General features: G+C 46.5%; 7 protein-coding genes and 1 pseudogene across 11 annotated transcripts; 4 read left to right on the top strand and 4 right to left on the bottom strand.

Annotated features, from left to right (window-relative positions):
- Window positions 1–4,336: 4,336 nt before the first annotated feature.
- Window positions 4,337–17,752, bottom strand: gpr39 (G protein-coupled receptor 39). Its single transcript, XM_015003132.2, has 2 exons — window positions 16,540–17,752; window positions 4,337–5,599 (listed from the first exon to the last, which is right to left on the bottom strand). The coding sequence occupies exons 1-2, from the start codon at window positions 17,306–17,308 to the stop codon at window positions 5,127–5,129; spliced, it is 1,242 nt and encodes a 413-aa protein (XP_014858618.1). The 5' UTR covers window positions 17,309–17,752; the 3' UTR covers window positions 4,337–5,126.
- A 2,517-nt stretch (window positions 17,753–20,269) lies between these two features.
- Window positions 20,270–29,213, bottom strand: LOC106927502 (solute carrier family 35 member F5). 5 transcript variants are annotated; one of them, XM_088003544.1, is made up of 15 exons: window positions 28,667–29,213; window positions 27,910–28,051; window positions 27,668–27,817; window positions 27,439–27,501; window positions 27,261–27,342; window positions 26,137–26,327; window positions 25,744–25,825; window positions 25,569–25,656; window positions 25,189–25,253; window positions 25,010–25,114; window positions 23,287–23,446; window positions 23,130–23,220; window positions 22,902–23,056; window positions 21,357–21,425; window positions 20,270–21,212 (listed from the first exon to the last, which is right to left on the bottom strand). In XM_088003544.1, the coding sequence occupies exons 2-14, from the start codon at window positions 28,042–28,044 to the stop codon at window positions 21,371–21,373; spliced, it is 1,422 nt and encodes a 473-aa protein (XP_087859670.1). In that variant the 5' UTR covers window positions 28,045–28,051; window positions 28,667–29,213; the 3' UTR covers window positions 20,270–21,212; window positions 21,357–21,370. The 5 variants fall into 5 exon arrangements, with proteins under 5 accessions (XP_087859670.1, XP_087859656.1, XP_087859666.1 ...); XM_088003530.1 differs by having other exon boundaries at window positions 27,910–28,816; window positions 29,053–29,213; XM_088003540.1 differs by having other exon boundaries at window positions 27,910–28,141; window positions 29,053–29,213.
- A 719-nt stretch (window positions 29,214–29,932) lies between these two features.
- sympk (symplekin) lies at window positions 29,933–40,599 on the top strand. The gene is made up of 27 exons (XM_015003129.2): window positions 29,933–30,092; window positions 30,343–30,455; window positions 31,121–31,186; window positions 31,295–31,348; window positions 31,943–32,016; window positions 32,096–32,222; window positions 32,318–32,567; window positions 32,637–32,807; window positions 32,949–33,188; window positions 33,257–33,408; window positions 33,481–33,631; window positions 34,948–35,164; window positions 35,233–35,383; window positions 35,933–36,168; window positions 36,431–36,512; window positions 36,587–36,700; window positions 36,983–37,130; window positions 37,210–37,370; window positions 37,894–38,002; window positions 38,087–38,187; window positions 38,264–38,354; window positions 38,824–38,925; window positions 39,366–39,553; window positions 39,623–39,799; window positions 39,871–39,954; window positions 40,020–40,187; window positions 40,363–40,599. The coding sequence occupies exons 2-27, from the start codon at window positions 30,393–30,395 to the stop codon at window positions 40,531–40,533; spliced, it is 3,648 nt and encodes a 1,215-aa protein (XP_014858615.2). The 5' UTR covers window positions 29,933–30,092; window positions 30,343–30,392; the 3' UTR covers window positions 40,534–40,599.
- A 113-nt stretch (window positions 40,600–40,712) lies between these two features.
- On the top strand, window positions 40,713–44,440 carry LOC106927515 (uncharacterized). Its single transcript, XM_015003150.2, has 8 exons — window positions 40,713–41,356; window positions 42,400–42,489; window positions 42,564–42,643; window positions 42,714–42,829; window positions 42,900–42,997; window positions 43,499–43,567; window positions 43,640–43,698; window positions 43,788–44,440. The coding sequence occupies exons 1-8, from the start codon at window positions 41,165–41,167 to the stop codon at window positions 43,906–43,908; spliced, it is 825 nt and encodes a 274-aa protein (XP_014858636.2). The 5' UTR covers window positions 40,713–41,164; the 3' UTR covers window positions 43,909–44,440.
- Window positions 43,897–48,144, bottom strand: asnsd1 (asparagine synthetase domain containing 1). The gene is made up of 3 exons (XM_015003149.2): window positions 46,807–48,144; window positions 45,128–45,309; window positions 43,897–44,219 (listed from the first exon to the last, which is right to left on the bottom strand). Exons 1-3 carry the CDS (start codon window positions 48,142–48,144, stop codon window positions 43,973–43,975), a joined length of 1,767 nt encoding a protein of 588 aa, XP_014858635.2. The 3' UTR covers window positions 43,897–43,972.
- On the bottom strand, window positions 48,057–49,133 carry asdurf (ASNSD1 upstream open reading frame). The gene is made up of 4 exons (XM_015003148.2): window positions 48,949–49,133; window positions 48,742–48,795; window positions 48,271–48,346; window positions 48,057–48,195 (listed from the first exon to the last, which is right to left on the bottom strand). The coding sequence occupies exons 1-4, from the start codon at window positions 49,021–49,023 to the stop codon at window positions 48,155–48,157; spliced, it is 246 nt and encodes an 81-aa protein (XP_014858634.2). The 5' UTR covers window positions 49,024–49,133; the 3' UTR covers window positions 48,057–48,154.
- An 800-nt stretch (window positions 49,134–49,933) lies between these two features.
- On the top strand, window positions 49,934–51,498 carry LOC106927517 (cobalamin trafficking protein CblD pseudogene; annotated as a pseudogene).
- A 4,890-nt stretch (window positions 51,499–56,388) lies between these two features.
- On the top strand, window positions 56,389–64,908 carry slc40a1 (solute carrier family 40 member 1). Its single transcript, XM_015003145.2, has 8 exons — window positions 56,389–56,744; window positions 56,861–56,928; window positions 57,608–57,767; window positions 58,016–58,131; window positions 60,177–60,303; window positions 60,456–60,701; window positions 61,052–61,687; window positions 62,331–64,908. Exons 1-8 carry the CDS (start codon window positions 56,708–56,710, stop codon window positions 62,639–62,641), a joined length of 1,701 nt encoding a protein of 566 aa, XP_014858631.1. The 5' UTR covers window positions 56,389–56,707; the 3' UTR covers window positions 62,642–64,908.
- The last annotated feature ends 4,066 nt before the right edge of the window (window positions 64,909–68,974 follow it).

Here is a 68,974-nt window from a genome sequence, read left to right as displayed (position 1 = left end):
AATATTCAGCAAATACCAGGAAAATATACATTGTTGTGCTCACATGACCCAGGTTAGTTTAGACAGATATTTGAAAAAATTATATTTTGTGTATATTTTATTCAAATTTTGTGCTTTATCCATAGGACCTGTTTTGTCCCTATTCTCAAGAATCACTGAGCTAATTTTTAGCCTAGTGCTTTAGTTAGCTTTGAAAACATTTAGCTTCCCTGGATACATTCTGTAACGCCAATTTTCTTGGCTGTTTAGTAAATATCTTTGTTGAAGTTTTTTAATGATTGTTAAAAATTCTTCAAGTCATTAGACGTTTATATTCATTCTCTTATTTTGAAGTGGATGACGAGAGTTTAAACAGCAGTTCTGTTTCCTGTCTTCACGTCCTCTCTTTGGCCCGGTCCAGCGCTCAGCGCCCCTTATGAAGATCAGTCACATCAGGGGTCAGGGGTCAGAACGGCCCTGGGTCTAGCTTCACATCCAAAATGGCGGATTGGTCAGTGTTTAGGCATTCTGCTGCAAAAAGATCAACTACAACAAAACAGATTACTTTAAATGGGCAGTAAAGGTATTTCTGCTGGAGATATTTGATGAAGAAATGTGTTTTATGACTTATTGAATTCAATATAATCCCACATGTTCAGTGAAACAAAAATTATTTTTTTTGCGACAGCTCGCTCTGTGAACTTTGCCATATTTCCAAGATGGCAAAAAATACACACTAAAATGTACTAATATTAAATTTAACAGAAAACATTCGTTTAAAAATCATGACGATAACAACCAAGCAGCTTTCTATTCCATTCCCACAAAAAACTTAAGATGTTAATTTCATAATTATGTGTAAAATTTTCCCTATAATGACTTTCTGCAAAAGAAATTCAAAATAAATATCAATGACTGAGATTTTCAGACAATACAATTGCAACTTCATTAAAGTTTTTAGAAAGATTTTCAAAAGTGGATCTATTCCATCTTTAGTATTAATGCAATAACATTTGGTCTAACAGGGATGAAGAGTTAAATTACGATATATTTAATCCTCTAAGTTTTATTCTTAAATACTGCTTTCTAAAAATCACCTCCATTTTAAAGTGAAATATCTTTAAACCAATATGTTAATATCTTAATTTAAGATCTGAAATTTGTTTTGCATGTGACATTTTGTTTTACTTTCCTCAGATGGTTTGTGATTCTTTTTATTTTCTTCTTTTTTCTGCTCATTTATCTTATCAAACTTTTTTATTACTAATGTGCCTTGTCATGATATTTTTTTGAATTTTCTATAAAGATGCAAAAAACAACCAAACATTGCCATAAATAGCCTTTTAACTCAAAACGTCACGACGCAATGAATTGTGGGTAATACACTTCGCAGCAGTGCGTAAAAATGCGTACGGGCGGAAATGGGACCCAAAATGGGCGAAGGGCGGATGAGGAGAATGTGGGACACACTGCAACCTTTAACCTCCAACATGAAGGAGCATCTGAAGGAGGGAGAGGACCGGACCGGATCAGGACCGGATCGGGACCGGAGTGAAACAAGAGTGAGACCGGAACCGGACCGAGACTGGACCGGAACCGGAGTGGGACCGGAACTGGAGTGGGACATAACGTAAAACATAAATAGAATATCTAAGAGAATTATAGATCATATAAATTAGAATATCAAACTTTAACAACTTTAACCAACAAAATAAAATGTAACCAGACGCTTTACTCCTTCTCACCTAAGTTTAAAATGTCCGATTGGATATTTTTGCCTTTTTTAATTGTACGCAGTTCTTTAATTGTCCTGTGAGTAAATATATTTTCCATTTATCTATAACAACTGGAACTTTCAATATCCAGAATGTTATTTTTACAATTTACCGTCTATTAATAGAGTGCCCCTCAGATTAATTTCACTCCCTGCTGTGAAACTACCGTAATAACCCGATATTGGCTGGAAAGCGCAACGTCTCCCCTTTCAGAAACCGTTGGAATTTTTCAGATAGCGCTACGTGTGGCGGAATTACGGTACTGCAAATTTGGTCATGTCGTCGGCGACACGTTCATTGTGGTAGGGTTAGGGACGTTCTCTGTTAGCATCACAAAGGATTTGCTCAAAGTCTTTGTCTGATTCGTCGATTCCTTCGGTCTGTGGAAACGACACGGCAGAGCGCTAAGCTGCTAATAACGCTGGTTAGTCAAACTCTACTTTAGACATGGATTCATTGTTTGTTGGTGACGTCCTGGCCCTTGTTTTGCTAGTAGCAGCAGCTTGCTCTGAGGTGACTCATTTCCATTTAAAGACACGGTACCACAACAAACTGCGCTCAGGTCAGAGGTCAGAGATGAGCCTGAAGAGCCAGAAAACCAGACCAAAGTTCAGCTTTAAATAGGCCACAACTGGAGGATTCAGATGGAAAAAGAACATTTAAAAACATGACATGGCCCTTTAAGGCTCATTACATATTTTATCAGATGTGGAGGAAATCTGAGTTGTTCCATCCAACAGCTGCTGCTGGAAAACAAGAAGTCTGAGTTTTCCCGTGTTCAGCCGAAACGGGTCGGTTCTGTTCCATCCGTCTAACTGAAGTTATTGTATCTGAATCAGAATTATGCATTAAATCCATTTTTAGTTTCTGAAAGCGTTGCTTAAAGCAGCAGTGTGTTGTCGCGTCAGGCCAACATGGCCGCCGTGATCATCTGTTAGGAGCGCGGTGGCGGATAGTGATGACTCTCTCCGGTCTTGGTGGCTCATTGATCCCCGCCAGAGCGCTGGGCTGGAAAATTACCGCAGAGTCAGCACAGACCGCTCTGCACCTTTCTGCATCACATGTTGCTAATAAATCCATATTATTAATCTGAGTTTAGCACCGTCGTCATGCCGACGGGAGTCAAACAGATCCGGTGTTCCGCTGCAGGAAGAAAACCAAAACGTGGAATGACGGGAGCTAAAGCTGATTATCGGAGCGATTAATCATCCGTCTTTGCAGAAACCTGTGGTTTTAAACGGAGCTCATGCAGGAGGAAACAGATTCAGAGATGGAAAAAATATGAAAATAAAACTTTTAATAATGTTCAAACGTCTCATTTTATCAGTTCTTCACCAGTGTTGATGTGTTTTACTGGGACCAACCAACAGGAAGGCGTTCAGCCGTGCTTATGTTCGTCACTCAGGACAAGCAGTTTGTAACATTAGTTACAAATTATCAGCAATAATTTTTATTATTTAGCTTCTTATAGAGAAATGGATGGAGATTAATTTTTTAAACTCATATTTTAACCATATTTATAAAAATCACAGTTTCAAACTAAATATTTAGCTCATATGCTAATTCAGTGGAAGTGGATTGTCAAAATAAAAGCTGGGTCTTTATAAATCCATCAATAAATATTTAACCCTTAAAACTGATTTTACTTTGTTTTATAATCTAAATAAATGTAAATGTTGGTCAACAAAAGAGAAAAAGAAACGACGATAAAGAAGTTCACAGGACCAGCTTTTATTTTGATAGCATGTTAGCTAAGCATTTATCTCTGAGCCAGCTGACGTTTGTAAATGAATGAATTCATGAACTGAACCGCCTGTAACGGCCAAATTATTCCTGTTAACTTTCAGTTTCAGTTAAACTTTAAAAATGGCTCCCAATAATCTTTGGTATTAACTTTAGTTTGATTTAAAATATTTATTAAAAAATCAAAGTCATCTGTAACCAGGTGGATATTTATTTATCTTTAAGCTAAAATAAATTTAAAGCGTCGGTGAGATCTGGACAGGAAACAGAAGAGGGGAAGGAAATCGATGTGACGCCCCACTGAGTAAATAATCCAGCAGCCGTTGGATCGATGGGCTGGATGAAGAGAAAACACGATGAAGATCATCCTCCTCCTCATCATCACAGCGAGTCTCAGAGCCGAATCAGTTCTGTTTGTTTCAGCCGGAAAGAAAATTAAAACTGGACGAAAAGAAAAACGAGTTCAGGATGTGGGATTACCACCAGACTGATTAAACACAGGAAGTCTGATTTAATGACTTCCTGTCTGCGTAAAATCGTTTATCAGGATTTTCCATCTGAGCCGTTAAACCAGCATAAATCTCCTGTAAATCCCAGATGAAAATTATTCATGCTGGAAATAATCCCATCGATTTATTTGAGATTTTCTGGATGAGATCTGGGTGTTGATGGAGGAAACACCAAACCGTCTTCTTCTGTGGTTTTCCTCCTTCCTGGAGCTCCTTAAGTCTCAAACCCAACAGATAAAACTGAAATTAAGATTATTTAATTTCAACTAAAATTAAATTTAATAATTTTATTTAACTTCAACTGGGTCAAAGTTCTGCAAACAAATCAGATTTTATTATTAAATGAAAATCATTCAGTTTTTTTTTATTTAATATTTTCTCAGCTAAAAACAGATTTTATATCAACTCTCATCTGAAAATTCTTCCTGTTTTCAGTTTTAATCCAACAGATTTAGTTCACTCAGGTCTAATCCAGACTAAGTCCTGGTTACCATGGCAACAGGAGGAAACCAGACTAGTACAGAAATCTGGGATGTAACTGTGGTGAAGCTGATTTTATGTTCAATCAGCTTGCCATACAGACATGCAGCAGGGGGCCGCGGGACCCTGCAGACCACAGAGGATTTAACTAGGCCACTCAGATGGTCAGTCTAGAAGTCAGAATGTGAAGGAGTCAAATTAAAATAATTAGGTGACAATTTAAGTTAATAAAGATGATTAATATCATAATTTGGATAAATATGAACTACTAGAAAATTTTTGTAATAAAACTGAAGTTTCTGTAAACTTGAGCTGCAGATTCTAGAAAAACTCAACAGATTCTATTAAAACAAGAAAGCAAAGAGCTGCATGTGGAAAAGTAAGTACACCCTGTGACCCAGCAGCAGTCTCTCTGCAGGGCCAAACATTCCTTTGACTAGGCCATTCCAGCCGTTCTGCTGTAGATTCAGACCCGGCTGGACGCCCCCAGCATCACCCCTCCACCACCATGTTGAAGATTTTTCTGTGAATTATAATTATTTTTTTTTTTGCTCTAACAGTTTTCAGAAAGTCGTTGAGACATGAAACTGTCTCGTCGCCGTGACGCCGACGCTTCACGGGGCCAGAGCGGCTTCAGGATTCAGATTTCTGTCTCGGTTCTGGTTTCCGGTCCGGTCTGCTCGCCCAGGCTGACGGCCACCCGGCAGCCGGACGGCGCCGAGTCGCTCTGGAAGGTGGTGAAGGTGGGCGGCGCCCTCTGCTGGCTGCCGCCGCTCCTCCGGCCGAAACGCAGCGACTTCTGGAGCAGCGGCCGCAGCGAGTGCGCGGAGGCGGCGCGGGGCGGCGGCGGCGCGGCGCGGCGGTTAGCGTGCTGGATGGTCAGGCGGCAGCGCAGCACCTGCAGGAACACCTGGCGGAAGTGACGAGATGACAGGTTGTAGAGGAACGGGTTGAGCACGGAGCTGAGGTAGAAGAAGGCGTCGGCCACCAGGTGGAGCCACGCATAGATCCAGAAATACGACAGAGACCAGGAAGACTTCGGGACGGCCGCCGTCATCAGGCGCCGCAGCTGGTTAGGAAACCAGCAGAGCGTCAGAGAGCCGACGATCAGACCTGCAGGGGGAGGCAACACGTCAACATGGCAACCAGGCAACATGGCAACATGACAACATGACAACCAGGCAACATGACAACCAGGCAACATGACAACATGACAACCAGGCAACATGGCAACATGACAACCAGGCAACATGACAACCAGGCAACATGACAACCAGGCAACCAGGCAACATGACAACCAGGCAACATGGCAACATGACAACATGACAACCAGGCAACATGACAACATGACAACCAGGCAACATGACAACATGACAACCAGGCAACATGGCAACCAGGCAACATGACAAAATGACAACCAGGCAACATGACAACATGACAACCAGGCAACATGACAACCAGGCAACATGACAACCAGGCAACATGACAACCAGGCAACATGACAACATGACAACCAGGCAACATGACAACATGACAACCAGGCAACATGACAACCAGGCAACATGACAACATGACATCCAGGCAACATGGCAACATGACAACATGACAACCAGGCAACATGGCAACATGACAACCAGGCAACATGACAACCAGGCAACATGACAACCAGGCAACATGACAACCAGGCAACATGGCAACATGACAACATGACAACCAGGCAACATGACAACATGACAACCAGGCAACATGACAACATGACAACCAGGCAACATGGCAACCAGGCAACATGACAAAATGACAACCAGGCAACATGACAACCAGGCAACATGACAACCAGGCAACATGACAACCAGGCAACATGACAACATGACAACCAGGCAACATGACAACATGACAACCAGGCAACATGACAACCAGGCAACATGACAACCAGGCAACATGACAACATGACATCCAGGCAACATGACAACATGACAACCAGGCAACATGACAACATGACAACCAGGCAACATGGCAACATGACAACCAGGCAACATGACAACCAGGCAACATGGCAACATGACAACCAGGCAACATGACAACCAGGCAACATGGCAACATGACAACCAGGCAACATGACAACCAGGCAACATGGCAACATGACAACCAGGCAACATGACAACCAGGCAACATGGCAACATGACAACCAGGCAACATGACAACCAGGCAACATGACAACATGACAACCAGGCAACATGACAACATGACCACCAGGCAACATGACAACATGACAACCAGGCAACATGACAACATGACAACCAGGCAACATGGCAACATGACAACCAGGCAACATGACAACATGACAACCAGGCAACATGGCAACATGACAACCAGGCAACATGACAACATGACAACCAGGCAACATGACAACATGACAACCAGGCAACATGACAACCAGGCAACATGACAACATGACATCCAGGCAACATGACAACATGACAACCAGGCAACATGACAACCAGGCAACATGACAACATGACATCCAGGCAACATGACAACATGACAACCAGGCAACATGACAACATGACAACCAGGCAACATGACAACATGACAACCAGGCAACATGACAACATGACAACCAGGCAACATGGCAACATGACAACCAGGCAACATGACAACATGACAACCAGGCAACATGACAACATGACAACCAGGCAACATGGCAACATGACAACCAGGCAACATGGCAACATGACAACATGACAACCAGGCAACATGACAACCAGGCAACATGACAACATGACATCCAGGCAACATGACAACATGACAACCAGGCAACATGACAACCAGGCAACATGACAACATGACATCCAGGCAACATGACAACATGACAACCAGGCAACATGACAACATGACAACCAGGCAACATGGCAACATGACAACCAGGCAACATGACAACCAGGCAACATGGCAACATGACAACCAGGCAACATGACAACCAGGCAACATGGCAACATGACAACCAGGCAACATGACAACCAGGCAACATGGCAACATGACAACCAGGCAACATGACAACCAGGCAACATGGCAACATGACAACCAGGCAACATGACAACCAGGCAACATGACAACCAGGCAACATGACAACATGACAACCAGGCAACATGACAACATGACAACCAGGCAACATGACAACATGACAACCAGGCAACATGGCAACATGACAACCAGGCAACATGACAACCAGGCAACATGGCAACATGACAACATGACAACCAGGCAACATGACAACCAGGCAACATGGCAACATGACAACCAGGCAACATGACAACCAGGCAACATGGCGACATGACAACATGACAACCAGGCAACATGACAACCAGGCAACATGACAACCAGGCAACATGACAACATGACAACCAGGCAACATGACAACATGACAACCAGGCAACATGGCAACATGACAACCAGGCAACATGACAACCAGGCAACATGACAACATGACATCCAGGCAACATGACAACATGACAACCAGGCAACATGACAACATGACAACCAGGCAACATGACAACATGACAACCAGGCAACATGACAACATGACAACCAGGCAACATGGCAACATGACAACCAGGCAACATGACAACATGACAACCAGGCAACATGACAACATGACAACCAGGCAACATGGCAACATGACAACCAGGCAACATGGCAACATGACAACATGACAACCAGGCAACATGACAACCAGGCAACATGACAACATGACATCCAGGCAACATGACAACATGACAACCAGGCAACATGACAACCAGGCAACATGACAACATGACATCCAGGCAACATGACAACATGACAACCAGGCAACATGACAACATGACAACCAGGCAACATGGCAACATGACAACCAGGCAACATGACAACCAGGCAACATGGCAACATGACAACCAGGCAACATGACAACCAGGCAACATGGCAACATGACAACCAGGCAACATGACAACCAGGCAACATGGCAACATGACAACCAGGCAACATGACAACCAGGCAACATGGCAACATGACAACCAGGCAACATGACAACCAGGCAACATGACAACCAGGCAACATGACAACATGACAACCAGGCAACATGACAACATGACAACCAGGCAACATGACAACATGACAACCAGGCAACATGGCAACATGACAACCAGGCAACATGACAACCAGGCAACATGGCAACATGACAACATGACAACCAGGCAACATGACAACCAGGCAACATGGCAACATGACAACCAGGCAACATGACAACCAGGCAACATGGCGACATGACAACATGACAACCAGGCAACATGACAACCAGGCAACATGACAACCAGGCAACATGACAACATGACAACCAGGCAACATGACAACATGACAACCAGGCAACATGGCAACATGACAACCAGGCAACATGACAACCAGGCAACATGGCAACATGACAACATGACAACCAGGCAACATGACAACCAGGCAACATGACAACCAGGCAACATGGCAACCAGGCAACATGACAACCAGGCAACATGGCAACCAGGCAACATGACAACCAGGCAACATGACAACATGACAACCAGGCAACATGACAACCAGGCAACATGACAACCAGGCAACATGACAACATGACAACCAGGCGACATGACAACCAGGCAACATGACAACATGACAACCAGGCAACATGACAACCAGGCAACATGACAACCAGGCAACATGACAACCAGGCAACATGACAACATGACAACCAGGCAACATGACAACCAGGCAACATGGCAACATGACAACCAGGCAACATAACAACACGGCAACCAAGCAACATAACATGGCAACAAGACATGACAACCAGGCAACATGACAACCAGGCAACATGACAACATGACAACCAGGCAACATGACAACATGACAACCAGGCAACATGGCAACATGACAACCAGGCAACATGACAACCAGGCAACATGGCAACATGACAACATGACAACCAGGCAACATGACAACCAGGCAACATGGCAACATGACAACCAGGCAACATGACAACCAGGCAACATGGCGACATGACAACATGACAACCAGGCAACATGACAACCAGGCAACATGACAACCAGGCAACATGACAACATGACAACCAGGCAACATGACAACATGACAACCAGGCAACATGGCAACATGACAACCAGGCAACATGACAACCAGGCAACATGGCAACATGACAACATGACAACCAGGCAACATGACAACCAGGCAACATGACAACCAGGCAACATGGCAACCAGGCAACATGACAACCAGGCAACATGGCAACCAGGCAACATGACAACCAGGCAACATGACAACATGACAACCAGGCAACATGACAACCAGGCAACATGACAACCAGGCAACATGACAACATGACAACCAGGCGACATGACAACCAGGCAACATGACAACATGACAACCAGGCAACATGACAACCAGGCAACATGGCAACATGACAACCAGGCAACATAACAACACGGCAACCAAGCAACATAACATGGCAACAAGACATGACAACCAGGCAACATGACAACCAGGCAACATGACAACATGACAACCAGGCGACATGACAACCAGGCAACATGACAACCAGGCAACATGGCAACATGACAACCAGGCAACATGACAACCAGGCAACATGGCAACATGACAACCAGGCAACATGACAACCAGGCAACATGGCAACATGACAACCAGGCAACATGACAACCAGGCAACATGGCAACATGACAACCAGGCAACATGACAACCAGGCAACATGACAACCAGGCAACATGACAACATGACAACCAGGCAACATGACAACATGACAACCAGGCAACATGACAACATGACAACCAGGCAACATGACAACATGACAACCAGGCAACATGGCAACATGACAACCAGGCAACATGACAACATGACAACCAGGCAACATGGCAACATGACAACCAGGCAACATGACAACCAGGCAACATGACAACCAGGCAACATGGCAACATGACAACATGACAACCAGGCAACATGGCAACATGACAACCTGGCAACATGACAACCAGGCAACATGACAACCAGGCAACATGGCGACATGACAACATGACAACCAGGCAACATGACAACCAGGCAACATGACAACCAGGCAACATGACAACATGACAACCAGGCAACATGGCAACATGACAACCAGGCAACATGACAACCAGGCAACATGGCAACATGACAACATGACAACCAGGCAACATGACAACCAGGCAACATGACAACCAGGCAACATGGCAACCAGGCAACATGACAACCAGGCAACATGGCAACCAGGCAACATGACAACCAGGCAACATGACAACATGACAACCAGGCAACATGACAACCAGGCAACATGACAACCAGGCAACATGACAACATGACAACCAGGCGACATGACAACCAGGCAACATGACAACATGACAACCAGGCAACATAACAACACGGCAACCAAGCAACATAACATGGCAACAAGACATGACAACCAGGCAACATGACAACCAGGCAACATGACAACATGACAACCAGGCAACATGACAACATGACAACCAGGCAACATGGCAACATGACAACCAGGCAACATGACAACCAGGCAACATGGCAACATGACAACATGACAACCAGGCAACATGACAACCAGGCAACATGGCAACATGACAACCAGGCAACATGACAACCAGGCAACATGGCGACATGACAACATGACAACCAGGCAACATGACAACCAGGCAACATGACAACATGACAACCAGGCAACATGACAACATGACAACCAGGCAACATGGCAACATGACAACCAGGCAACATGACAACCAGGCAACATGGCAACATGACAACATGACAACCAGGCAACATGACAACCAGGCAACATGACAACCAGGCAACATGGCAACCAGGCAACATGACAACCAGGCAACATGGCAACCAGGCAACATGACAACCAGGCAACATGACAACATGACAACCAGGCAACATGACAACCAGGCAACATGACAACCAGGCAACATGACAACATGACAACCAGGCGACATGACAACCAGGCAACATGACAACATGACAACCAGGCAACATGACAACCAGGCAACATGACAACCAGGCAACATGACAACATGACAACCAGGCAACATGACAACCAGGCAACATGGCAACATGACAACCAGGCAACATAACAACACGGCAACCAAGCAACATAACATGGCAACAAGACATGACAACCAGGCAACATGACAACCAGGCAACATGACAACATGACAACCAGGCGACATGACAACCAGGCAACATGACAACCAGGCAACATGGCAACATGACAACCAGGCAACATGACAACCAGGCAACATGGCAACATGACAACCAGGCAACATGACAACCAGGCAACATGGCAACATGACAACCAGGCAACATGACAACCAGGCAACATGGCAACATGACAACCAGGCAACATGACAACCAGGCAACATGACAACCAGGCAACATGACAACATGACAACCAGGCAACATGACAACATGACAACCAGGCAACATGACAACATGACAACCAGGCAACATGACAACATGACAACCAGGCAACATGGCAACATGACAACCAGGCAACATGACAACCAGGCAACATGGCAACATGACAACCAGGCAACATGACAACCAGGCAACATGACAACCAGGCAACATGGCAACATGACAACATGACAACCAGGCAACATGGCAACATGACAACCTGGCAACATGACAACCAGGCAACATGACAACCAGGCAACATGGCGACATGACAACATGACAACCAGGCAACATGACAACCAGGCAACATGACAACCAGGCAACATGACAACATGACAACCAGGCAACATGGCAACATGACAACCAGGCAACATGACAACCAGGCAACATGGCAACATGACAACATGACAACCAGGCAACATGACAACCAGGCAACATGACAACCAGGCAACATGGCAACCAGGCAACATGACAACCAGGCAACATGGCAACCAGGCAACATGACAACCAGGCAACATGACAACATGACAACCAGGCAACATGACAACCAGGCAACATGACAACCAGGCAACATGACAACATGACAACCAGGCGACATGACAACCAGGCAACATGACAACATGACAACCAGGCAACATGACAACCAGGCAACATGACAACCAGGCAACATGACAACATGACAACCAGGCAACATGACAACCAGGCAACATGGCAACATGACAACCAGGCAACATAACAACACGGCAACCAAGCAACATAACATGGCAACAAGACATGGCAACCAGGCAACATGGCAACACGTCAACATGGCAACACGTCAACACAGCAACCAGGCAACATGGCAACAAAACACAGGAAAAGCAAATAAAAACAAACTGAACCGCCAATAAACCTGGTAAATAACCCAGAAATATAAAGTAACAAGGAGCAAATTTGAACAGAATTAAAGGTAAAACATTTGTTCAAATAAAGAATAAACAGCTCCAACAAATAAATATTATTAATAATATTGGTAACACTTTATTTGACGGGGTGTGAAAAAGACTGACATGACACCGTGATAAACATGACATAAATTTGTTATAAAAGTATTTCTGTTTAAACTTTACCTTTAATAACATAAAGCTACATAATTTTAAAGTGCAATCAGTAATACTTTTATAACAAATTTATGTCAGTAATGATTTCCTGGTTAATGTCAAGTTGTCATAACAAAGACATTTTGAATGTCAACTTTGTATTAAAAGTGTCATAATTTACCGAATGACACTTTATGACAACAGTCATAAATATTCATGAAGGCTTATTCACACCCCGTCAAATAAAGTGTCACCATAATATTCTTATTATATTATATTATATTATGGCTCCAACAGCAAGTAATCAGATTAGTTACCATGATGACATACACTGTGATGTCATCAGGTGAACCGTCCAATCACTGATCAGATAAATCATCACTTTCTCCAGGTGAACGCAACAAAACATTTTTTCCTACAAAATTTCCAATTTTTCAGACTCAGAAATTTAATTCTTTTCTCTTGAAAATTTTGGAGATTAATTTTAAAATTTGTGAGTTTTTTCTTACAAATGTTTGACTTTTTAAACTCAGATTTTTTTTCTGAGATTAATGTCAAAATTTCAGGCTTTTTGTAGCAAATTTTTAAGATTAATCTTTAGTTTTGGCTGAAATTTGATCAGGATTCATTTCTTCATTTATTTGGATGCCATAAATGTCAATAACAAAAAAACGGCTCATTTCCTCCATGAGAAACGCATAATATCAGTCTTCATCAATATTTATGTGAGCATCAATATTCTAGTGTTGGTTATTGGAGTTGCTCTGGCGACCAGCAGCATCAGCAGCAAGGCGGTTTGATGAGCGACCCGGCGGCTCGGAGAATCCGCCAACAGAACTTCGTCTGCAACAGGAAGCAGAAGCTGGCGCTAGACGCTGGATTAGCATCGCTGGAGGCTTCCAATAAACGGAGGCAACAGTAATAAAGTCTGAATCAGAGACTGATGGATGCAGATTTTTGTTCGCAGTAAACATAACGCATCTGGTGCTGCGGCGCCGGATCAGCGCTTCTGGAAGGAGATGAGAAAATGCAAAGCAGCTGATTTTCTACAAAACATGCAAAGAACTGCTGACAGGAAACAGAAAAATGATCTCCACCATTATTTGAGGAGCTAATTTTTTACTTAATGCTTTTGAATTCCTCCAGAAAAATGAATTTAGGGGAAGATATGTGCATTAAATGTTTTTAAAGTTAATAAAAACACTAACATTAGCTCCACAATTATTAGAGGAGATGAGCTTCAGAATTCATCCAGAAAAACTCATTTAGGAGAAGCTACCTGCGCTAAATGTTAGCAAAAACACTTAAATTAGCTGCACCATTATTTAAGGTGTTAATTTTTAGCTTGACACTTTTGAATTTGCCCAGAAAAATTAAAGTGGGGGAAGGTACGTAAACTAAATGTTTTCAAAGTTAACAGAAACACAAAAATTAGCTCTGCTATTACTGGAGAGCTAAGTTTTAGCTTAGCATTGTAGAATTTATCCAGAAACATTTGTGTAGGGGAAGCTAACCATGCTAAGCATTTCCAAATATGGAAAGAATCCTGAAGCGTTAAGCTAAAGATTAGCTTTTTTATTTGTGAAGTAGCAGACGTTAGCCCACCACTGTTGGCATCATTTTCCAAAATGTCCCTTCATGACATTCTTGCTCTTTGCGAGTGTTTACAAATGAATGTAATTTATGTAACTGTAAATCTGAGGGGATTAATGTAATTGAAGGAATAATGATGATTATTTGTAACTCCAGGATGCTTCAGATTTCTAGATGCTGTCAGTTCAGTGACCCAGGTTTCATGTTCTCTTCATCTGGTCGGTATTTGCTCCATGTTTTCATTGTTCCTGTGAGCTCAGTGAAACCAGACGGCTGTATGACGCTTCGTTTCCTGTTTTCCTTTCAGCGTCGGCTCACATCTCGTCTCGGCGCTGATCTGGCTGCTGCCCAGCCGACCGACACAAAGCTCCGCTCACAGGAGTCCCTCCGCTCGTCCACTTCGCTGCTCACAGCCTCTTTATCCTGCAGATTCTCTTATTAATATTTGATCTGACTTGGCAAACCCTTGGAAGTCTCTGAACACCTGACTGCCTCTGAAAAATATTCTATCTTTGTCGGATCTTTTGTCTTCCTGTTTAATCCTCAAAGATTCGTGGCTTAGTTTAAAACTTTGTCATGTTGCTTTTGGACTCATTCTGACGTAAACCCAGAACAACTGGAGCCGTTTAGGCGAAACTCAATTAACAACGGCCACTGATGAGCGATGAGACCAATGACTGGATTTCTGATCAGCGACATCCAATCATCAACACTGATCAGGCAGATGAAGTGACAACTGGCAATTCAAAGACAACAAAGATGCCTCTTAGTCTATTTAGACACCTGATGGAGTTTCTTGAGGGTTACTTTCTAGATTATCTAGAAAATGTTGAGCGCTGTTGGAACTAGATGAGCGCAGCCTCAGTTTGAAGGCTCTAGTTCCCTAAAATGGGCCCCATCAGTGCAGGAGCGTCACGTTGTCCTCCAAACACGACGAAACTGCAAGACGTGCATCAACCCATGGAAACAAACACTGGACTCTTAGGATTCAATCCTGTTCAGTCTGTCTGCCTAGTCAAAGTCCTGTCCGGTTTGTGTGAATGCTAATCGACCTCTGGTCCTCCAAACCTCGATCTGGATTCAGTTGAAGTGAACTCTGGTTCAGTTTGAATGTGAACGCCAAGTGGAACGGAGACCGCTCCAACAGCAGGAAGTGGACTACAGCACACGGCATTCTGGGTAAACACAACCAAAGCTAACGTGCTAACCTAGCACTAGCAGCAGAAATGGCTCCTGGTCTTTAGCCTAAAGAGAAATCCTCCAACCGCTAAAATCTGACGCCTCCATCTTGTTTCCATCTGGTGAAGAAGGAAGTTGCTCTCAGTGTCTTCAGAGGTTTTTGTGTTGTTTCCTTCAGTGGTTCTTGGTGCAGCGCCCCCACAGGCCAGGAGGGGAACAGGTTGGTTTGACTCAGAACCACAGCAGCGGGAGGTGGAGCAGATGTTCTGGTTCCAGTAGAACCGGGTCGACTGGACCATCAGGAGTCAACCACTGGTACCAGCTGGACTTTGGGTTCCTGTTCCTGTGTGTAGGACTTTATTCTCATCAGACACAGCTGAGGTTGGAGTCTGATGTAGCCAGGAGAGATGGAGTATGGATTTCTCCAGAGGTCAGAGGCCAGCAGGTTTCAGACCTTTAGGTCACATTTTGAGGTCAGGATTTGGTTTGGTGGCTTTGCACAGCAGATGGAGCCATCAGAGACCCTGACACCCATGTGACACTAGTAACATTTCTCTCTTTCGTCGTTTCTCCTTACAGCAGAAAGTAAACTTCCCACTTCTGAAGTCAAATGGTTGGGAAACCATAAACCTTGATGATTCAACAGGCACTGTTGATGATCTGAATCTGAAATCAGTAACTCACCCAGGAAAATTATCGTTTGCTTCCGAGCCGCCTTCGTGGTTTCGCTCTCGTGCTTTCCGGGCCTTTCTGTCCCGTTGATGCCGTCGTCCAAAGATCCCAGCGGCTTCTTCAACACCAGGATCATCGCCCGGCACATGAAGGCGACGGAAATCAGCACGATTATGTAGAGGACAAACGCCCCGAAGATGCTAGCTCTGTACATCACCCAGTGCTCCTTCAGATTGGTACAGAAACTCAGTTCCTGTCGGTGCGGTATGTGTCCCTGCGTTCCCGTGGCGATCAACAACGGCAAGGCAATGAGAACGGACACAACCCAGGCAAAGGTGATCAGAACCGAGGTCCGTTTGCCGCTCAGTGCCTTGTAGCGGAACGGGTGGCAGATGGCAACGTAGCGCTCGAAACTGAGTGTGGCCACGTTGAGGATGGTGGCGTAGCTGCACGCCTCAAACAGAAAGTTGTAGATCTTACAGGACGTGTTGCCGGACGCGGCTCCGAAGGGGAACCAGATGGCGCTGTAGAGCTCCACCGGCATGCCGATGAGGAGCACCAGCAGGTCGGAGCTGGCCAGGCTCACCATGTGGTCCGTCACGTTCTTCTGCAGGTAGCCGTTTCGCCTCAGCACCTGCGTCACCCTGATGGTCACTGAATTACCCACAATGCCTGCAACCAGCATGAGCGTGTAGAGGACGGTCATGAAGATCTTGACGGAAAAGGTGGGCTCCAGTTTGCTCCAGTCTATTCCCCCATCGGTGTTGTTGCTCTCGCTCATGATAGCTGAGTGGTGAGGTAAGATTTGTTCCAGGTATTGATTAGCTTATCAGCTCTTGGGTCACAGTCCCTCTGGACGGAACCAATGGGTCAAAACCACTGAAACCGAAGACGGGTTCCCGCAAAAATAATCCCAACTCACCAAGAAGTTTATCAGTCAGTTTTAAACTCAGATCCCAATAAGATCCTTGGTTTAAATAAATGAAGACTTTGCTGGACTTTCTGTTTAGTTCTCCAAACTGAACTGTGGTTCTGGTTCTGGCCTGAAGTCCGGTCCGTCTCTGTCTGGGTAAATGAGTTTGACGTCCTGAATTCCTCTTAAAGCCGTGTGTTCATTGTGCCTGGTTCCGGCTCGGTGTGAGGCCAGCGTTAGCTCCGTTTAGCTCTCAGCGTTTCCTCCTCCCTCCAGGGCCGGGCGGTTAAACATTAAACACGTCCAGGCTTATCAGCATTAATGCGCCTCTGTTTACATCAGCGCTGAATCTCAGCTTTTATCAGACATCCCAAATCAGAGGAAACACCTGCTGCAAGATTCACACTACCTCAAACTTTTAATAAGTAACTTTTAACACATTTAAACCTTATTTATTAACACTTTGCAGCATTTCACTTCATACTGGAATTAAATCTGCTGCTTTACACAAAAGATGATCATGTTGAATAAATAACACTTATAAAACACAGAGAAATAATCTGATTAAGGTTGGAAGTCAGATACAGAAATAATGTCCCACCATCAGAACTCTGGTCCAGTTCAATCTGGAAAACATGCTGTAGCTGCATGCTAGCTGTCAATCAATCAATCAGTCAGTTTTATTTATAAAGAACCCTTCATACTAACAGCAGCTCAAAATGCTGTACAGATCAACATAATCAAACCATTACCAACCCCACATAGAAAAACACAACTGTATGGAAAACGCAGACGGAGCAGAAATGATTCGGTTAAACTCGGGTCTGGATCGGCTCTTAAACAGAAACATTTTCTGCGGCCCTCAGATCTTCTGGCAGACTGAGACCCAAACTGGGCCGCGATACTGGGAAGAAGCCTCACCATCAGTGAGTTCTGACTCTTGGACCTGTTTCAGTCTGGTACCAGAGAACCTGAGGGCTTCATAAGCAGCTCTACAAGATGGTGCAAGACCATGGAAGATTCAAGTTTTTCTGAAGTAGAAACTCAGAAGTATTAATTTCATAATAATACTAAATATTTAGTTTGAATCTGTGACATTTACATACTAGCAAACTATTTAGCATGCTAACTAAATATTTAACATTAAAGTTTGAAAGTGTGACAGTTGCATGCCAGCTAACTACTTAGCTTGCTAAGACTTACTATGTTAGCTAGACGGTCAACTGAGTGATTTTATGTATTTTGTTGTTTGTCCAATTTTTAGGTTCACAAACTTTTAGCTTTAGCTCCATCTTTGACATGATGGGATCTGTGGTGTGAACTGATACATGTTTCAACTGAAAAAAACTGAATTAGCTTGTTAAAATATGTTTTGCTAGCGATCCTAAATGAATAAAATATAGTAATGTCTGACTAAAACTCTTATTTCTGACAACCAGTGTGTACATTTAACTTAGATGTTTATTTAGCACTGATAAAAATGTAAAAGTGTTAGTAAGAGCTTACAGGAAGACCAAGGGGTAAGCTAATGTTAGCTCCTGTTATGGTAGCATTCATAAAGCTACCAGGACGTCTTCCTAATGTTGATTTACAAGCCTTGGTCTGTTTGAAATATTATTTATTCTTTACTTCAGTCAAGTTAAAATAAAGTTTGGTTTTAAAGTTTAATAAACATGAAACATGCTTAGCTTAAAGTTCAGCCTGTAGTCCTATTCAGTGAATTATAATATCACTAAATGTGGATTCATTCCAGTAAGTCCATCACTAATATTTATTTTACACAGACTGATGTTTTTACGCCTTATATAAGTTAGCTATGATGATTTTCTGCTTACAGTTAATAAGAATACTAATATTTGAACACTAATACTCAGAAGTTTGAGTCATAAAATCAGTTTTCCATAATACTGAGACTGAAACAAACTGGCTCTAAGCTGACCAAGCCTCCATCCTGGGTGGGATTACTCAAAGGTCAAAGGTGACTGTGCTTTGCTAGCAGTGAGCTATGACATATTTAATTGATTTATTGTCTTATTACAGCACGGAGGCGTTTGAACGTTGCTGATAATGAGATCCCAGAAAAGGGAAGACAAATATTAGAGTGGATGTCAGTCTAGTGATAAAGAACAGAGAGGGAAGTTCAGCTAGCAGGAACTGGGCCGACAGAAAGCAGAAAACCAGAGTTTATATGAAATCCTTCCAACAGACCCACCCTGAAGGAATGCTGCTCACGGAGTTTAACCCAGGCTTTCTCAGACTGCGGTCCGGCAGCGGCGCCCCCTACAGGGCCGCAAGGTACTGCATGCAAACGACCGTTTTGCTTACCATAGCATAATGTTTAAAAATAATAAAGGAAGCTTCAGATCGGAACACAAAATAAAAGCTGAATAAAACATTAATGTAATATTCTTCAGTAATATTCTTCAACTTCTCAGGTTACAAAACTTTTATTTATCCAGAGTTTACCGTCATCGCTGATCCGAGGCCCGGAGCTTGGATGATCTTCCTTCATTAGGAGTCAATAGCTTGTTGCGCTCAGACCAGGCGAGACAAACACAAATATACTTAATAAGCTAAATATTTAGTTCCAAACTGATACATTTGTAAACCGACATGGTGAAAATATGACTCCCCTTTTTTTATTTCTTATATCAGGCTAAATAACCCAAACAGCGTCCTGAAGCTCCGGGACGTTTAATCAGGAACTGTGTGACTGCTCCCCCTAGAGGCCGGGATGAAGAGACACCCGGGATAACCAGGAAGTGGCCTCAGAATCAGCCTGTGATTGGTCGAGACACGTTTCCGTAACAAAACACACCTCACTCTGAATTTTAGAAAGATATGTTTTAATAGTGCACTGAAGTATGAAAACAGGTTTGAAAAATAAAGGAATTATTCACAAGTTGGTTGATAAAGGGGAGATTATTATTATTAATATAACTTTTTAAGCCTTTTTTCTTAGATTGTACAACATCCTCAAAACAAGACAGAGAACCTGAGAAAGAAAAACCCAACCCATGATTTCACAAGCACCATTATAAAACATAAACATTAATCTTCTTTAAAATCTTCTCAGCTGAAATCACCACAGAAGAAAAAACAAAAAACAGAAAGTGCAACGAACAAAAACCAACCAAGAAGCAAAAACATCGCACATTTAGCCGGACGAACCGAGAAGAGTCGGCTTTTCTTCTGCTGAGGAGGAGTTCACAGGAAGGAGCGATGAAGAAGTGCTTTGTTTGAGGACAGAAGTCCCAGCAGACAGGAGGCGCCGGCTGCGTTTTCAGCTTCATGTAGAGACTCAGTAGAAATCTGTAGTGATTGATAAATAAACGTGTTTCTGCTCATCTCCATTAAACGGAGGAAACTCAGAGCAATCTGAATCATTCCATTTCCTCTGAGGTTAAAGGTGAATCCATCCAGGAGAAATTAGTGTTCTGGTCCCGAGTGACGCGGCGGTTCCCCGTCACGGTTAGTTCCTTAGAGGTTCTGAGCTTCAGTTTGTTCTCCGGTCCAGATCAGCTGTTCTGGTTTCATTCGCCTCAACGAAGCAAGTAAAGTTGAATTTAACCAGATGTTTGATTTTAAACTGATTTCTGAAAAGAGCAGCAGGAAGTAGAGCTGACTCAGCAGAACGACGATCCGACCCGGAACCGCTTCTGAAACCAGAACTGACACAAAGAACCAAAAATGAAAGATCAGGCTGGATGGATGACAGGCACAGGTTCAACGCCCAGGAAGCTTCCAGCCTGTTGGCTCAGCGGCTCCAAGGCTGCAAGAGAAGAAAAACTCGTCATAGATCCGTTCGTCAGGAACGTTTAACTCTCTAACTCAACATGTCACCTTATTCATCCTGAAATGGAAATATTAACTGATGATGGTTAATAAAGGTGAAGGTTTGAAATCAGAATCTCACCGTCAGAAGGACGATCACTCATCAACCGAGTGCAGAGGAATAAGGCTTTCAGTCTGTTCGTCTGACAGTCTGAGGAGGAAGAGGCACATCATCATCATCATGGCTAACAGCCTTATGATCCTCACAAATATATTAATCACTGATTTCTCTCCATATTTGGGTTTTTTACACCTAAAAGCCTGCAGGTCCTTTAATGTGTTTTTATTAACTTTGAAATAACTTGTCAATTTCTCCAACAATGGAGGCCGACTCTCCAGCCATCAGCAGCTTCAGCGCTTTCTGTGTCACAGTTACCATGGCAACGGCATCTAAAATTGAGGAGAGAAAACGTTGAACTATGACTGCTCAGACAGCAGGATGAAGGTCTGAGCCAATCAGCTTCCGTTATCACAGTGATGATGTCAGAACGTCATCACAGCGTCTGCTACTCAACCAGGAAGCCACTCCTAAAAAGAGTTAAAGAGCTGATGTGACCAGAACCCGGAACCGACCAGAACCTGCAGAGGTTCTTCATCAGATCACATCTGAACTCGTCTGACTTTCTTCTCCTACTGCTCTCCGGTTCGCTGATATTTCAACTGTTAACTTTTTATTTTCTCAGTTTCTTTACGTCTGCACTGGCGTTCTGTAGGTTTTATAAAAATGCATGAGTTGCGCCTTGAAGGTGTTTGCACAGCTGAACGCTGGCCACGGATTTCTACAACATGATGGGAAGATCAAAAAAGTACATTTTAAACAGTACTGAGTTGTTCCTCTGTACTGGCGCCCCTGGCTGGTCAGGAGGAGTTAGTCCCTCCATGACGCATTCTGAGTTCAGAATCTTCTCAATTCATCGTCTAATTTTGTGTTTTTTCAGCTTTTCCAGAGAAATTATCAGCAGATTGAAATATTTTGACTTTGAGCAGTTACCTCTGCGCTCGGTGCTTCCTGACCATATTTTTGACCATTTGGGGCCGCCGTACCTCTGAGCTCAGTGCTTCCAGATCATATTTTTGACCATTTAGGGCTGCCGTACCTCTGCACTCGGTGCTTCCTGACCATATTTTTGACCGTTTGGGGCTGCCGTACCTCTGCACTCGGTGCTTCCTGACCATATTTTTGACCGTTTGGGGCTGCCGTACCTCTGCACTCGGTGCTTCCTGACCATATTTTTGACCGTTTGGGGCTGCCGTACCTCTGCGCTCGGTGCTTCCTGACCATATTTTTGACCGTTTGGGGCTGCCGTACCTCTGCGCTCGGTGCTTCCTGACCATATTTTTGACCATTTAGGGCTGCCGTACCTCTGCACTCGGTGCTTCCTGACCATATTTTTGACCATTTAGGGCTGCCGTACCTCTGCGCTCGGTGCTTCCTGACCATATTTTTGACCGTTTGGGGCTGCCGTACCTCTGCGCTCGGTGCTTCCTGACCATATTTTTGACCATTTAGGGCTGCCGTACCTCTGCACTCGGTGCTTCCTGACCATATTTTTGACCGTTTGGGGCTGCCGTACCTCTGCGCTCGGTGCTTCCTGACCATATTTTTGACCGTTTGGGGCTGCCGTACCTCTGCGCTCGGTGCTTCCTGAACATGAATGTGTAGAGGCGGCGCAGCGCCAGCAGCACTGGGTCCCAGTTGTTATAGTGGCAGAGCAGCGCAGCAATGAAGAAGGAGAGGAAGACGGGAACGGCTCCAGCAAAGAACAGCCAGGAGAACCGGACCTGCAGAGGAACCAAAGTTAGACCAGAGCATGGAGAGGAATCAGGGGTCAGAGGTCAGGATTCAGGGGCTGACCTTCTGCAGGCAGATATCTGCCAGGATGGAGAGCGGGATCGTGAGGCTGAGAGCCAGAGTCCCAATCAGAGACGACGTCAGGAAGCAGCCCCTGCAGAGGCAAACACGTCACTCATCCCGACCTGATCCGAACGCACTCTGACCTCTGACCTCTCACCAGAGCCACAGGAACTCAGACAGGACGGTTCCGATCAGGCCGTTGATCAGGATGTAGGTCCAGACCAGTTGGCTGGGGAGCTCAAAGGCCTCGAAGCCGGAGAAATGGAGCAGCAGGAAACCGGGCCAGAGCAGCAGCAGGTTGAAGAGGCCCACGAATCCTGAAACACACACATATATATAAAAGATTCCCTTCTCACCCTCTGCGGGTGATCTCTCTCTCTCTCTCTCTCCCCGTCTCTCTCTCTCTCTCTCTCTACCAGAGGCCTGGGAGCTTCAGGTTCTCCTCCAGTATCTTGGCTGTGCCTAGAACTGCACATTTCTGGACTGAGATGTCTGATGTTGTTCCTGGGATCTGTTTGAGCCACTGCTCCAGTTTGGGGGTGACTGCCCCGAGGGCCCCTATGACCACAGGCACCACTGTGGTCTTCACCTTCCAGGCCTTCTCCAGTTCCTCTCTGAGGCCCTGGTATTTCTCCAGTTTCTCCTTTTTCCTGATGTTGTGGTCACTTGGTATTGCTACATCCACCACAACGGCTTTCCTCTGTTCTTTATCACCACTAGTGAGTGTGAGAGCCACTGTCCAGGATGAGACATCCAAGATCCATCAATACATCAAGGACAAAGCCTCAATGGACGATGTGCTCAGCGAATGTCTCAGGCAATGGGGAACAGAGGACGAGGTGCTGGAGGAACCATCATGGGAAGACAAGCCTCTACATGGGATGTACCACCGACAAATAACTGAAGTGGCTGATATCAGGAAATCCTACCAATGGCTGGAGAAAGCTGGACTCAAGGACAGCACAGAGGCCCTCATCCTGGCCGCCCAGGAACAGGCCCTAAACACCAGAGCAATAGAGGCTCAGATCTACCACACCAGACAAGACCCAAGGTGTAGGTTGTGCAAGGAGGCCTCTGAGACAGTCCAGCACATAACAGCAGGGTGCAAGATGCTGGCAGGGACAGCGTACATGGAACGACATAACCAAGTGGCGGGCATAGTGTACAGGAACATCTGTGCAGAATATGGACTGGAAGCCCCGAGGTCAAAGTGGGGGACACCCCCAAAGGTGGTGGAGAATGACCGAGCTAAGATCCTGTGGGACTTCCAGATCCAAACAGACAAGATGGTAATGGAGAACCAACCGGACATTGTGGTGGTGGATAAAGAACAGAGGAAAGCCGTTGTGGTGGATGTAGCAATACCAAGTGACCACAACATCAGGAAAAAGGAGCAACTGGAGAAATACCAGGGCCTCAGAGAGGAACTGGAGAAGGCCTGGAAGGTGAAGACCACAGTGGTGCCTGTGGTCATCGGGGCCCTCGGGGCAGTCACCCCCAAACTGGAGCAGTGGCTCAAACAGATCCCAGGAACAACATCAGACATCTCAGTCCAGAAATGTGCAGTTCTAGGCACAGCCAAGATACTGGAGGAGAACCTGAAGCTCCCAGGCCTCTGGTAGAGGACCCGAGCTCAGAGGATGAAAGAGACCACCCACGGAGGGTGAGAAGGGAATTTATATATATATATATATATATATATATATATATATATATATATATATATATATATATATCCAGTCTTTAGTAGCTGATGAGCTGAAGGAAGATGAATGGATTTCATATATATCATCACTGATTTCAGGTTAAAGCCTGAAATCAGTGATAAAGTTCAGTGGAAGAAAAAGTGTTTAGAAGGGTTAAATAAAGAAGCAGCGTACCAAAGAACATGGGGATGTCAAGCCTATCCTCACGGTCCACTCTCCTCTTGATGAGGACGATGTAAACGGCGTACAGCATGGCCCCCGCCAGCGACCACAGAGAGCCTGCAGGACGCTAATGGTTAGCCACAGCTAGTTAAACGCTTCCACCAACGGAGGGACAGTATATCTGACGTTACCTACGACTCCTTTCTCATCAGGGCTGTCCATGCTGGACAGACTCACCAGAGCGACTCCTCCCATGCTGAAACACAGGAAAACCAACAGCAACAACATTTATCAATAAAACAACTCTTAGTGGAGTGCTGTGGCGGCGCAGGGGCAAAGCACGATCCACGTATTGAGGCCTTAGTCCTTGTGGCGGTGGTCGCAGGTTTGATTCCCGGCCTGGTGGCATTTGCCGCATGTCTTCCCCTCTCTGATTGCCCTCTTTCCTGTCAAACAACTTACAAATAAAGGCCACTAGAGCAAAAAAAAAAAACTTAAAAAAAACAAAACAAAAAAACAAAACAAAAAAAACCTCTTAGCTAGCGCCTGGAAAGCTAAAGCACCAGCTCACCTGAGAGCCACGGCCAACAGTTTGGACAACGTGAACCGGTCGCTGCTGTTACTGGGGAAGATGGCTGCCAAGATGAGCGTAAAGAGGCCTGAAGAGGGAAATGACATCACAGAAGGTTTCATTCAATGTACCTCAGCTAAACTTCAGTCTCAGACGTAGCAGAGGAGAGAGCGACCTGAGGTGGAGGACAGGATGTTGACAATGGCCACCTGCGTGTCAGACAGAGCTTCCTGGTAGGAAAGGTTAGCCAGGAACCACTGGAGGTCAGACAGAGCAGGAAGGAACCAGTTAAAGATGAAGCCAGTTCTAAATATGATCCAGTTTAGAAAATAACCTTTAAGCCAGGCAGTTAGCGTAGCTAACTAAAAAGCTAGCTGCGCTAAACATAGCGCTACACTGGTATTTAGTGGAGGTAACGCTAAACTGCTTAAATTCATCCATAATACCCAGGTTGTCTGTTTTGTTTGCTCAATAAAGTTTTTGTGCCCTAAACGTTTTAAAGTTATCAGAACATTAAAGCTCTAGGCGAGCTGTTAGCTCCTCCGTGTGGAGGACCAGTTTTCCTCACCACAAAGCAGAAGAAGAAGCTGATTTTAGCCACATCGGTGATGGTTAGCTTCCCCACCGTGCGCAGCAGGGCCTCGTGGTCCTTGGTGGCCGGGTAGGACATACGGGACAACTTGGCCTCCAGGGCCTGGGTGGACGGCAGCTGACGCACCTCCATGATGTTGCTGAAACGAACCCGCTGCTTTTTGGAGGCTGGGACATTGGAGCAGAAGGGGAGAGGGGGGGGCAAACAGGATTCACTTAAACCCCTCCAAACAGGAAATACATCATCAGACTTAAACCGAAGACTTATGGGTCAAAACTAGGAGCTTCACTGATGCTAACAGGCTACACAGACCTGCAGATGTTAGCATCAGGAACTATGTTAGCATCAGAGGCTACGTTAGCATCAGAGGCTACGTTAGCATCAGAGGCTGTGTTAGCATCAGAGGCTACGTAAGCATCAGAGGCTAAGTTAGCATCCGAGGTTATGTTAGCATCAGGAGCTATGTTAGCATCAGGACCTATGTTAGCATCAGAGGCTGTGTTAGCATCAGGACCTATGTTAGCTTCAGAGGTTATATTAGCTTCAGGAGCTATGTTAGCATTAGAGGCTATGTTAGCACCTACTGGTCATCTGAGATGTTGGGAATAATACTTTTTTTGGTTGTTTTAATTTTATTTTTAACTTTGTTTTATCTTTTTGTTTAGTTTTTAAAATGTGATCTTGATTTTACTTATTTTAATAAATTTTCAAAATATTATATGTGTATAATTTTATATATCCTGTACTATATATACTATATTATACATGTTATTTTTCTTCATTAATTTCTACAATTACTTAAATTAATCATCTTTTTAATTCTCTAATTATTTTTGCTTTATTTTCTAAAAATAATAAATATATTTATTATCTTTAATTTTAAAAAATCAATTACATTTTTTTAAATTAATTTCTAAAATTATTTTACATTTTCTATTATCTTGGGAATGATCTTGATCTCTGGAGAATAAAGGACTCCAGCTGACCTTTGACCCTTCCCAGGTTGATGGTCATTGCTGGTGTTTTTCCAGCTGCTGTTGGTTCATCTCTGTAATCAGTAATGAGGTTTCATTTAAAGCTGAAATCAGATTTAAACTCACCGGTTTCACAGTCTGCAGGTAAACAGTCGTACGGATCGGCTGCTGCGTCCTGGAACTTCATTGGGACGTAGAGCGGCTCACTCTGCACAAACCGGGCAAAGAAGAAACTCTTTACCAGCAACAGATAGACAGAGAGCGGCTGTTACCCTGACAGACGCTGCTGGGGGTCAGGACGCACCAAGCAGTTGTTCACAGCGCTGTCAGTGGTGCAGGGAGCGAAGTAGGCCTCAGCGTCAGCAAACTGCAGCAGAAATGACAGAAAATCACTTCCTGACTCAACAAAAAGTTTAAATAGATCAAAGTTTTCAGGAGAAATAACAGAAAACATGACAGGAAGCAGCTTTCAGGATCATGTTGTCTCAATAAAATCTTAAATATTTCCAGCCTAACAGAGCAGAGCGACTCACGAAGGCAGACTGGCGGCGCTTCAGGGCGCCACTGCACTGCTGCCTCCAGGGGCGCCACAGCAGGAAGCCCAGCAGATAGAGAACAAACATGGAGGTCTTGGTGAAGGTGCTGAAGAACGGCTTATTGTAGTCCTGCCGCTTGAAGATGTACTGGAGAGAAGGTCAGCAGAGAAACGCTCAGGGTGGTCTGTACTGGCTTACTGTACTGGTTTCCAGTCTGTATTTAAATGAAAGCTGGTTACCGTGGTGAGCTCAGACGAGGCCACCCAGATGACGTCCACCAGCAGCAGGATCACCACCCCCAGAGCCATGCGCCGCCGCTGGGCCGCCACGCTGCCCTGAGAGCTCATCCGGTTCATGACGAACACCCACTCCATCAGGACACTGCACACACCCGGACGGCCAATCAGGACGCTGCACACACCCGGACGGCCAATCAGGACGCTGCACACACCCGGACGGCCAATCAGGACGCTGCACACATCTAGATGGCCAATCAGGATGCTGCACACACCTGGATGGCCAATCAGAAAGCCTCTCCCAATCTATTTTATTGAGATTTTTTCGTTAAGTGGTTTGAAGTTTTCATCAATCCTTCAAATAAAATCTTAAAAGTGTGGCAAATCAGATCCAAGGAGTCCATCTCTTCTGCAGGTTGTCCATCTTGACAAGATGGACGATCTTGTCTCCAGGTGGTCCGTCTGGCCTCCATCTCCAGGTGGTGGACTGATCAGAGCTTTGGTAGTTGTTGTAGACCAGGGGTGCCCAAAGTCGGTCCTGGGGGGCCAGCATTCTGTATGTTTTAGTTCTGGTTTAGCACACCTGCATCAAATGATGGCTCGTTAGGTGGCCTAAGCATAACACTGACTTGCTGAGGAGGTTGTTACAGCCACCAGGGAGAGAACTAAAACATGCAGGATGCCGGGCCTCTAGGACCGACTTTGGACACCCCTGTTGTAGACGCTAACCAGGTTTAAACGGAACCAGAACCTCCCTTACCTGCTGCTGATGGTGGTTGGTTTCTAAAGAACCTCTTGTCCCAGAACCAGAACATCTTCAGTTGGACTCGGATTCATGTAAACCCAGCTGGACTCTGGTACTGACAGGGTTAGCTATGGAACTAGCTGGGTTGCAGTGGACTAAACGGGACTGAATTCAAATACGTAGCACAGTTTTCATGTGTAATAATAATTTTACAAATGAATTCACCGTTATTCTTTTACACACAATAAACAACATTAAGGTCTATGAGAGGCATAAATACTCATAAAACGTCTGATGTTCAGGTTTAGGTCGCAGTTTAGCCAAATGTTTATCAAGCTAAGCGCTAACAAGCTCGATTAAAGTATCAGACTAAAACTGCGATAAAAATCAAATTTTCTTACCTGAATGTTTAACCTCGTCATTTAACTTGACACATTATCTAATTGTCATTTCACTCCGTGCAGCAAAATGACCTGAATCACTGGTTTTACTGGGAAACTGGAGCCACTTCACTGGTTGTAAACATTAGCATTTCCTCCTCTCTTCGTAATTGGCTAGCAGAGTCACTGGCGGCGCAAAGCCTTCTGGAAAATGTATTCCTAAAATGTGACGTTACGGAAACTAGTTTCTTAACTTTAAGATGTTGTTTTATAGATAAAATAAAATCGTCTCAGTATTTATATAGTATGTATTCAAAGTTACGTATTTTATTAAACTGCGATATTAAAGAATCCAAATATTATCTTATTATTTATTTTCTTCGCAATTTCATGCTTTGTTGTTTAAAGCTGTAATAATTATATGAGCTCTTACGCCGACGTGTGAATTCATAAACTGTGAAAAAAGCAGGAAAATTCATATTTATAATTTATTTACCTGTTTGAGTTAGAGAACTCAAAATATGTCTCCTTTAACCGCAGTCTTAAAACAGTGGATAATTTGTTCAATAGAATTCATGACATAAATAAAATAAAATTAAAATTAAATGTAGAAGATGTTTTGAGGACTGCTACGTTTAAATCTGAAAGGGAAAGACGGCGAATAAAAGTAAGAAAGGATGGACTCTGGAAATATTGGGAACTAAAGGAAATAAGGTTAACATTTATTTAATTAGGAAATATTGTTTGTTTAACTTTATGACACAAAACTGGAAAAAAAACAGTATTTAGTGGATGAAAGATAATGATACGTCCTCATACAGTCGTACATACCAATAAATGCCGATCCGCCTTCTTTACTTTAGGTGGTGCTGTTACACAAAGGCGCGGATTCAGAGCTAAAACCGGAAACAGAAGAAAAAGAATGGCTTCTTGTCTTCCGCGCTAACAGGGGTTTTTGTTGTTGTTGTAATAAATAAATGAATTAAATATTTTGGAGAGAAACTATTTTCCTGCCGACCAGCTATAAATACTTACTTTAACTAGAGGACAGAATTAAAGCGGTATGTTGTGTTTCAAATGTTTAAGTTTAAACGGAGCGGGTTTGCATCATGGTTAGCATAGCGGCTAAGTTAACTGTGGCATTTTCTAATTAAAATTCGGTTTTTAACCTTTGTGATTATTTTATTTGTTTATATTCAGTGACTCGGTTCGGGTTTCGTCCACCAGCAGCATTCTTAATTCTTTATGAAGAATTTTAACTCCAGACAGTTTTCTGGTTAACTTCCATTGAACCGGTTCCATGTTTTCCAGGATTTTTCCAGACCATGCTGTCCTCACTGTGATCCACTAACAGCAGCATCATGGAGCGTCCTTCAAAGGACGGGGAGCCTCCTGCTGTCATCGACATCACTACTAGCGAGAAGGTGATAATTATGAATAATTCTGGTTGGGATCAATAAAAGGATTCAGACTGAGAGAAACTGATCACCCAGCTACTTCTATCGGTTCAAAACTTCTGATCCAAAAGAGACATCAAATGTAAATTAAAGGTTCTTCAGAGAGTTATTGTAGATTTTACATGAAGGACCTCCTGTAGCAGTCTGTGTTCCAGCGGTAATGGAGCGGATGCTCATGGTTGGCCATCATTTTCCTGATTTTATGAAGAGTTCTTCTTTGCACCGGTTAATATTTAGATAAGATAGTCAAGAAATATGGACCATCACTATAGCAACCATCTCCTGTCATGGCGATAAGGTTGGAGCTCCATCATCTGCATGTAGCTTCTCTGCTTTGAGTAAAGGAGGCAGCTGAGTTGGTTCTTCTGATGTAGACGCTTCCTTTTAGAAATTCTCTGTGATCCTGGAGAGACAATGGATCCTTTCTGGCCTGGTGTATCCTGGATTTCAAAATTTCATCTGGGTTTCCTTCAGCATTGGAGGAAAGAAGAGAGACATTTAATAGATATTTATGGAGCAGCAGTTTCTGCTGCAGAGATAATTCTGTGGAAAATGAAGCTGTTGTTTTAACTGAAACATTTCTCAGTTTTTTCCTTTAGAAACCAGAAAATGTTTGTTTTTTTCTTCTTCAGGTGGTGGAGCTGCTGAACCAGGCGGCTCTGATCCCCACAGATGAAAAGCTCACTGTTCTCAAACAGGTTTGTTTGTTTTCTCTGCTGTAAAATCCATTATCCTGAGTGTTTTCGAGGGGGCGCCTCCTGCTGGCAGGTTGTGCTGCAGTAGCTCTGATTCTCTGTCTCCCTCAGGTTCAGGAACTCATCATCAACAAGGATCCATCTCTTCTGGACAACTTCCTGGATGTAAGTAAAAAAAATAAAACAGAGTTATGAAAAAATGAATAATAATGAAACTGGATAAAGACTTTTACACCTAGAATAAAACCACTATTCTCTCATTAACCTCATAATAAATAACTCGATTCTTCAATTTTAATGATCTATTTACAGAAATCTTCACATTTACTGCCCCCTGCTGGTCAATGGGTAAAACATTAGAAAATAAATGAATCTTATTGACAGATGGATGGTTTGACAGTTTTAACTATTTAATGACATATTTAATAAATGATCTATGCATTTAATTAAGCACCTGTCCAGGTGACCCCGCCTCTCGCCCAGAACGTTAGCTGGAGATGGGCACCAGCAGCCCTCCCGACCCCACTGGGGACAAGGGTGTACAGAAAATGGATTTTAATGATGTGAATGACTCTCCATTTAAAAAGATACAAATTCAGTTTTAGTTCTGTTTTTAAAGGGATTGTTGGTTTCATTATATTCTCCTCCCATTAACTTAATGAAGCTGCCATTCAATCAGAGTTTATTTTGATCAGCCTCGTTTGCTGATTCATCATATTTTATTTTTTTAGTCTGATTTTAGATGTTTCTGTTGCTCAGGAGATCATCGCCTTCCAGACGGACCGGTCCATGGAAGTCAGGAAGTTTGTGATCGGGTTCATTGAGGAAGCCTGGTGAGCTGCCAGAACTTTGCCGGTTCTGGTTCTGATTTCCCTCCAGAACTTCACTTCCTGTCGTTTCTGACCCGTCCAGCAAACGGGACAACGAGCTTCTGCTGCGGCTCATCGCCAACCTGAACCTGCTGCTGAAGGACGACAGCGTCAACGTGGTGAAGAAGGCCATCCTGTCCCTGACGCAGCTCTACAAGGTCGCCCTGCAGGTAGGAGGACTGGACCCGACTGGAACTGACCGGACCAGAACCCAGCAGAGAGAACACGACCTTTTACCTGATCCGGTTCCGGTTCTTCCCGCCAGTGGCTGGTCCGGTCCCGGTCGGTGTCGGAGATGCAGGAGGCCTGCTGGGACTTGGTGTCCCAGATGACCGGAGACGTTCTGAGCATGCTCGACTCAGAGAACGACGGCGTCCGCACACACGCCATCAAGTTCACCGAGTCGCTGATCGTCACGCTGTCGCCGCGGACGCCCGAGTCCGACGTCCCCAAGAGACAGGAAGGAGACATCAGCCTGGACAAGGTTCCCAGGGACCACCCCTACATCCGCTACGGTACGACCCAGGGTCAGAGGTCAGAGGAGGTGTGGCGGTGGCGGCGCTGACCGTGTCTCTGGTCTGCAGACGCTCTGTGCGACGAGGGGAAGGCGGCGCTGGACAAGCTGCTGAAGTTCATGGTTCACCCGGCCATTTCCAGCATCAACCTGACGACCGCACTCGGCTCCCTAGCAACCATTGCTAGGCAACGGCCCATGTTCATGTCCGAGGTGGTGCAGGCCTACGAGACGCTGCACGGTGAGGGTCAGAGGTTACACAACCAGAAAATCTACTGATGGACAGATGGATGGATGTTTGGTTGGATGAACAAATTCAGGAATCACAGTTTGATGAACAGACTAATTGATTAAACTGATTAATTGATCATTACCCCCACAGCCAACCTGCCCCCCACCCTGGCAAAGTCCCAGGTGAGCAGCGTGAGGAAGAACCTGAAGCTGCACCTGGTGTCGGTTCTGAAGCATCCGTGCAGCCTGGAGTTCCAGGTCCAGATCGGCACGCTGCTGCTAGACCTGGGGATGCCGCAGAGTGAGATCAGCCGCAACACGCCACCGCCACGCGAGCAGAGGAAGCGCCCGCGCTATGAGCCCGCCACCGAGGGCAAGAAGGTCAAGATGGGTGAGTGACCCTCCTCGCCCGGCTCCGCCCATCTGACCGCGGCCTAATCAAAGTCCTGTTGCCCTCAGAGCCAGCGCTCATTGAAGATGACGAGGACAAAGAGGAGCCGGTGCCACTCGCCGCCCCGAAGCCAGCGCCCGCCCCGACTCCGCAGTCGGCCATCGACCTGACGGCCGAGTTCCTGCGACCCCTGCTGACCCCGGAGAACGTTGCCAACCTGGTGAGGCGCCGCCACTTCCTGTCTGTCTGCGTCGCCCTGGACCCGTCTCGCTGACACCAGTCTGTCTGCCAGGTGCTCATCAGCATGGTGTACCTGCCGGACGTCATGCCGGCATCCTTCCAGGCCACCTACACACCGGTGGAGTCGGCCGGAACCGACGCCCAGATCAAGCACCTGGCCCGGCTGATGGCGACCCAGATGACAGCGGCCGGGATCGGACCAGGTCAGTGCTGCTAACGGCCACAGGGCTAGCTGTGCTAGCATGATGGTTTGTAAGGCTAGTATCTGGAGGCTAGGTGTATTAGCATGAGGAGCCGTACTAGCTTGCGGCTAGTTGCATTAGCATGAGGACCTGCACTAGCTTGTGGCTAGCTGTATTAGCATGAGGAGCCGTACTAGCTTGCGGCTAGTTGCATTAGCATGAGGAGCTGCACTAGCTTGTGGCTAGCTGCATTAGCATGAGGAGCTGGACTAGCTTGTGGCTAGCTGTATGATCATGAGGAGCTGCACTAGCTTGTGGCTAGCTGTATTAGCATGAGGAGCTGCACTAGCTTGTGGCTAGCTGCATTAGCATGAGGAGCTGCACTAGCTTGTGGCTAGCTGCATTAGCATGAGGAGCTGCACTAGCTTGTGGCTAGCTGCATTAGCATGAGGAGCTGCACTAGCTTGTGGCTAGCTGCATTAGCATGAGGAGCTGGACTAGCTTGTGGCTAGCTGTATTAGCATGAGGAGCCGTACTAGCTTGCGGCTAGTTGCATTAGCATGAGGAGCTGCACTAGCTTGTGGCTAGCTGTATTAGCATGAGGAGCCGTACTAGCTTGCGGCTAGTTGCATTAGCATGAGGAGCTGCACTAGCTTGTGGCTAGCTGCATTAGCATGAGGAGCTGGACTAGCTTGTGGCTAGCTGTATGATCATGAGGAGCTGCACTAGCTTGTGGCTAGCTGTATTAGCATGAGGAGCTGCACTAGCTTGTGGCTAGCTGCATTAGCATGAGGAGCTGCACTAGCTTGTGGCTAGCTGCATTAGCATGAGGAGCTGCACTAGCTTGTGGCTAGCTGCATTAGCATGAGGAGCTGCACTAGCTTGTGGCTAGCTGCATTAGCATGAGGAGCTGGACTAGCTTGTGGCTAGCTGTATTAGCATGAGGAGCCGTACTAGCTTGTGGCCAGCTGCATTAGCAGGAGGAGCTGCACTAGCTTGTGGCTAGCTGTATTAGCATGAGGAGCCGTACTAGCTTGTGGCTAGCTCTATTAGCATGAGGAGCCGTACTAGCTTGTGGCCAGCTGTATTAGCATGAGGAGCCGTACTAGCTTGTGGCTAGCTGTATTAGAATGAGGAGCCGTACTAGCTTGCGGCTAGCTGCATTAGCATGAGGAGCCGTACTAGCTTGTGGCTGGCTGCATTAGCATGAGGAGCTGGAGGCTTCAGATTTTCCATGGATAATGAGCCTGAGCATCTTCAGCAGCATGTCGGTGACTGACCAATCAGAAGCCCAGGCAGCTGTGACATCACAGTGATGCGGCAGTGTTTCCTGTCAGGTCTGGAGCAGTGCAAGGCGAGGGAGGACGAGTCGGGGAAGGAGGAGCCAGTGGAGGACGAGTCGGGGGGGAAGGACGTCCTGATCAGACGGTCGCTGTCCTCCATGGTGGGCCAGGCCATCTCTGTGGTGGGCGGCTACAGCGAGAAGCCTCCCGCCCCCGAGGCGCCCGCCGTCAAGAGGCTTCCTGAGCCCATCCTGCCCTCCGTCCAGACCAAGTGAGCCCGCCGGAACCAGAGCCGACCCGGTGGTCTGTAGGCCGCCCTGACGCTGTGCTCCTCTGCAGGATGACGGGCGCCGGCGGCAGGAAGAAGGTGTTCCGCCTGGCGGACGTGGTCCAGCCGCTGTCCGACTCGCAGATCGGCGCGCTGTCCTCCAGAGCCGTGAAGCGCATCCTGCACTCTGAGAAGGCGGTCTCCCAGAGCGGCATGTCCCACGTAAGAGCCGAGGGCGGTCTGGTCCATCTGGAAAAATGGTTTTAGGTTTTAGGATGACCAAAGATGAATGGAAAGTTTACTCTGAATTTCTAAATATTAATAACAATAATCTGTTTTTATTGTCAGATAAATCCAAGTGTTGAATATTTGATACTAAAGTTTAACTGGTTTTCTTACCGCCTCTTGTTCCACAAGGTACCGCCATGTATTTAGCAGAAGCTAATGCTAACCTGCTTGTTGCTCCGCCCCTCTCGGCATTGAAACGCTGTCAGTCATGTTGATAAATCACATTTTGCTGAAGGCCCAATTACATTTTTGCCAAAGTTAAAACAAAAGTAAAAAATACCTGAAATGGACAAAAAGTATTTTCATGCTTGAATAAATGTTCTCTGGGTACAAAGTTAAAACATCTCCAGTATTAGGTTTTCACTGCTTGTGCAGTTTTCTGATTGGCTGGTTGCCTCTTGATTGAGGAATACTCGTCTGTGATTGGCTGGGTAAGCCCCACGTTTCCATGGATATGTTACGATGATGATGATGATGATGCAGGTCAGGGTGAAGCTGCTGTCCCGGCTGGTGACCCAGTTCGAGGGCGTGATGAAGGACGACGTCCTGGACTACGTCCTGGAGGACATGCGTTGCCGTAGCGACCTGGCCTTCTCTCTGCTGTACCAGGAGTACAACAGCTACCTGAGCCAGCTGCCGGCCGGCCTGCTGGACGGATACGACCACTGCCTCTACACCCTGCTGTCCGGGCTGCAGGAGAAACCCGAGCAGAGGGACGGGTCAGTGGGACGGCCGCCACTCTGTCCCTCCAATATGTCCTACTCCCCACCCATTTCCTTCCTCATTTCCTTACCTGTGTAGATCCGGTTCCGGGTTTTTCCAGTCACCAGTTTCTGTTGAAATATTGAACATAAATTCAAAGATGAATTATTTTTGGATTAAGCTGAATTTCTGGGAAAATCTGGAAGGACCTGGAATGTCCGTAGCAACCGGATGACAGTCCATAGCAACCGGATCAGTCTGACTCGTTTCCTGTTCCAGGCTCTTCACCAAGCTGGTTCTGGAGGCTCCCATCATCACCGAGTCGGCGCTGGATGTGATCCGCCGCTACTGTGAGGACGAGGTAACCGAGACGCACCGTCCCCCGCCTCTGGCTGTCCCGCTGAGCGGTCTGCTGACCTCTGACCTCTGTTTCAGTCCCGGGTTTATCTGGGCATGACGACGCTGAAGGAGCTGATCGTCAAGAGGCCGTCCAGGCAGTTCCAGTACCTCCATGTTCTGCTGGACCTCAGCTCCCACGACAAAGAGAAGGTCTGGTTCGGCTGGCTGGGCTGGGTCGGGCCGAACCGGTCCCACTGGTTTATACTGGTTTCATCAAATCCATCTGTCCATCTGTCCTGATTTTTATACATGAAAATGGACCGAATATGGTCTGAATCTGAACTAATGCTAATGCTAAAGCTAAAGCTAAGCTCTGATAAATCTTGTCCTGTCGATCTGGTAGCTGCTTGTTGTTAGCTAAAGCTCTGACGAACATAAATCTGACGCTAGTGCTAAAGCTAATGCTAAGGTAGAGCTGTCGGTGTGCTCCAGGTGCGCAGCACAGCCCTGGCCTTCCTGAAGCGGATGTATGAGAAGGACCACCTGAGGGACTACATCGAGAAGTTTGCCCTGAACTACCTGCAGCTCCTGGTTCACCCGAACCCGCCCTCGCTGCTGTTCGGCGCCGATAAGGACACGGGTCAGCGTCCCTCACCGACCCGTCACAGCGCAGGAAGTGGCTACGTTTCCAGAGGGTCTAATGTCTGATGTCCCTGCAGAGGTCGCTGCTCCGTGGACGGAGGAGACAGTGAGACAGTGTCTCTTCCTCTACCTGTCGCTCCTTCCTCTGAACCACCGGCTGGTCCATGAGTTGGCGTCCGTCTACACCGAGGCGATCGCCGACATCAAGCGCAGCGTGCTGCGCGCCATCGAGCAGCCGGTGAGTCCGTCCTCATGTCTCCTCTAGGAGACGTTTGACCAGACATTACGGGTGTATGTATACTTCTGACCCGTGTGGATCAGCAGAGTCAGTCGGTCTGGATCTGCAATCCGACTCAACAGTGAACAGTTAACTACACTCATGAAGCAACCTTCATGAACATCAGTCACCCCACAGTTTGGCAGCAGCTAGCCTCTTGTACATCGTCACGTTATTCAGTGGAAGCTACGGCTAATGCTAATTTCATCCATGTATCAGTGACGTTACATGTCGCCCTCAACAGGACCAAATTTGCGCCTCCACTTGTAGGCTTGTGATGTTGAACGCAACAGCGAAGGAAAGGCTTTAGAATGAGTTCAGGGGAAGCTGAGCCTTCCTACTGCTGCATAAACGCATCAGCTCTGAGCTGCGAGGCTGCAGCACACGGTCTCTGTTCTGGATCTGAGACAGTAGTAGTTAGAATGACTCTGTAGATCTATAGAGCTACAGCTCATCCTGACTGTTTGGGTTTTTGTCCTTGCAGATCCGCGGGATGGGGATGAACTCTCCAGAGCTGCTGCTGCTGGTGGAAAACTGTCCTAAAGGGGCAGAGACTCTGGTCACTCGCTGTCTGCACATTTTGACCGATAAAGGTAGAAAAGATCTGAACCCAGACAGAAACATGAAGGTCCAGATGAGTCCGGTCCGGTTCTGATGCGTGTCATTCCTCCGCCCAGTGCCTCCGTCGCCGGAGCTGGTGGAGCGGGTCCGGGACCTCTACCACAAACGTGTTCCGGACGTCCGCTTTCTGATCCCGGTCATCAACGGCCTGGAGAAGGTGGAGTTCCCGTGGGAGTGGGTCGGTCCGGCGCCGCTCGGCTGGCGTTTCGCTGACGGTTCTGTTTCCTCCTCAGAATGAAGTCATCCAGGCTCTGCCGAAGCTCATCAAGCTCAACCCGATCGTCGTGAAGGAAGTCTTCAACCGGCTGCTGGGAACTCAGCACAGTACGGCTCCGATTCCCGCCTTACTGCTAATTGGACTGTAAAATATCCGGTTCTGGTGGTTTGGTACCAAATGAACACAGCAGGATGTTTGAGTGGGAACCACATAGCGAAGTGAATGGTTCTGTAGGGAAACTTTAAGACGTGACACCACAGAGGACTTTCAGGTTTTACAGCATCTGGAAACATGAGTGCAAGTCAAACCAGAAACAACGTTACTGGTTCTGGAGTCCGGATCCAGCGACCCGCAGGGTCGGAGTCAGCTGATGAGATTTTCTCAGCATGTTGGTGCAGCTGGATCACCAGGCGGCTTAAACATGTTTTACTATCAAACCAGAGCAAAAGCAAACACAAGCCTGTTTATAAATGATTTGTCTTGATGAAAGTGAAGCGGGTTAGCAGTTAGCAGTTAGCAGTTAGCAGTTAGCTAACAGGTTCTGTTTCTGCCAGTGAATCTGGTTTCTGTTGGCAGGTGAGGGAAGCTCTTCGGTTTCTCCGCTGACTCCAGGAGATCTGCTCATCGCCTTGCACAACATCGACTCAACAAAGTGTGACATGAAATCCATCATCAAAGGTCAGAGTTCAGACACCAAGCTGCCGCAGGGATCCACCGTTTGAGTAACTCTGATGTCACGAAGCGAGAGAACAAAACAAGCAGCAGAAACATGAGTTTAACTGAATCATTTACAGCACAGAAATAAGAAAACGGCTCCTAAAGTAACAAAACTAAGAATTATTTAAGAGGACAAACTTAATTAGGTTTCTTAGGTTTTATTTTAAACGAGCAACAAGCTGTCCAATTTTAGCAGAAGCTACACACAGCAGGAAGTATGTGTGTAGTGGAAGCTAATGCTAAGCCTCTATATCGCCCTCTAGAGGGCCAGGTCTGTTGCAGTCTTCATCCTCACCACTAGATGTCAGTATTCCTATAAAGTTTTTGTATTTTCAGGATGTTTTGGTGATTAAATATGTCTGATCTCCTGTGTGGTTAATTTGCGTCCTTTGGACCAACAGCCACCAACCTGTGCTTCGGGGAGAAGAATGTCTACACGTCGGAGGTGCTGGCGGTGGTGATGCAGCAGCTGATGGAGCAGAACCCGCTGCCCATGCTGCTGATGCGCACCGTCATCCAGTCCCTCACCATGTACCCGCGCCTGGGCGGCTTCGTCATGAACATCCTGTCCCGCCTCATCGTCAAGCAGGTGAGCCGTCGCCGCCGCCGGGTCAGCCGACTCCATCGAGTCAGCGCCTGACCTCCATCCGTCCTCCAGGTGTGGAAGTACCCCAAGGTGTGGGAGGGCTTCGTGAAGTGCTGCCAGCGGACCAAGCCGCAGTCCTACAGCGTTCTGCTGCAGCTGCCGCCGCCGCAGCTGGCCAGCGTGTTTGAGCGCTGCCCGGAGATGAGGGCGCCGCTGCTGCAGCACGTCCTGTCCTTCACGCCGCATCAGGTCAGAACTCTTCTCGCTTCCCGCCTGCCGCGCTGCGCCACGCTCCTGACCGTCCTGCTTCCTGCCTGCAGCAAGCTCACATCCCGACCTCCATCATGACGGTGCTGGAGGCCCACAAGAAGCCTGATCCAGTACCAGCGGAGCCGGTTCTGAAGGTCAGCGTCGTTCCTCCTTCTGGGTCCGGCCGGGTTCAGGGTCTCACTGTCTTCTGATGTTCCAGGAGGAACTGGCAGAACCGACTGTCGCACAGCAACCAGGACCCGGACCTGAACCAGAACCAGGACCGGTGCTACAGCAGGAAAACGTTCTGCTGCGGGACGAAGAGGAACCGATGGAACAGGAAGAGGCGGAGCCGCCGACACCTGAGACGACCGACCCGATTCACCAGGTGAGCCAACTTCCTGTTCTGACGGGTCGCCACAACCCGACTCGGGTCCGAGAAACCAAACGAACGACTCCAGAATGGACTTGTGGTGTGAGACTCGAGTCCGAGTCCCAGTGGTTCTGGTTCTGACCCGAAACAGGGTCTTGGTCAGTTAAAGTCTGGAGGAACTTTTCTGCAGGAGGAAGAGCCTAAGGCCGCAGAGGAACCAGAACCAGAACCGGGCCAGGAGCCATTGGAGGAACCGATGGAGGCTGAGGCCGAGCTGTCGGATCAGCCGGAACCGCTCACGGCTCCAGAACCGGAGGCGGCGCCACCTGCAGCTGGAAGCGGGTCGGAGAACGCAGAGTAGACCAACGGTTCTGCTGCTGTAACCCGGTTTAACCCGACTGGGTTAATAAATGTTAGTTTGTCAGAACTTGTGTTTCGTCCTTCCTGTCGGGTCAGAGGTCCAACATGAACGGTTCTGGTCGGAAAAGACGAGGATCAGAATTTATTTCATGAACGGCTTCATGTCGGTGCAGAGCAGAAACATAATGTACTCAAGTAAAAATACAGTTTAATATTTTACCTAAATAAAGTATCGGGGTAAAAAGGTCCTTAAATGAAAGGAAGTCCCTAAAACTTCTTTCCAAATTATTACAGTAACGCGAGTAAATGTAACTAGTTCATGGTTTCTGCAGCATCCTAAGAGTGTCAATAAATGAAAACCTAGAGGTAAATTATTTTCATTTATAAATAGTGAATATTTGTGATCCAATCAGTTTAACTGGTTAGTTTCTAGTTTAGCTGGTTCGGGTGGTGTTCTGAACTCTGTGGTCAGCAGGTTCAATAAGGTTCTGCTGATTTATTAGTTCCTCCAGGGGGCGGTAGAGCGTAAAGAGCTCCTTCCAAACCTCCAAAGAAGAATGGGAACTTTGCCTCAGTTCAGCCGGTCCTGGAACCAGAATCCCGACCCAGATTGGCCCAGACAAGAGTTCTAGATGAAGGCCGTGATTCTCGCCGCGGGATACGGAACCAGACTGCAGCGGGACGTTTCCTCCGACCGCAGCGGCAGGTTCGCTCACCTGGTCGGGGTTCCGAAGCCGCTGCTGCCGGTGGGCCGCAGCCCGCTGATCAGCCGCTGGGTCCGGGCGCTGACCCGGTCTGGAACGGTGGACGGGATCTACGTGGTGGTAGGAACCCAAAAATACTAGAATCATGTTTCAGTAGAGATGATCAAACAGAACCGGTCCAGACAGCCGAATCGAAGGGAATGATCCGGATCCCAATTGGAACCGGTTAATGAACTAGTTGACCCAGAACTATTCCGTCCGTTTGTCAACTCTATGCAACCTTTGACCCCGTCTGGTTAAAAATCAACACAGCCAAACTTGAATTGGACCGTTTTACTTTAAAGGTTATTTGTAAAACTTTTATCCCACTGATTAAAATCTGATACATTTTTATACTGTTTTGGGTTCTTTAGACAGGGCCGGTCCAAGACATATGCAAGCTAAGGGCTTCTGCTTAGGCCCCCGTTACGGGTCTCATTAATGCTTGAATTTTTTATTGAGTGAAAATGCGATTAAATGTGATCTGGTCATTTCAGAACAGATAAAATATTTTTCAACATGTAAACACAACATTTTAAGCTACAATCATTATAAACATTTAGTTTATAACAGATCCAAAAAAAATACTTGTTTAATTGCTGTGCTAAGCTAGCTCACACCTAAAATTTAATTTTTTCCTTGTACTTTAACTGGGATTTGTTCACAAATTCACCTCAGGAGGAAATCTCTGCCCCAAGATTTAACCAGCAACTAGCTTCAACCCTCAAGCTAAATATTTAGCCTAAATATTAAACTCCAATGTATAGTTGGTAAGCTAAATGTTGAGCTTACTAACTATGTTTAGTTTCTGACATTTTAAAAATGAACAAAATGGTGAAAATATGAATTTGGAAGATGGACCTCAGTTTTTTCCTGACAGGCTAAATAACCAAAATTATAGTTACATTTTTGACTAACTATAGAAATGGGAGCCTGTAGCTTTAAGAACTTTCCATTATTTAGTTTTGGTTTATTCTGAATAATTTTGACAGAAATGAACCTGACATGCAGTTTGGAGTGAAACGGGTCAGAATGGAACCAGATTTAAACGTCAGGTGGTTTGTAGCCAGAACTCTGGTGGGTTTTAAATTGGACCGCCTGGTTCTGGTTCTGCTCTTCCTCAGACCAACGCTCTCCACCAGGCTGCATTCGCCGTTTGGGCCACAGAGTTTCCAGAAGTGCAGATTCTCAGCGATGAGACACGAAGCAACGAAGTAAACCGATAAAAACCCATTAGAACCTGCCTGGTTCTGATCCGATCCACATTAACGTGGTCTGTCCGTCCCAGGAGCGGCTCGGCGCCGTCGCCTGCCTGCAGCTGGTGGTGAAGCACTTCGGCATCCAGGACGGCGTGATGGTCATTGGAGGGTGAGGTTCTGGTTGGTCTGGACCCGTAGCGGGTTTCAGGGACTTGATGCCGGTTCTGATGTTTCTGCAGCGACACGCTGTTCAGGGAGGACTTCAGTCTGGCCCGGGTCGCACAGAAGGTTTCTGAGCTGCAGGCAAGGAGCGCCGACAGCTGCCTGCTGCTGTGCTACCGCTGCAGGGACGAAGGTGAGATCACCATCATCATCATCATCGCTGCAGTTAGTGGAAGGACGAACGTTCTCCTGCTGCTCTGCAGAAACCCAGAAGTACGGGATCCTGGAGGTGGATGATGATCTCCGGGTTCTCCGGATGAAGGAGAAGCCGCGGCCTTCAGAGACCAAGTCCAGGAGAGCCGTGAGTCCATCAGGGCGCCCGATGCTAGCTACATGCTAGCTAAGCTAACCACAACAGTCAGTGTCATCACAATAGTTATACCAACACTGGATTTAGCAGAAGCTAATTCTAAATCACAATTCCATTATGCTAATTAGGAAAAGCTAATGCTAAAGCACTAAATCAACATGTTTAGTGGAAACTAATGCTAACATGCTATAAGAACAGTATTTAGCTGGTACTATTTCACAACATTATGAGATTCAGTGGAAGCTAACGCTAAAGACCTGCAGCAACATGTTATTTTGTGGTAAAACGCTATGCTAACATCTTATTTAGCAAAAGCCATCGCTGTCGGGTGATAAACACCATAGTACATTTAACATTTTAGTCCCGTGCTAGCAAGAACACTAAAGCTAAAATTAGCTCCACTATTAGCGCATTAGCAAAGTATTCCCACCGCTGTCTCATAGTTTTTGACCTGTGAATATTAAAAGTATTTCATGTTCTGACATTTCCCAGTGTCCGTGTTTCTACGTGTTCTCCAAGGAGAGTCTTCCTCTGCTGGACGCCTTCCTGGAGGAGAAGAAGGTCAAATTCAACCTGAACGGCGAGTTTTAGTTTCCAGACGTTCAGATTCTCACAGAAACTTTCTGTCATCAGGACGCTCCGATCGAAGAGCGCGACGCTCCGGGGAACTTCGTGTCGTGGCTCATCCCGAGGTAACAGGAAACGCTTCTTCAGCCCCTCAGAGTCCATCCAGCAAGCAGAAAATTATTTCTAACTTTGAAACTCGTTTCTAACTTATCAGGAAGCCGGTTTTCACCCATGAGATCTCCGGACGCTTTGACGTGGGAAACCTGCCGTCTTACCTGGAGTGTGACGTTTACTTCAGCGAGAAGCTTCAGGACGACAAATCGTTCATGGTTTAAAGGAACCAACTTTTAATAGGAAATGATTTTAGAATGATTCAAACAGGAAACCAGAGGCCGTCAGTCATCCGGTCAGGAGCCTCCTGCATTTATCGGACGCCTTCTCCCGCCGGTCCTCCATCTTGGCCACGCGCGAGCCGAACTGCATGGCCCGCTTGGGCAGGACGGCCGATCGGCCCAGGCCCAGCTGCGTGGCCGCCGACCGCAGGAGGAGCTTCTCGCCGACGCCGCGCGGCAGAGACAGGTCGGCCTTCAGCCAGACGGGCAGCGAGCTCAGGTAGCTGACCACGTCCTCGTCCAGGTACGGAAACCTGCAGGGACAAACGGGACGGAAACAAACGCAAACAATGCAGCGGGTCGGATCAGAACCAGTCACACCCGTTTCATTCTGAGCAGCAGAAAAATTAATCAGATTTTAGTAAAAACATTTATTTCCTTTCGCTCCCATTCTGACTGTCACGGTTTAATCTGCCAATGTTCGTCTGTCATCAAATGGATGAAAATTTACCAATAAAAGGATTTTAAAAATCTACTTTTTTTTAAATTATTTTCAGAAAAAGTCTCAATAAAAAACAAGATGTTTTTTTTTTTTTAATTAAAAAAAACTTTTGCTAGTTTTTGTTCTGCATGATGGAATGGAAAAAAAAAAAACACTTCATTTTTTATAAAATGAGGAAAAAAATCTAAAAACCGACAGCAATGTGTCATTAAAATGAGTTTGAAATAAAGTTTTTTTTTATATATTTCTAATATTCAGTCTGGAATATTTTCACCTTTTGCCATATAATTTAATAATTGCATATTTTAACATGTTTCTAATATTGCATACAAAAAGGTTGTTAAATTAAAAACACTGACCATCTTTTTATCTGATTAGTCTTCAGACTAATCAATCATCAAAATGAGAGGTTAATCACCAGATTAATCGATTAATCAGAGTAATTTGATGATTGTCAGATTTATTGATTTCTAAAATAATCTTTAGCTGCTCTGTTTGGTTCCGTTTGATCAGCTGATCAAAAACCTGATTTTTTATTTTTTCCCAAACTAAACTGGTCTGGAATCTTCAACCTGCAGCATCAGCGATGTTTGCCTGCATAAACCTCAACATTTCAGCTTCATTTCCTAACAAAAAGAAAAATCCGTATTTTTTCGTTAAATCTTAATTTTTCCACCAGATTTTTATAAAAGTTATTTCCGGTCTTCTGGCTCCGCCTACCTGGCCTCCTTCCCGTGGTCTCCCACCACTCGGTCGTCCCGGCCCAGGTTCCTGGAGGAGATCCGGCCCAGCTCCATGCTCAGCTCCTCCAGCAGTCCCCGGAGTCCCGCCGTCTGGAACCGGACTCTGTGGCGGGAGTAACCGGCCAGCTGCTCATCCGCTCCGATCCCGGTCAGGACCACCTGCCGGGCGGAATCACATTTTTACCGCGTGGCTCGTTAAATTACCGCTCACTGTGAACGGTTTTCACGCATGCGCAGAAGAAGAACGCAAACGTCACACAGCAGATTTAATTAACTAACAAACACACTAGCGGAACAAGTCAGCGTCGGGCCGGGTGCGGGGCCAATGACCGGGCCCCTCACGTGTATCACCTGCTGATTAACGCTGGCTCTGATTGGCTAGAATGTGATGATTTAGATGATTAATCAAAGAATAAACTAATAAACAATAAACCATAAAACCTAATCAGTCTAATGTTTTTCTTAAATCTGAAGAATAAGGAACAAAAATCTGGATCTGCAGGTTGAACCTTGAAGAAAACAGGACATTGTTCTCGGCTAGGGCTGAAACGATTCCTCGAATGATTCGAGTACCTCGATTACTAAAATTCCTCGAGGAAAATTTACCTGCCTCGAAGCTTCGTTAATTTATGTTTTATTAGTTAGCGCGCCGTGTTCCGGCCGGGACTTAATTTGCGTTGCGCGGAGCTCTCACTTCCGCCTCTGAGTTGTTGACAAAAGCTAAGTCTCAGCGGCATAAAGTCCAATCTTCAAGATTGGCCCGTGGGGATTTTATTGATTGATGATAATGCCCGACTTTTTATCGTTTTTGGGGAACCAATAAGCATCCTTAAAATGACTGGGGAATGCCTGGAGTACGGCAGCATTTCTCCTCCGGGGCTGCTGGTTGAAAGCGAACGGCGGGAAGAGCGCTGAGGTGAGCGGATAGCCTGAACAGGGCGGGCGGCTGAGTAGCTGATGCTTACCGTGTAAATGTAGCTTTACCGACGAACCGCACAATAAATTTCATATCCCGGTCTGAAGAAACGGGTGGCGGAGCGCATCGTACATGGCTGGTAGATGAGTTTCTGAGTGTGACCAGTGAAGGTGTCGTAAATATCCCGTATTGCTTCCCCCCGTGTTCGTCCCCCGGTCTAACGGTTCGTCAGTCCGCTGGTCTATTTCCTCCCCTCCACCCCATCTTACGTTCGTTCATTCGCCCTCTCCTCCCACTCCAGGCGGCATTTCCCGTATTTTCAAACCCAAAGCGTGACAGGTTAGGTGGCAAGGTGAGTTTAATTAATCTATTAAACTCACTGAAGATGAATACATAAACTAAAAGCTGGATTGTAGACATTTTTTATAAGCATATTTGTGAGCCTGCCTCTTTGTTATTAAATTCAATATAATTTCAGATTTTTCTATAACTTTTCTTCTGGTTAACTTAGAAAGTGAGATATTATTGTTACAGGTTAGTTTTCTAAACTACAAAAAAGCAACTGTTAGGGATGCTCAAATATGAAAAATTGGACTGATATTGATATCTGATAGTAACACCGGTATTATGCCAGATTTACCAATATTTCATTTTATAATTTTTTTTAAATCCGATTACTCGATTACTAAAATATTCGTTTACAACAGCCCTATTCTCGGCTACAGAAGGTGAAAGGTCACCTTGGCTGAGGAGGTGAAGGGTCTGGGCCCGCCATCCTCCATGACGTTCCCTGCGCCCCTGGCAGCGAACCAGACGGCGCAGCCGATGCTGTCATCCAGCACCGAGTCCAGCGGAAGCACCAGGTGCCGGATCCGCTGCCGTCGTGCCTCCTGCAGTTCCTCCGGCGTCACGTTGATCTCCACGAAGTTCCAGCGCCGCTCAGGATTCAGGCTGCGCAGTTCCTCCAGACCGGCCCTTCCCGTCAGTCGGTCTGGAACGTCAAAGGGGCTGAAGGTTCGGCGAGCAGTCAGGTCGCTGTTCGGGGAATCCTTGTTCCGCTTCTTGTTGTGGTTCTTTGGCTCCTGGAGTCTGAAGGCGACGTTCAGCAGGTCGATGGGATGCTGAGCGGGAACATGGCGGTCGGCCAGAGCAGCCAGGATCATGGAGTCGATTCCTCCGGAGAAAAGAACAGCAACGCTGGCGGAACCGGCCAGAGGAGGCGGAGCCTGAACTCGTCTCCGCACCGCCTCGCTCAGGACTCGGATCAGACGTTTCGCCTCATCCGGGCGCGTGCTTCCTGCCAGCAGCTCCTCCAGCTCCTGGCCCAACAGCCGGCACTCGGTTAGCGGGTCAGGGCTGGAGGCTGGAAGTGACTCGTTCAGAGGAGGAACTGGGGCGGACAGAACGAGCCCAGCCGGGTTCATCACCGCCAGGCAGTAGATGGGAAGGGATTCCAGGCTGGTGGAGGGAATATCAGGATGATCCCAGGGAAAAATCTCCAATGAAACAGAACCGGATCGAGCAAACTCCTTCAGGTCGACCCTGAACACGCCGGCGGCCGGGACTTCGTGCCACCTCCGCGGGTCGGAGGCCGGACTGTGCGCCGCCACTGAGGTCAGGGTCATTGTTCCCGCCGCGAAACTCCACAGTAAGCTCCGCCTGCCGAAGAAGTCCCGGCCGAACCAGAGGCACTCCGCCGCCCTCTGGTGGTAAACGAAGGCCCAGGGCCCGCGGACCGCTGACAGGACCGACAGGATCTCAGCGCCGGTTCCACAGGACTGCAGCCGCTGAGAGAGGACGGCGGTGTCGTTCTGGTCTGGATCCACTGGAAGGCCTCCAAAGATCTCCCCGTTCCACAGCAGGACGTTCCCGGCGGCGTCCTGCAGCGGCTGCGGCGTGAGGAGGCCCCGCATGTGGAGAACATGGGCGGAGAGCAGGCACCGATAACTGGAGTCCGTCCCTGTAACTGAGAGGTCCCGGCTGGAGTCCGGTCCTCTCCTCTGCAGAGGTTCCAGGACCGCCTGGTCCCGTTCCTCCGGAGCCGCGGACCGGCTCAGCAGGCAGAAGATCCCACACATGGTGATGACCTCAAAGGTCCTGCTGCTCCTTCTTCATGTAGTCCAACTGCTCTGCAGACAGAACGGACCGGCATCAGAACGACTCCATCAGGGTCAGAAGATACGACCCGGAAAAGAACGACTTACTTTTACAGGAACTCAGAGTCTGACTTCTGTCGGCCAGGAAGAAAACGTTGCTGTTCCTCTGCTGGATGTAAACTTTCTGCAGGAAACAAACGCAAACATCCATCAAAGTCAACAAGAAAACGGATTTTGTCATTTTAAACAATCCAGTCCAGACAAACTGAATGGCTAGAACAGCCGTTTGATAGGAACCCGAATAACAGATTAAAAAACATTAATATTTTGTTGAGCTCATGTCTGTTCATTCACTGAGTTAGCAGCACAAAGGATTCTGGATTTGAAAATGTTTGTTTGCCGAATTTTTTCTGCAACCTACCACTGTAATCTAAACTGAACTGAATTTCAAAGCCAGGTTGTGATTGGTGGAACTACATTTCATGCTAACCCACATGGATCGGTTTCATTCCGCTTTTACCTGAATAATCAGAGAAATACTGATGTATTTAAAGTCAGGGTGTGTTAAAAGCTGCTCACCCTGTTTTTCTTCAGATTAGAAAGCTCGTCCACAATAATCTTCTGCTCCTTCACCTAAAAGATAAAAACAAATTTAAATAAGCAAACTAAAAACACAGCTGATAACAGCTTGTATAAAAGTCATAATATTCATCTAAAACATGTGAAAGCTGCTTATCCTCCTCTATATTAGCGTGTTAGCTGATAGAAACTGGGTTTTTTACGAACCTTTCTGTTCAGTTCCTCCTTCAGCGCTGAATATTTGCTCACATTATCGCTGCTGCCGGAGTTTGTTTGAGACATTTTGTCTAAAACTAAACTAAAACAAGCTATTTGACGGAGCTAGCTAGGAGAGCTAGCAGGTTCATCGCCGGGTTTAGGGTTTGACCCTAAGAGACAGTTTCCGGTTCATGAACGATGAAACGTCGGAATCGCACGTCTACGTCGCCGCCATATTGCGACAGGCAACAAACAAGAAAAATCATGTTGTGTAGTTTATCCAGCCATTATATACTGTTAATTTATTTAAATCCCTTACATGTTTTACTTAATGTGTGCTATTTACATGATTATGATCACATTTTGATGTATTCCGCTGTAATATCTTGTTACATTTACTAAATTAATTTTTTAAAGTTATATAATGAAAATTCAACAGAAAGATTACAATTCCAACAAAAATAATTTCCAAAAAATAGGAATAGGAGCAAAATGTTCACATTATTTTCAAACATAAATGTGACACGTGAAGAGCCGATACATATAATGTGAGCTTCGGTAAAATTATACAGATTTAGTGCACTTTCAAATAAGACTTTTAAAAACAACATTTAAGAATAAAAATTTTAGCAGTATTATCAAATTATTCTTTATTTTCAGAGTAAAAACCAAATCTAATAGTCTGAAAAGCAAATTACTTTTTTTCTAAGTTATGCAAACATTTTTTTAGATATATTGCAAGAGTAAAATTGATGTTCAACTGTTTTGATTTACAAATTACATGAAGTGCATGTTTTTCAGTGTTGAAGAAAGTCTTTGGTTTTTAAAACCGCTTTTACTACTTCTCAATTAATTTCTTCGGTTTTAAGAGAAACTGGACAAGTAATGTATTTCTATTGTTTTGGAGTATGGTTAAAAGAAATTAAGAAAATGATAAACACGGAATTTATTCCCCACACCACCAGGGGGCGATAAAACCGTGTGAAAATAGCTGAAGTGAAGAAGCGCTAGGTGGGAAATGCGCATGTGCAGAAGAATGTTTACACGATAGGAGAGTTTACAAGGACACAACGAGATTCTGTGTTTCTGTGTTGAAAAAGCTGAAGAAAACAGGGATTCGTCTGCGGGTAGAGTTTCGGTAAAATGGCCTGTTTGAGTCCGGTTCTGTCCGGCAGAACCAGGCTGGTCCGATACCTCTCCGGGATCAAGGTGTTGGTCCACAGCATGGCTGCTAGCAGACCGGTCTCTGCAGCTGCTGCCTGCTCCGTAAAGAACTATGATCTGGTCCGAACCAGAACAGCTGGGTCCGACCAGAACCCGGCCGTTCCGGACCGTCACATTTACCTGTGTGATCCAGTGGGTCTGCAGCGCCCCTTGGTGGGAGAAGGAGAGCACAGCAGGAGAAACGGGCTCTCGGGTTTCCAGGTAACTGATGAAGTTCTTCCGTCCGAACCTCCCGGTTCCGACTCCAGGGTGGAGTGTGCCATCCTGTCCTGCCCGGAAGCATTAAGAAGAGACTTCCTGTCCATGTTCCCGGAGGCTCCGGAGTCCGACATGACGGTCATCACGGTGACCCAGAAAACCCGGAGCGACATGACGTCATGGAGCGACGCAGTGGAGCACGAGCGGGAGGAGAAGCTGGAGACGTTCATCCACGGTGCGCGGGAGATCTGCGGGGCCCTGCAGGCCGACGGCTTCTGGGCTGACTTCATCGACCCGTCCTCCGGCCTGGCCTTCTTCGGCTCCTACACCAACAACACGCTGTTTGAAACGGATGAGCGCTACGCCCAACTGGGCTTCAGCATCGAGGACCTGGGCTGCTGCCGGGCAGTCCGCCATTCGCTCTGGGGGACGCACGTCTTTGTCGGGACGATTTTCACCAGCGCCACGGCCGGAGCTTCCGTCCTGGAGAAGCTGCTCAGCATCTAAACACAGCAGACAGAACAACTGATTCTTTCAACTTTTTCACTTCATGAACGTCCGAAATGTTGACAAACTTAAATAAAATAGTTTTCATTAAGAGAAAAGTAAAGAAACAGTTAATTTTTGGAAAATATGATTGTCAAAAGGTGCCATAATTCAATGAATGGTAGCAATCACTAGTTTGACAGTATCTCAAGTATTTACAGCAAAAAAACTGATAAATTATTGTGTTTCTCAGCCATATTGTCCACCTCTATATACTGGACTATACTTTTTAGAATAAATTCCTGACCTGTTTTAAATCGTTATGAAAATGTTTGCCCTTCTGGCACTTCAAAGTCAGGTAGTTAAGTGGCTGCTTGAGGCCTCCGTGCCACCAGGGGGCCCCAAGAGCAGAAAGATAGCGTGATGAAAGTATGTTTAAAATAACATTGGATAATACCAACTAAATGCCATTACTCATGGAAAAACTATTTCTATATTGTTTTTATAGTTACATGAATAATGTTTAATTTGTTGATGGCTGCTGGTGGGGAAATATGACATATCAAAGTTGTTTGCTGTAAGTTCAGTGTTTATCAGCTGATGTGACTTTCAAATAGTTAAAAAAAATACAGCACATTTCAACACCACCAATTCTGCATATCAAAATCTATTTTTTAGTTTGTTTCTCCTCTTAGGTTAAAATAACCATAATAACACTGATGTGATGTAAGCTAATTACAATGATGCTAATGAGCGTTAGCTTAGGAAGGATGAAGCATCTGGTGTCGGTACGGTACCCCTGAGATGAAAATCAGCTTAGGGACCCAGAAAGGTTTGGACCGGCCCTGGACAATTGGCCAGAAGCTGTAATCTGGACCCAAACATCTCTACTAGAAGATGTAGAGATGGTTTGACCCGGCCCAGCTGGCGCACTGCCGGACCAGCTGCAGCGGGTATCGATCCGGACCAGCTGGTATCGATCCGGACCAGCTGGTATCGATCCGGACCAGCTGGTATCGATCCGGACCAGCTGTCAGGTGTTTGCTGTCTGTGTCCCTGGAAGACTCTCCGTCATGTTGGGACCGGCGGCCTCAGACGGTGACCTTTGATGTTTATTGTTGTGAAGCAGATCAAAGTCTTAAAGACCGCAGCGCCGCAGTTTCAGAACCATCAGAACCAGCACCGCTCTGAGGAAACAGCAGATTATTTACCTACTCTGACAAAACGCCGTTAGCATTAGCTGTAAAAAGCTCGGCCATCTCGTGAAGAATAGCTGAAAATCCTCCAGCATCGCTGCTTTATCCTCGCCCCGGCAGCGCAAGGCCGCAGCGGGACAGTCATTCATATTTTTATCCATCCGGGATAAAATTAGCCCAGGTAAACACAGTTTGTTGTGCAGCAAAAGGAGGCAGACATACCTGCTGCTGAAAATAACAGAGCAGCCGTCTGACCGCTGATGACAGCCAGCTGAGCCCGGCGGGCTGACACACCGACCCACTAATCTGGTTCCGCTCCAGCGGCTCTCTGCTCTGTTTGGGCCCTGAATACATCACAAAGACTCACCTGAGCCCATTGTTACCGCTGCGCCCAAAATACCCGCTTATTCCAGTTCTGCTCCCTCACGGCATGAGACAGCACCCAGAGAGGACAACCCCAGCTTTTATTCTGAAAATCCGAATTAAGCAACCAGAATCAGCTCGGTTCGGTCCAGTAGAATCTTTAGAGCTAATCTGGTTTTCCAGATCTGAACTGGAGAGTTCCTGTAAAATCTGGCAGGTCAAAAAACATAAAGGTGTGTTTTTTAATCCACTTTAAACCAAATTCTATAGAAAGTCTGGTTCGGCTGATGAGGTGTGAATGCTAAATGACCTCTGACCTCTGGTCCTCCAAACCTCGGTCTGGGTGAACTCTGGTTCGGTTTGAATGCATATGTGAACTCCAAGCAGACCAGAGACCAAACCAAGAAGTGGACTATAGCGCAGGGCATTCTGGGTAAATACAACCACAACAAACGTGCTATCCTAGCGATCACAGGAGAAATGGCTCCTGGTCTTTAGCTAAAGACTAAATCTATCTACCGATCGGCGTTTTATCATTAGCATAACGAATATTTACAGTTAGCACTTTAGCATTAGCAGAACTAATGTCTCTGATGAGTGCTTTAGAGTTAGCACAGCTACCTTTTTAGTGGTGTCCACTGTTGAATTCTGTCTAAAAGAAACTGATAAAATCTCTTTTCTTCTCCAAACGAATAAATACAACATCTAGAGTCATATCGACCCATAAAAACAATTTAGTGTACAACAAGTTTTAGGTGGAACCCATGAGTTTTCTGGAACAGCTGCTCAGTTTGTCTGTTTAATCTGAACCTCACAGAAGCTTCATGCTTCCTCTGATCGTCGGATGGAGATAAAGTCCAGATTTATTTTTGGGACTTTTGATCAGATTCAATGAAAGAAATGGGAAAAAGTCGTGAACAAAGAAAAACTTTGAAAGATATTCAGAAATCCTGGAGATTCACCACCAGTGGCCACTTTATTAGGTACACAGTACTCTTCTGTTTGACTGAGCCCAGGTTTCAGGTGTCACTCTGCAGATCCACCTTGTCTAAATATTGATCATCTCCGTCTCTGAACAGCCTGAGGTGAGCCAGAAAATCATGTAATGAACTGAAGCGATCTGCATCCCGGTGAACCTCGGCCAGTTCACTCTGACTCTCTGCTGTAAAGTTTAAACCTGAACTTTCTGCATGTTTTCTCTGTGAACCTGGAGCCTCTGACCTCCCTCAGGTCCTTCAGGTCAGAACAGGTTCATCTGCGCTCTGATTGGGATCTGAAGCATGTAGACACACTTTTCAGTTCTTCATTGTTTCTTCTGAAGCAAATAAAGAAGTTTGCAAAATGCAAGACATTAAAAATTGAATGTTTTTTGATGCATGAAGTTAAACTGGACTCTCATCCTGCAGATGAAGTGGGAATGTGAGGCTCCGCCCCCTCCTTTGTTTGTGCCAGAGGGAGAAGTGAAACAGGCCAGAGAGCATTTTTGTTTCTTTCACAACATGCCTGGTCGGTCCTCTGAATCTGGACGGATCATTCTGGAATCCTTCAGCTCTAAAACAACATCAGCTCAGAAACACAACGCTACTGGGATTAGTGGCAATTATTCATCCCTGCAGATCCAAAAACATCTCCATGAACAATAAAGCCCAGAGAAACCAGAGAGGCCTCCAGCTGATCAGATCCGCCTCAGTGTTTGTTACCTGATGGAGCTGCAGCCCGTAATTACACCTCTGCTCCGCTCTGTTGACAAACCGGAGAAATGCAAGTCATCCATGGAAACCGAACCTGCACTTCTCCTTCCTGCAGCTGCTTTATGTTAGCAATGTTTAAAATGTCCAAATCCTTCAAAGGTTTCTGCAGCTTCCTGTGGAACAAAGCAGATCAATAAAAATATATAGATTAACTGGAATCTGTTAATGCAAATTCCTGTTAGTTAGATTTAATTCAATTAATGAAATTGTACAGTATAGAACAATACACTGTATAAATATGCAGAAACTAGAACAACAGTTAAACTTCATCTTTAAGAAAACACAAAAAAATCACTAAATAATTCACAGGAGAGAAGTCAAAGTTTTATTAGAAGACAATAAAAATATTTACAGAAGAAATAACTAAAAAAAAGCAAAGACAGAAATAATCTAAAGTCTGGATCCAATGAACAATCAGCAGATGAAAACATTCTGACATGAAATAAATAGCCTACTTCATTCTTTTATGGACTAACTTGTATATTAGTTTTGGTAATATGAAACTATATATTTAATTTATTGTAGTTATTCATTTTTAAAATGTTTTTATCACAGTTTTTATTGCTTTTAATCCAATTAGTTGGTATTTTATATGGTCCAAAAATCTAATAAAATTATGTTTTGTCTTCTTTACAGAATAGTTTGAAACATGAGCCATGGCAGCGCTGACGACGCAGAGCGTCACTTTCTCTAAAAGTCATGCAGTTTTCTAAAAAAATGTTTGCAGCTGCAGCAGATGTGCAGTTTTAAACTTTTTCTAGAGAAACTTTCCAGAAACTGGAGACGGATCGTCTGCAGAACCTGAACAAAGAAACAAAAAGACAATATTTCTCTAATTCACAGAAAAACTAAACTTTCCTCTGAAGGGCCTCCAGTTCTGGAAGCTCATTAATTATTGGCACAACGTCAGAGATGAAGTTACCTCTTTAATATTTAAGGAGTGTTGAGGTTTTGCTGCACAGCTTCCTGGAAGCCCAGACGTCCTGCTGCATGTTGTCCTGAAGGCCTCTGAGCGGCCTAGTGACCTCTGACCTCTCTGGAGAACATCATGTAGATTGTATATTAATGCTAATCTATGATCCACGTACATTTTTGAGCATTTGCATATTTTTAAATTTAGTTTTAAAACATGTTAAAAAAAGTATTAAGATGTAATTTTTTTGTTTTGCTTTTAGCTAAACATGGAAAATGTTTAATTAAATTTTTAAATCAAAAATTCAACTTGATCAGTTTCTCACAAGTTACCAAAACAGAAACCAGATAAAATGGATGAAAATATTTTTTTTCTGCAGCTTTCTCACACACTCCGGCCGTTCTGGAGGCTGAGGTCCGAGTTTCCACTGCAGAGATGTTTCAGATTAATTTTCTGTCCTGGAATACAGAAGTTATGACTTTGAATTACAAATGGAAACACACAGTTCATTTTGTCCAAAATCTGTCAAGTCATTGTGTTGTTCTGTTTTTCCTGTTTCCAATGCTGCAGCTGCTGCAGCACCACCAGCACCAGCAGCTGCTGCAGCACCACCAGCACCCACCAGCACCAGCAGCTGCTGCAGCACCACCAGCACCAGCAGCAGCAGCAGCAGCAGCAGCTGCAGCACGGTCCTCCATGCTGATGCTACTGTTCCAGAACTTCCCAGGAACCAGCAGGGTTTGAGCCTGGCTTATTCCTGAACATGACCAGGACTGTTCAGTTAACAAAGTTAGAATCTGATGCTATGAGTTTAATCTTTGCTTTTTTTGAGCTCAGTTTGTTCACAACTCAGTGATTGTAAGCTTAGCCGTTTGAACTTTAAGCCCAAATTTCCCAAATTCAACCAAATTAATCAATTAAATTGCTGCTAAAGTTCTGAATAGGAAGAGGGCAACCCAATCAAATTCTGTTTCAACCTTTATTCGGCACTGATCACAAAAGTCATTTTGGTCATATATTTCTGGTTCCTCTTGGTAAAAATCATTTATCTATTTGTGAACTGATTTTGACAGATTTGATCCTTTTTAGATGTAAACATGTTGATAATGGAGGCACTTGAAATAAAGAAAAGTCACCAAACATGAAAAGAAAATGACTAAAACCGGTTTTTATCGGAGCTCCAGTCCTCTAACAGCCTTTCGTGAAGGCGCGTTCCGCCATTTTTAACCCTCACTTCTCTGTCGTTCTTCCTTATGAGCGCGTGCGGTGGGGAGTGCACCGCGTTTGTTTGTGCTCCCATGCAAATGGTGACGTCACAGCGTGGGTATATGTAACGGCGGGGACGTAAACAGAGAGCAGCAGAGGAGAGCGGACGGAGCCACGGTCCGAAGCCGGACAGAGAAGCAGCCATTCCCCGTCTGTTCTGGGTCGAACCCATCCGTCAGAACATAAGAACATTTCTTTCCAACTTCAGCTACAGTGTTAGCTAAGTTCGGAAGGGAGAAAAGGGGAGAAACGTCGCGTTTTCTTTTGATTTTTCTGCTTCTTGCTGCCGACGGTTGGACGCAGAGGTAGCAGAGGGTCCGCTCCTTTCCAGCACAAAAGAAGGAAAATCAGGCTGTTTAAAACGCTTTAAAATGGAAACTACTGCACCCAAGAAGGCGACATGCACCGGTGAGATGTTATTTATACAACGATATTTGTGTAATTACCCAGGGGCAATAATAATAATAATAATAATAATAATAATAATAATAATAATAACAATAATAATAATAATATCTCTTCAGAATCCATCAGACATTTCTTCACTTCAGCCAAGTTTCTTATTTACATGGGCCATGCACTGTCAACATGGGTGAGTAGAGCTGAAATATTACCTGTAAATATGATTCATTTATTATATTTTATTATATTTATTATATTTTCATATATTCATTTATTATAATAAACCAAATATTTTGGCAGTTTGGTTCACCTGAAAGAGAAATATCTGTTCTCCTTGTTTGTGTAGTTTCCAAATCTGTCTAATTATAGAAAATAAAAAATGTGGTATTCTTTATCATATTATCTAAAAGAAAAAAACGCTTTAAATATGTCTATAAATTGATATACATGAAGACTACTTTTTCTTTTATTTTAAATGAACTAGTCATTTAAGGTTTTGTCCTGTTGGTTGTTTTTTGTTCCAAAAAAAAACTATTTTACAGATATTTTTTGCTTCTAAAGAATCTTAGATTCAAACAAAACATGAAACTCCTTTTCTTCTGCATTTCATTGGAAAAATAAATGCATCACAGAACAAAACTGTGATTATTGTAGAAAAACAGTTTATGTTTGTAAGTTCTTTATATATTTTCATATCAAGCTTCCTTTATGGAAACGGCCCTGAATAATTTTTTTGAATGTTGTTGAGTTTCCAGATTTGCAGCTAATTACAGCCAGATATGTAAATGTGTTTTATGGAAATGTAAATAAATAAAAAAGTGAGACGGAAAGTAGAAATATGAAATGTCTGGATGTGCGTCTGCTTGCAGGGTGACCGGATGTGGAACTTTGCGGTGGCCGTTTTCCTGGTGGAGCTGTACGGGAACAGCCTGCTGCTCACGGCCGTTTACGGCCTGGTGGTGGCCGGGTCCGTGCTGCTGCTGGGCGCCAACATCGGCAACTGGGTGGACAGGAACCCCCGGCTGAAAGGTCAGTGTCTGAACGCCCAACATGGGTTTGGTCAGGTGTGTTTGGTCTGGTCAGGTGTGTTTGGTTTGGTCAGGTGTGTTTGGTTTGGTCAGGTGTGTTTGGTCTGGTCAGGTGTGTTTGGTCTGGTCAGGTGTGTTTGGTCTGGTCAGGTGTGTTTGGTCTGGTCAGGTGTGTTTGGTCTGGTCAGGTGTGTTTGGGTCGGAGCGTTTTGCCCGGTCCGGTCTGACGTGGCCCCGGTGTTTCCACAGTGGCCCAGACGTCGCTGCTGGTCCAGAATAGTTGCGTCATCACCTGCGGCGTTCTGCTGATGCTGGTTTTCCACTTCAAGGCCCAGCTGGTGGAGCTCTACAATGGCTGGATTCTGGTAAGATCCACTGGAAACAGTTTATCAATCAGCAATAAATCAATTCATCACATGATAAAATAAAAACTCAATCATTTCTATTTGCATGATTTACCGTTTTCTCTTTCTACCACAAACTGGATGATAAAAGTTTTCGGTCTGAAGTTTTGGTCTCAGTTTTGTTTCCAGTCATTTCATAATTCATTTGTTGTTTCTGTTGTTTGTTTATTTATTAAAGTGTTTATTATTTGAAGATGGCCTCAAAACAACATAATCGTTTATTGCAGCTAACTTTATCATGACAGGCCTAGTTAATGACCGCAAACCTAGAAACAGGACGGAACCTAGAAACTGAAAAGTGTGGCGGGTGGTCCGGTTGTTTGGTTTGGAGCTGCAGGCGTGCCGACTCGGCAGGCCGGCCCGGGTCAGGACAAAGGCGTTCTGTCTGCCGTGTGTGTGTGTGTGTGTGTGTGTGTGTGTGTGTGTGTGTGTGTGTGTGTGTGAGTGTGTGTGTGTGTGTGTGTGTGTGTGTGTGTGTGTGTGTGTGTGAGTGTGTGGGAGGGGGACGCTGAGTGAAGCTGCAGTGTCCAGTTGAAGGCCACCCAGTCAGCATGTTGCCCAGTCAGCAGGTTGCTCATGTGACTGAAAACGGAGGAAAATCCTTCCCTGATCCGCCTGCTGACAGATTCCTGTTGCCATGCCGACCGGAGCAGCTGAGCCCTAAACTTGTTTTACAACGTGTCAGTTTGAGTCGTTAAGACGCCTTTATTACGGCGCAGCTGACCTGCAGCGTTCGCCTTCTGCTACCTGCTAATTATTTACAGACAATTATAGATTTTTTCCCCAAAAAAAGAAATCGATTCTGGTCGGTTTGCATAACCTGGCAGGAGAGCAGAACTCGACCTTTGAGTTTAGTTTCTTTTTGTCAAAAATATTTGCTTTGACTGGCAGAACTTTCAGGTCCTGAACGAAAGTTTCCTTCAAAATACACGATAAAGGAGTGAATGATAATAATATTCAATTATTTAACAAATTTAGTTTAAAAAGCTGCTCCAGTTCTTTCATTTACAGTTTAAAAATCAGCATTTTTATTTACAAACATTTAAATATTTACTCATATTCAGTTAAAGTAAATCCCAGCAAATTGGGCGGAGCCAAGAGAGACATGGCCAAATGGGCCAAAAAATAAAAATAATAAAAGAAATAAACTCCATTACTTTAAACTTTGTGGAAAAATGTAATGACTTCTTATCAAAAAACTTTTTTCTGTTGTTCGGAAATAAGAATTTAACTGTTTAGGCGCCGTTTGACCAACAGAGGGCAGCACTGAGATGCTTTTAGGCAAAACGACGCAGAAGAAAAGTTTTACGCAAAAATGTTAAAATCTGCACAGAAACATGAAGACAGAGCCGTAATCAAATACTCAGCAATTATTTCATGTTAAGTTTTATAAAATGAGTTAAAACTGGATTTCTACCTGATTTGCTTTTCTAAACAACAAATTGTTGATTTTGATATTTAAAAAAGAGTTAAATTATTTATTTGCATTTTTAATGTTTTTCCAATATTATATAAAAAGGTTTAAGAAGTGAAATAAAAAATGTGCAGAATGTGTTTTTTTAATCTGATTAATCGTCATAAAAATCCATTAATTGACAGAATCAATAGACTAAATGATTAGTTGTCATAATTGATTAGTCTTTAGAATATTTAGTTGTCAGAATAATCTGTAAAATTGATTAATCGTGTTAAAATACTGGTTGGTTGCGTTCTGTTGTGCATTTCCGTGTTGGCTTAACGTCCTCCTCATGTGATCACATCCTTCCTTCAAACATCCCACAATCCTTCACTGCATCATCATCACATGACCAACAGAACCACATGACCAGGCGCCTCCTGAAACACAACGATGGTTTTTAATATCAGTTTTACTCGTCAGACGACATGTTAATGCAGAAGTTTGTAGTTTTGTTGCATTTAATGAATGTAGGAAAAATCAGCTTTGTCAGGATTGAACCGCAGTCAGAGGAGTTCAGGGGTTAAATCCTGGTGTGTTTCTCCTGCAGACCGTCTGCTACATCCTGGTCATCAGCATCGCCAACGTGGCCAACCTGGCCAGCACGGCCACCTCCATCACCATCCAGAGGGACTGGGTGGTGGTGGTGGCCGGCCAGGACAGCAGCAGCCTGGCCGGTGAGTTTCCGCTCGTATCTCTGAGTGTCAGACTTTGGACCGCCGCGCTGCTGACTCGCTCTCATTGCTTTATGTCCTCCTGATTGTTCTGAGCTATTTAAGAGATTTGCTGCGGTGAACCCGCTGACCCAATGGCGTTTCCCCTCCCGCAGACATGAACGCCACGGTGCGGATCATCGACCAGCTCACCAACATCCTGGCGCCCATGCTGGTGGGCCAGATCATGGCGTTCGGCTCGCACTTCGTGGGCTGCGGCTTCATCTCCGGCTGGAACCTGGCCTCCATGTGCGTGGAGTACGGCCTGCTGTGGAAGGTTTACCAGAAGACGCCGGCGCTCGCCCTGAAGGCCGGACACAAGGAGCCGCAGCACGAACTCAAGCAGCTCAGCCCCCACAAAGGTACCGGCGGCCTGACCTCGGACCCCACACACACACACACACACACACACACACACACACACACACACACACACACACACACACACACACACACACACACACACACACACACACTTCCTGCTCGACCACTTCGTCCCATTCATGCAGTTTGCTGTGGAGTTCTACAGCCAGACTGAGAAAAATGATTTGATTATGAGGAAAAGGCGAAAATACAAGAAAAGATCAGGAATCAGAGAGAGCAGAGAAAATGTCTGATTCTTATCGAAGCTCTTTCTTCTGGTAGTATTAAGCCTTTATTGTCATAATTTAAACTTGTGATGCTGATCCAAAGCTTCCTGTTTCCCTGACAGACTGTGAGAACGGCCAGAGTCCTGAGGAATCGTCTCAGCCGCTGATGGACGCCGTGGCGCCCGGCGCCGCGGAGCCCGGCGAGGCGGCGGGCTGCTGCGGCGCGGCGAGCCAGCCGCTGCGGACCTTCAGGGCCGGCTGGGTGGCCTACTACAAGCAGGACATCTTCCTGGCCGGCATGTCGCTGGCCTTCCTCTACATGACGGTGCTGGGCTTCGACTGCATCACCACGGGCTTCGCCTACACACAGGGCCTCAACGGCTCCATCCTCAGCCTGCTGATGGGCGCCTCCGCCATCTCCGGCATCTGCGGCACCGTGGCCTTCACTTGGATCCGCAAGAAGTGCGGCCTGATCCGGACGGGCTTCATCTCCGGCACGGCGCAGCTCTGCTGCCTCCTGCTGTGCGTCTTCTCTGTCTTCGCCCCCGGAAGCCCCTTCGACCTGAGCGTGTCGCCCTTCCAGGACCTGTACGCCCACCTGATGGGGGAGCAGAGCCTGCCGGAGGCCGAGCACAGCCTGGGCGCCGCCTTCAGCACCAACGCCACCACGCCGCCGCCGCCGGCCCACGAGCCGCCGCCGCTGCAGTCCTACATGTCCGTCAGCCTGCTGTTCGCTGGCGTCATCGCCGCGAGAGTCGGTGAGCAGATCCCCGTTCCCTCATCCTTTCTTCACTTTCTCCTGCTAAGCTGCCAGACTTCCTTTAATCTCTGCTAATCCCAGTCTCTCTGTGGACTCCGGCTGGCGACCTTTGACCCAGTCCTCAGTGGGTCCTGGAGCAAAAAAAGCAGCAAAAACAAAAAAACTCCTTATTTTAAGACTAAGAAAAAATACTTTAATTACAAGATTAAAGTCGTAATATGAGAAAAAATGTACAAAATAAAATAATAAGAATGAAATTAGAATAAGAGAATAGTAAAGATTTTAAAGTTGTAATAATACAACAGTAATTTGTTAATAGTCATGATATTACCAGAATAAAGTTGTAATAATTATAGATGTTGAGATTCTAAAGTCAAATCAGTCAGAGATTAATAATCTGATTGTCCTGATAATCTGGAGCTGGTTGGATTCAGTTTGCTGCGTCGGCATGTTTCCTTCCTCTCCTGATAAAGTGAGCGGCCGTTGCCGCGGCGCCGTGGGGTCGGCGTGCCGCGTATCTCCTCCGGATGACGAAGTCATATTTGCAACCTTTGAAGCCAATAATGTTCCAGATGAGCCACTGCAGAGTGAAGTGGCTTTAATGAGGCAGTAAACTAACTGCTGCTTCCTCTGCCCTGCAGGTCTGTGGTCCTTTGACCTCACCGTGACCCAGCTCATCCAGGAGAACGTGATCGAGTCGGAGCGCGGCGTGATCAACGGCGTCCAGAACTCCATGAACTACCTCCTCGACCTGCTGCACTTCATCATGGTGATCCTGGCGCCCAACCCCGAGGCCTTCGGCCTGCTCGTCATCATCTCCGTGTCCTTCGTGGCCATGGGTCACGCCATGTACTTCCGCTTCGCCTTCAAGAGCCTGGGCAGCCGCCTCTTCCTGTGCTGCTCGCCGGAGCAGAAGGCGGAGACGGACGCCTCGCCCCCCACCACCGTGTAGAGCCGCCATTACAGAGACTGTGACCCAGCCGGACCGCCCTGCCTCTCATTCACCCAACTAACACCAACGCTTGTAGCTGTTAGCGTCCTGATGCTGGATAGACGGGTTAGCGTCACAGAAAACTAGCTTGTAGCTTTAGCTAAGACGGGGTTTGCTTATTAACACATAGTTTAGTCGAGGCTCCGCCTCCTCCATTCGACCCGAGGTATGACGTCCTCCCGTTGGCCGGCCGTACGCGGCGGCGGCGGACGGTCAGGGAAGCGGGCGATGGGGCGCGGGTTGAACGCCTCTCGCCGGTGCTGCGGAGACGCCTCCTACTTAACCAAACTCTCTGGCCTCTTAAAGGGTCCGACTATATTTATTCACTAACTTTATCAGCAGTATTGTGTTTTTCTTGTGCCAAACAAGAACTCGCGCACCGCAATAATAGCTCTTAGTTACCAAAGTCTCTGGTGGAAAAGGAAGTGAGGGAAGCCAGGTCTCTGCAGTACGTCTCCGCGCCTGCGGGTGGCAGCACCACCGCAGGCAGGCTGAGCTTTCTCCCATTAGAAGAGAAGAAAATCGTCTTTTCAGGTAGTTTGCAATAATGTTTCAGTTCTTCAGTGATTTCTGTTGTGATTGTCGTTACTCAGGCACTTTATGTGATTGACGTTTGTCATTCCACTCTGATCATCGGGCACTCGTTCAGTTTTTTAGTTTCTTTTTGCACAAAGTTGAAGCCCCGCCCACTAACCACGGTCTGCCCTCAGTCACGAGTCGTCTGCGGTGGAAGACAACAAAGGCACATATTATAAACACTTAGCAGCGCGTTCGCCAGGAGAAACTGCCAGATCCTCAAATTACAAACGTCTCCATCAGCCACACTGACCAGCCGCCACTTCCTGTCGCTGAAGCTTCATGTCAGACAGATTCGTCGTTCTTTGTTTTCCTGAACTTGGTTTTAAGAAATGGTCTTCAGAAAAGACTCAACAGTTTTCTTTGGACTTTGGCTGTTGATAATTTGTTGCAGTTCACAGAGTTTTCCTTTAGCCTGAAGCTAGAAACAGCTCAGGCTGTCGTTCACACCTGGAGGCCGTAGTCCCGCTCTGATGACCTTTGCCTCATGTCAAAGGTCATCCTTTATTGGTCTCAAGGCCGCTAGAGCCAATAACACCTTTTTTTTAAAAAAAGACCCTCATGGAGATGAACAGAAGAAAATTCAACCTGTATGATTCAGTTATAATCCTCAGCCAGAGTCCAAAAAACCCAAAAGCTTCAGAAAGCCTGAAGAACTATTGATCAAGACCAAAATAAGCTGCTGATCAAGTCAAACTTAGAATCTTTGGACCCAAAATGCTTTTCATTTTGGGTCCAAACAGATCAAGTTCTTTTAAATTTTAGATGGTCTTGAGTAAAACTCTGCAGACTTTCTGGAGGTTTTTCTTTCTTTGGACCTGTGCTGCTGTTTCAGCTGAGCATGAGGCCAACCTCAACATTCTGGCTCCAACAGAACCTGAACAAATGTTTTTACTGGGACTTTATTTGAGTTCTGGGATGAAAATAAGTAAAAAAGCAAAGAAAGTCCAATGAAAACTCCAGAAAGTCTTTAGAACCGTGAGTGTAGACTGGTTTAAAAGATGACAGCAGAGGTAAAATATGAAGAATTTGTGGCAGAATCGGAACCTTTTCTAGTTAAATCTGGTCAGAATAATCCAGATTATTGTGGTTTTGGGCGATGCGGGTCGATATAAGCTACAGAGCAAATCAAGACGAATGAATATTTAACCCCAAAGGTCTGAACAGTTCTTTACCTTATAAATAAAACTTTATAGCTTTATCCGCTTCCTGTCTGTGTCTGAACGCCTTACTGGAAACCTGCCGACCGCCGCGTAACGCACACAGAACCGAACCGGGTCATCAGAACCGGCCCGGAGCGGAGCAGAACCGAGGGAGTCCTAGTCAGGATTATCACTCACTAACTCCATGTTAACATCAGGTCTGAGTCGACTTTAGCTTAGAGGAATAGAAATAAATATGAACCGTTTGTTTTTTAACTGTTTTTATATCTTGTCGTTTCTGTGCTAATTTTGTGCTTTTATTGCATTTTATTTGAAAACACCTGCTCTAATCTCCTTTACTTTAAATGTATGTGTGTGTGTGTTGTATATAAACATACAGTATTGTAGTTTTTTAGTTAAGAGCGTGAAATCATAAAGGAATCAGGTTTGTGTAAAAATCACACTCCAGTAGATGAAGAGGTTCAGAAATAAAGAACTGGATGAAAACCAGGCTGTGTGTCGAGTCTTCAGTGTGTGTGTGTGTGTGTGTGTGTGTGTGAGCTCTCTGAAGGTATCCAGTGTCAAAGTGCTGAAACTGGACTGTAACCAGAGCTGAGAGACAAAGACCGACCTGGATTTGCTCAGTGATGGAGGAGGAGTCTAGTTCAGCAGGAACGACCTGCAGCTTCGACTCCTTACCGACGGAAAGAGGAGCTAAGAAAAGGCTGAGTCACGATGATAAACTGTCCCAGAGTTACTGTGATAAACAATAATATTGTTTTGAGACCATTTTAACTAATGTGAAGATAATTACAAAAGAATGCAAGAACACAAAAAGCAATAACAGAACGTCTGGCGGGTCCCCTGTGAGGCGGAGCTTTAACTCCCATCTCCAGCAGAACGTCGAACACGTCCTGGGCAGGTGGGGGACATTGAGTCTGAATGGACCGTGTTGTGTACCTCCATTGCCAAGGCGGCTTATCGGAGCTGCGGCCGCAAGGTTGTTGGTGCCTGTCGCGGCAGCAACCCTCGTTTCCGTTGGTGAACACCTTCGGTGAGGGATGCTGTCAGGCTGAAGAAGGAGTCCTATCGGGCCTTTTTGGCCTGTGGGACTCCAGAAGCAGCTGATGGGTACTGGCAGGCGAAGTGGCATGCGGCTCGAGTGGTTGCTGAGGCAAAAACTCGGGCGTGGGAGGAGTTTGGAGAGGCCATGGAAAAAGACTTCCGTGCAGCTTTCAGGCGGTTCTGGTCCACCATCCGGCGTCTCAGGAGGGGGAAGCAGTGCAGCACCAACACTGTTTATAGTGGGGATGGTGTGGTGCTGACCTCGACTCGGGACGTTGTGGGCCGGTGGGCGGAATACTTCTTAGACCTCCTCAATCCCACCAACATGCCTTCTGTTGAGGAAGCTGAGCCTGGGGACTCTGGGTTGGGCTCTCCAACCTCTGGGGACGAGGTCGCCGAGGCGGTTAAGAAGCTCCTAGGTGGCAGGGCCCCTGGAGTGGCAGGGCGCCGAGGTGGCAGGGCGCCGAGGGTGGCAGGGCCCCGGGGTGGCAGGGCGCCGAGGTGGCAGGGCGCCGAGGGTGGCAGGGCCCCGGGGTGGCAGGGCGCCGAGGGTGGCAGGGCGCCGAGGGTGGCAGGGTGCCGAGGTGGCAGGGCCCCGGGGTGGCAGGGCGCCGAGGGTGGCAGGGTGCCGAGGTGGCAGGGCCCCGGGGTGGCAGGGCGCCGAGGGTGGCAGGGTGCTGAGGTGGCAGGGCCCCGGGGTGGCAGGGCGCCGAGGGTGGCAGGGCCCCGGGGTGGCAGGGCGCCGAGGTGGCAGGGCCCCGGGGTGGCAGGGCGCCGAGGGTGGCAGGGTGCCGAGGTGGCAGGGCGCCGAGGGTGGCAGGGCCCCGGGGTGGCAGGGCGCCGAGGGTGGCAGGGCGCCGAGGGTGGCAGGGTGCCGAGGGTGGCAGGGCACCGAGGGTGGCAGGGTGCCGAGGTGGCAGGGCGCCGAGGGTGGCAGGGCCCCGGGGTGGCAGGGCGCCGAGGGTGGCAGGGTGCCGAGGTGGCAGGGCCCCGGGGTGGCAGGGCGCCGAGGGTGGCAGGGCGCCGAGGGTGGCAGGGCCCCGAGGTGGCAGGGCCCCGGGGTGGCAGGGCGCCGAGGGTGGCAGGGCCCCGAGGTGGCAGGGCGCCGAGGGTGGCAGGGCCCCGGGGTGGCAGGGCGCCGAGGTGGCAGGGCCCCGAGGGTGGCAGGGCGCCGAGGTGGCAGGGCCCCGGGATGGCAGGGCCCCGGGGGTGGCAGGGCCCCGGGGGTGGCAGGGCCCCAGGGTGGCAGGGCCCTGGGGGTGGCAGGGCACCGAGGTGGCAGGGCCCCAGGGTGGCAGGGCCCCAAGGTGGCAGGGCCCCAGGGTGGCAGGGCGCCGAGGTGGCAGGGCGCCGAGGTGGCAGGGCCCCAGGGTGGCAGGGCCCCAGGGTGGCAGGGCGCCGAGGTGGCAGGGCGCAGAGGTGGTAGGGCCCCAGGGTGGCAGGGCCCCGGGGGTGGCAGGGCCCCGGGGTGGATGAGATCCGCCCGGAGTTCCTTAAGGCTCTGGATGTTGTAGGGTTGTGTTGGCTCACGCGACTGCAATATCGCATGGACATCAGGGGCAGTTCCCCTGGATTGGCAGACTGGGGTGGTGGTCCCCCTGTTCAGAAGGGGGACCAGAGGGTGTGCTCCAATTACAGGGGGGTCACACTCTTAAGCCTCCCTGGTAAGGTCTATTCAGGGGTCCTGGAGAGGAGGGTCCGTCGGATAGTCGAACCTCGGATTCAGGAAGAACAGTTTGGTTTTCGTCCTGGTCGTGGAACACTGGACCGGCTCTACACCCTCAGCAGGGTCCTGGAGGGTTCTGGGAGTTCGCCCAACCAGTCTACATGTGTTTTGTGGACTTGGAGAAGGAGTTTGACCGTGTCCCTATGGGGCCCTGTGGGGGGTTCTCTGGGAGTGTGGGGTACCGGGCCTTTTGATATGGACTGTCAGGTCCCTGTGTGACCGGTGTCAGAGTCTGGTCCGCATTGCTGGCAGTAAGTCGGGCTCGTTACCGGTGAGAGTTGGACTCCGCCAAGGCTGCCCTTTGTCACCGATTCTGTTCAGTACTTTCATGGACAGAATCTCTGACCAGCCAAGGCGTTGAGGGGATCCGTTTTGGTGGCCTTAGGATCGTATCTCTGCTTTTTGCGGATGATGTGGTCCTGTTGGCTTCATCAGATCGTGATCTGCAGCTCTCGCTGGAGCGGTTTGCAGCCGAGTGTGAAGCGGCCGGGATGAGGCTCAGTGCCTCCAAATCCGAGGCCATGGTCTTGAACCAGAAAAGGGTAGAGTGCTTTCTCCGGGTCAGGGGGGTCGTCCTGCCCCAAGTGGAGGAGTTTAAGTATCTGGGGATCTTGTTCACGAATGAGGGAAGAAGGGAGTGTTTTAATGGGCACTTTCTTCTTTTATTTCCAATTTTGACTTCCAATGATTCACTTCCTGCTGAAGAGCCCCCTGGTGGTTGAAGAAAAATACACATATAAGCGTAACAGGCTATAAGCCGGAAGGTTCAAAGCTTCGAAAAAAGTAGCAGCTTATAGTCCGGAAAATACGGTAAATATTTAGTTTGCTAATGTTATCAAACTGCATATTTAGCTTGATAAAGTAAATATCCATGGTAATTAAATATTAAGTTTTAAACAGACATTTATAAATGAATGAATAACCACAGCCCTCACTGGCTCACACTTTTCCCATAATGCATCCTGCTGTCAGGTGTTGCTTACTGAAAAGGAGCAGATGGAAACAACCGTCCAAGTAAAGGGGGCCCAAACACAAATGCATGCCACACTTTTCAGATATTATTTGTAAAAATCGATCACTCCGTCTGTTACATCCTCTGAAGTTTGCCTCCTGACAGATAAAAACTGGACGTGGTTTTTCACCCAGATGCAGCTCCGCTAACATCAGTCCAGCTGCCATCTTGATTCTAGAGAGAAGAGGCTTCCTCCGTCCTTCAGTGTTTTTCTGATCTGTGATGACCTTTGACCTGCTAACCAAGGGCTGTGGAGCTGCACCGTCATGGTGTTAGGTTCTACAGAAACCAGCAGGAACTGGATGCGAGAACTGGGATAAAATTATTTGATGGTGCTGACGGCGGTGAAAGTCCAGCAGCAGGAACTGGGACTGGAGAGAAGTTCCTGTTTATGAAAAACATTTCTGAAAATATGAGAGGTCAGCTCACTAACATCTGACATGTCATGAGGTGATGAGGACGAGGGTTTGGACCGAGCCGGAACCTCCACCAGAACCAGTCAGCCCCGATAAGGCTGCTGATAATGAAGTCAGGCTGGAGCCATATTGTCCCTGGGTTCAAAGGTCAGCCATTAGTCAGCGTAAAGATGTAGACTAAAGTTCAGCTGAAAACCCGAAGTAGAGGAAAGTCTGGAGGAAGATCAGCAGAATGTGACCCAAATCAACCATTTTTTGTAACATTTCTGATAATTTTATCCAAAAAACATCCCATTGTTTTCTAAGTTTAAGTTCAAACCGTTTACTGTCGTAAACAGGTCGACTGTTTCCGGCAGT

Source organism: Poecilia mexicana, unplaced genomic scaffold, assembly GCF_051168715.1.
Source record: "Poecilia mexicana isolate PSO_F unplaced genomic scaffold, ASM5116871v1 scaffold_2, whole genome shotgun sequence".
Lineage (NCBI taxonomy): Eukaryota > Metazoa > Chordata > Actinopteri > Cyprinodontiformes > Poeciliidae > Poecilia > Poecilia mexicana.
This window is presented reverse-complemented; position numbering and strand designations above follow the sequence as displayed.

Bases quoted from the DNA above. Each gene is read 5' to 3' on its own strand.
- slc40a1 (XM_015003145.2), top strand. From the start codon at position 56,708: ATGGAAACTACTGCACCCAAGAAGGCGACATGCACCG. The intron at 56,929-57,607 runs GTGAGTAGAGCT...GTCTGCTTGCAG, and splicing joins GCCATGCACTGTCAACATGG to GGTGACCGGATGTGGAACTT. The intron at 58,132-60,176 runs GTAAGATCCACT...TTTCTCCTGCAG, and splicing joins TCTACAATGGCTGGATTCTG to ACCGTCTGCTACATCCTGGT.
- asdurf (XM_015003148.2), bottom strand. From the start codon at position 49,023: ATGTCTCAAACAAACTCCGGCAGCAGCGATAATGTGAGCAAATATTCA. The intron at 48,796-48,948 runs GTTCGTAAAAAA...TTTATCTTTTAG, and splicing joins AGGAGGAACTGAACAGAAAG to GTGAAGGAGCAGAAGATTAT. The intron at 48,347-48,741 runs GTGAGCAGCTTT...TGTTTCCTGCAG, and splicing joins CTAATCTGAAGAAAAACAGG to AAAGTTTACATCCAGCAGAG.
- LOC106927515 (XM_015003150.2), top strand. From the start codon at position 41,165: ATGAAGGCCGTGATTCTCGCCGCGGGATACGGAACCAGACTGCAGCGG. The intron at 42,490-42,563 runs GTAAACCGATAA...TGTCCGTCCCAG, and splicing joins ATGAGACACGAAGCAACGAA to GAGCGGCTCGGCGCCGTCGC. The intron at 42,830-42,899 runs GTGAGATCACCA...GCTGCTCTGCAG, and splicing joins CTACCGCTGCAGGGACGAAG to AAACCCAGAAGTACGGGATC.
- asnsd1 (XM_015003149.2), bottom strand. From the start codon at position 48,144: ATGTGTGGGATCTTCTGCCTGCTGAGCCGGTCCGCGGCTCCGGAGGAA. The intron at 45,310-46,806 runs GTGACCTTTCAC...TCCGCCCGGCAG, and splicing joins CCTTCACCTCCTCAGCCAAG to GTGGTCCTGACCGGGATCGG. The intron at 44,220-45,127 runs GTAGGCGGAGCC...TTGTCCCTGCAG, and splicing joins GACCACGGGAAGGAGGCCAG to GTTTCCGTACCTGGACGAGG.
- gpr39 (XM_015003132.2), bottom strand. From the start codon at position 17,308: ATGAGCGAGAGCAACAACACCGATGGGGGAATAGACTGGAGCAAACTG. The intron at 5,600-16,539 runs GTGAGTTACTGA...CTCCCCCTGCAG, and splicing joins GCAAACGATAATTTTCCTGG to GTCTGATCGTCGGCTCTCTG.
- LOC106927502 (XM_088003544.1), bottom strand. From the start codon at position 28,044: ATGGAGTGGGTGTTCGTCATGAACCGGATGAGCTCTCAGGGCAGCGTG. The intron at 25,826-26,136 runs GTGAGGAAAACT...TCTGACCTCCAG, and splicing joins GCTTCTTCTTCTGCTTTGTG to TGGTTCCTGGCTAACCTTTC. The intron at 23,057-23,129 runs GTCAGCCCCTGA...GTTCCTCTGCAG, and splicing joins CAGATATCTGCCTGCAGAAG to GTCCGGTTCTCCTGGCTGTT.
- sympk (XM_015003129.2), top strand. From the start codon at position 30,393: ATGGAGCGTCCTTCAAAGGACGGGGAGCCTCCTGCTGTCATCGACATC. The intron at 32,017-32,095 runs GTGAGCTGCCAG...TGACCCGTCCAG, and splicing joins GGGTTCATTGAGGAAGCCTG to CAAACGGGACAACGAGCTTC. The intron at 38,355-38,823 runs GTACGGCTCCGA...TTCTGTTGGCAG, and splicing joins GCTGCTGGGAACTCAGCACA to GTGAGGGAAGCTCTTCGGTT.